A 72,089-nucleotide genomic window follows, 5' to 3' on the forward strand; every position below is an offset into this window, starting at 1 on the left:
GTGTCTTCATTCATCTCACAGAAAGAGAGGTACTTATCATAGAACTTTAAATCACCAGTGTACTAGTAATTGTTTAACCTGCTCTTCAACAGCCAAGGGTAGAATGCAGTGGGGGGAGAGGTTGATGAAGGAAGCACAGAGTTGTAGGTTTGCTCATTCCCACGGTGTAAATCCGTCAACCCTGGCTAATTTCAAGCTATACCTATGATATTACTGAATTCAGGGTTAGAAAATCGTGCATGGTCCTGCTTAAATCAGTGCCTAGAGTTGCAAAATGTTAAAATGATTACTGTAACAAATAATGATTGAAACCATAATTTGCCTTTATATTATTTTGAAGTTTAATCATGTTGACCTCTTAATAGGAAAAAAGGTTTTTAATAAAAAGGAACTCAAGCTGTGGATTTATGTGAAGTAAATTAAATATCGAAAGGCAGTAGGAATACTGTTAATCATTGGTATCTATTGTTTTATAGATAGTATTTCTCATCATCATAATTATATTAATTGATTATCCATTAACAAGATGGTTACAATAACCACTAAATGAAGTTTATATATATATGAAAATATTTATGATGTTCCAGACATTTTATCTTGATCTATTATACATAGTAATAGAGATGTGTCAAGATATTTGAATTAGAGTATTACAATTAAATTATGACAGAATGCTAAAAAGTAACCAAAATATTTTTTACAAAAGAAGACTCTATAGCATTCAAAAAGACCCCAAAATTGATTACTATGTTACAGAGTATTGTGAAATTCTATTTCTGTGGCTCCATAATTAGAGAATAAGACCTAATGGTTTAGAGGAGAAACCAAGTAGCCTACTTTTAAGAAGGAAAAAGAATTTGTTTCTGGGTAGCCCTTCTTGAGTTTTAGCAGGCAACAGAACCTGCTTTGAAAAAATCAAGTAAACCTGAAATGGAAGGAAGCAAGGAAGGGAAATGAAGGCAAAAAGCAAGGGAGGAGGAAGAGAGGGAAGGGAAAGGGAACAGAAACAAAACAGAAGGAAAGAAAAGGAGTTACACAGTTTACCTAGAGAAGAGAATTGCTTGGGCAGAGGCAGAGAGATAGACGAACAAATCCAAGACTTGGTCCACTAAGGAAGCCCTGTTTCTACTACCAGCTGCTCAAAGCTACAGCCTGTCTCCCAGCTTTGGTCATGATGCTGGGCTGTACCTGAGAGCCACAGATTTGAAGAACCTCAGTCACATGCCCCATCCTTGCTGAAAACAAAGCCAGGAAACTGGTATCTGACTTTTTATCTTCTGAGGTGAGAATTTGTTTTATTCGGCAGGGAAATTTCCAAAGAAAATAGGTTTCCAATGCTGAATGGGCAAAAAGGAATACAAATAAGCATTACATCATATTTAAGTTTCTAGCTTATAAAACAAAGATAGTCTACTTAATATAAATGCGTGGCATTAAAGTATGAAAACATCTATTTGAGTGACCATACATATTCTTTAATACTTACTCTGTGCTGTAGCTACAGGAATCCTTGCATTTTGCTCATATTTCCTGAGCTATTTGTAGTTATATAGTAGTAAAAAATGTTTTCTACCCTCTATGACGACTGACTTAGTTGACTTTTTTAATGGAATAGTTCATCTTGATATCATTCATCTTGATGGTGCTCTTCATTTATTAAATGTACAACTGTCTATTCTGCTTGGACACTGAAAGACAAAGTTAATTAATGGCGGTATTAAAACAAGTCAAACATTACTCTTTAAAACTTTCCAGTTTGCCCACAGATAATCAATTCTATTGCTCTATTGAATCTTAGGAAAAGTTTGTCATGTTTTACTCAATCTGGACATTTCAGGGATAATCAACGTTATTGTTCACTTGTCCAGCAATGCTCTGTCTATTCCTTTACCATACCACCTCCATTTCCTGAATTAACTTTCATTTACTTTTCACATCTCAGCCCACGTTTTACAGCCTCTAACTTTCATGGTAAATGTGCTGCTGGACTCTATGACAGTATTTTATAATACTTATTATGATTATAATTTTATGACTATTTTTGTATTTATTTTATAACACCTCCCCCAATGGATAATTCCAAGTGATCAAAGGATTATACATTTGACCTCATTTTCTATGACATGCCATAGGGCCCCAATACATGACGTTGAATGGATGAATGAATGAAAAGTAAACATAAAAACATTCAATTCCAATAAAAATAATAAACATATGTTGAATTAATTAAATGAATTAAGTATGCTTATCACTTATGATAGTTACCCATCAACTTTTATTTTCACATAAACTCAGTGGTTTTGTTGTACAAAATTTTTGGCTGGTAGATAAAACTCCTAATATTTTCTTCACCAGATAAATGAACAAATCGAGTGTTTAAAAACTAGGATGATTTTTCGAGAACAATTTATCAAACTAGTGACCAAAGGATTTGTACTAATTGGTATTAAATTTGTTATAAGTTCAGTGTCTTAAAACCTGAAACAAAATGTGGGTACCTTTCTCTTTGTGGAGAATTAGTATATTATCATAGACATTTAGGTTTATATATGGCTAATAGCTTCTTACTAATTCCACTAAATGTGTGGTTAAAGAATACTAATATTGGTTATGCTAAACTAAACCATTAATTTAGTAAACTTTTTCATAACTCTGTTAGTATGTGGGCAAGAAGTCTCACAACCATACAATGTTTGGCAACAAAGTAAAGCTCCTAGTGCACATGTATATTTATGGATAAATGGGGTTTCTGCAACCTTTGTGGAGGACTTTTTGATATCAATAAATCATCAGAATATTTTGAGTGTGTTGTGGTTTTCAACAATTGCTTCTCTAGCAAACAATCATAAATTATTGTAGATTTATCTTCATCATTATCCAATGTGTTTGTTGGATTGTTACTTGAGAGAACATCACCTTTTGGAATGACTGATATGTAGTAATTTTCTTAGATTACCATAACTGGAGTTTATCACTCAAACTTTATTTATTAATGCAATAAATGCATTAATCTAAGATTTTTATCCAAGATCATGCAGTAGGTCTAGAGCTTATATTTGCAATTCTATTTGTAACATAAACATTCATAAAATATTCTATTTTATGTTGTCCAAAGACAGAGAACTAGTGATATAAAGTATTGTACACATGATTCAAATAAAAATTGTCATAAGCCTGTTTCTAAAGCAAATAATGGTGAGAGCGTTACCCATTGCCTTAAAATGTTTATCTTTATTATCTCAGGCAATTTAAATCCCGTAATAAGAGTGAGATATTTTTTTGTCTTCCTATCTTAGGTAAAAATCTTTTAAGATCCGCGATGCTAAACAAATAATTTCAGCTAGAGTTTAAACAGAGTTTTGTACTAAAATCAGCTGGTTTTCTCTTTCAAGTAATTTTTCATTGATAATAAGATAATGAGTTTTTAAAATTACATTTACATCACAATATATTTACACATACAAATTTATTAGAGAATGTACAAAATCGTAACATAGTACAATCATTCTTATTCTTTTATACTCAGATCTTCAAACTCCTGCATTAGGCCAAGAGGGTTAACCAGGCAAAGTTAAGTTCTGAAGAGAAAAATCACATTAAAATTGGTAAGACTTAGAGACTATTTTTTCCCAAGTATACATAATTGTATTAATTAGTCAATCAAAATATTAGTGTTTGCTTCAAATATAGCAGTCTATCAGTAACAAACCTTTAATGTATGTAATTAGTTAATTGGGCTTTAAAGGGCATTATCAGCATAACTAGATTTTTTTTACATTTAAAGAGATAAAGTTGTAATAGCTTTAGTTAAATAGAATTGATGCACATTGAGAAAAATGAAATTCTTCCTCTAAATATGATGCTAGAAATATATATCTTAATAATTAATTGCCTAAAAATATATTAAAACATTTTATTAGCATTTATAGAAGTAGAAGTGGTTCTGAAATGCTTTGGACTAATTGAAAATCACTAGTTAACAGTAATTAAAAAATTGTAATTTCAAAAATATCTTTGGGTTTTTTAAAAATTTTTATCGTATGTTTTTCCATTACCATTAATCCCCCTTATACCATCCTCCCCCCTGCAATTACCAAACTGTTGTCCACATCCATCAGGCCTTCTTCCTTTTTGTTAGATCCCTCCACTCCCTAATACCCCACCCCACCTGAGCTGTCAGCCTGCTCTATATTTATGAGCCTGTCTCCGTTTTCCTTAGTTTGTTCATTACATCCACATATGGGTGAAATCATATGGTATTTGTCTTTCTCTGATTATCTCATTTCACTTAGCATAATGTTCTCCAGGTCCACCCATGCTGTTGCAAAGGGTAAAATTTTCTTTTCTATGGATGAGTAGTATTCCATTGTGCCATAGTTGTTTTATCCACTCATCTACTGTTGGACACTTGGGCTACTTCCGCACCTTGGCAATTGTAAATAATGCTGCAATGAACATAGAGTTGCATATGTTATTTCAAATTAGTGGTTTGGATTTCTTTAGATATATTCCCAGAAGTGGTATTTTTGGGTAAAAAGGCAGTGCTATTTTTAATTTTTTGAGGTATCTTTGTACTGCTCTCCATGGTGGCTACACCAATCTGCATTCCCACAAACAGTGCAAAAGGATTCCCTTTTATCCACATCCTTGCCAGCAGTTGTTGTTTGCTGATTTATTGATGATAGCTATTCTGACAGGTATGAGTTAATATCTCATTGTGGTTTTAATTTGCATTGCTTTGATGATTAGTGACATTGAGCATCTTTTCATATGTCTGTTGACCATCTGTATGTCCTCTGAAAAAGCGTTTGAGTCCTTTGCCCATTTTTTAAATGGATTGTTTGTTTTGGTGTTGAGTTTTAAAAGTTCTTTATAAATTTTGGATATTAACCGCTTATCATATGTATTGGCAAACATGTTCTCCAATTCTGTGGGTTGTCTTCTTTTATTTTGTCGTAGGTCACCTTTGCTGTGCAAAAACTTTTTAGTTTGACGTAGTCCCATTTTTTTATTTTTTCTTTTGTTTCCCTTGCCTTGGGAGATATATGATAAAATATCACATATATGAGCAATGTCTGAGATTTTACCATCTCTATTTTCTCCTAGGATTTTTATGATTTGGGGTCTAATATTTAAGTATTTAATTCATTTTGAATTTATTCTTATTTGTGTGCTAAGAATGTAGTATAGTTCCATTTTTCTGCATGTATCTGTCTACTTTTCCCAGCATCATTTATTGAATAGACTATCTTTAGACCATTTTATATGCTTCTTCTATCAAATATTAATTAATTGTAGAGGTGTGAGTTTATTTCTGGGCTTTCTATTCTATTCCATTGATCTGTGTGTCTTTTTATGGAAGTACATGCTGCTTTGATTTACTATAGTTTTACAGTATAATTTGATATTAGGTAGCATGATTCCAACTTTATTCTTTTCTTTCTCTAGATCATTGTTGCTATGCAAGACCTTTTGTGCTTTCATATGTTTTTAAAATTGTATTTTATCAATTATGCTATTACTGTTGTCCTGATATTTTCCCCTTTGCTGCCTTCCAGCCAGCACCCCTCATTCCCTCAGGCAGTCCCCTCACCATTGCTCATGCCCATGGGTCATGCATATAAAGCCTTTGCCTACTCTATCCTATACTATTTGTTACATCCCAATGTCTATTCTGTGACTACTTATTTGTACTTCTTAATCCTCTCACCTCTTCACCCATTCTCCCCTCCCCCTTCCCATCTGGCAACCTTCTAGTAATTAACTTCTTTTTTTCTTGCTTTTAAGAGTCTCTCTTCATCTTTAGCCTCTGGCCTTTTAATAATGATGTGTCTTGGAGTGGGCCTTTTTTCATCAATCTTGTTTGGGACTCTCTGTGCTTCCTGAACTTGCATGTGTATTTCCTTAACCAAATGAGGGAAGTTTTCTTTCACTATTTTTTCAGATAGATTTACAATTTCTTTCTTTTTCTCTTCTCCTTCTGGCACCCCTATGAGGTAAATGTTGGACCTCTTAAAGTTGTCCCAGAAGCTGCTTATATTGTCCTCATTTTTTTAATTCTTTTCTTGTTATGCGAGGTTGTTTTTTCATTCCTTATCTTCCAAATCATTGATCTGATTCTCAGTTTCATCCATTCTACTGTTGTTTCCCTATAAATTGTTCTTTATAGGGAATTAATTAATTTCAACTAGTGTATCCTTCATTTCTGACTGGGTTTTTGAGTGCTGCTGAGGTTCTCACTAAGTTTCTTGAGCATCCTTACAAAGAGTGCAGAGTTTTGAACTCTGCATCTGATAGATTGCTTATTTCCATTTCATTTATCTCTTTTTCTGGAGTTTTAATCTGTTCTTTCATTTGGGCCATGTTTCTTTGTCTCTTTGTTTTGGCAGCCTATCTGTGTTTGTTTCTGTGTATTAGGTAGAGCTGCTTTGACTTCATGTCTTGGTAGTGTGGCCTAATGTAGTAAGTGTCCTGTAGGGTCCAGTTGCACGGCTTTCCCTATCATCCAAGCTGGTTTCTTGAGGTGAGCCCTTTGTGTGGGCTGAGTAAACCCTCCTCTTGACAAGCTTTGATGAATCTGGCTTCCCCTAGGGCTCACTGAAGCCAACTGTTGCTTATTTGATAGGATTTAAGAACCAAGACTAGCCATTCTTATGGAAAAGCTGCTTGGGTGGGCACATAAGTTGGGTGGGGTAGAGCCTTGATGGATCTCCAAAGAGGGTCACACAGTGTTTGCCAGGTTGATGGAGTCTTAGATATGGCTCCAGCCTATGGCTTTGTGGAGGGAGAGTTCAGCAAAAGGACAATGGCTTCTGCTCACCCTGATACCAGACACTTCAATCTCTCCCTGTATATCACTGGTGCCTTTCAAGCTGTTACCCTAGTGCTGGAGCTCAGAGGGAGCAAGTCTGAGTAGGTGAGTCTGTGTGTGGGTTCCCCAAGGGGAACTGCTTAGGGTTCTAGCAGCCTCCTCCACCAACTCAATCATCCCTGATTTTCACAGCCAGAAGTTGTGGGGACTTATTTTCTTGGCCCTAGAATCATAGCCTGGGAGGCTTGGTGTGAATCAGTGACTCCTCACTCCCAAAATATCCCTCCTGAATTTCTATCCACGTGAGTGTGGGGCCAGCCCATTCTGCATCTGTGCCCCTCCTACCAGTCTGGATAGATGTCGTTTCTTCAATTCTGTAGTTGTCAGATTTCCATTCAACTCTATATCATAGTTGTCAGGCTGCCATTCAACTCAATTTCTGATGTTTCTGAGTGATGGCTGTTCTATGTTTTAGTTGAAATTTTGATGTGGTTGTGTGAAGAGATGAGCCATATCTGCCTATGTCACCATCTTCATTGGAAGCCTCATGTAAATTTTTGAAATATTTGTTCTAAGTCTGTGAAACATGACATTGGAATCTTAATTGCATTAAATCTATAGACTGCTTTGGGTAGCATGGACATTTTAATGATGTTAATTCTTCCTATCCATGAACACGGTATGTGCTTCACTTATTTGTATCTTCTCCAATTTCTTTCTTCAGTGTCTTATAATTTTCCCAGGACAGGTCTTTTACATCCTTGATTAGCTTTATTTCTAGGTATTTTACTCTTTGTGAAGCTATTGTGCATGGGATTGTTTTCTTAATTTCTCTTTCTGTTATTTCATTATTGACATATAAAATGCAACTGATATTTGGATATTAATTTTATATCCTGCTACAACAGAATAAACCTAGGCTTAATCAACTTACTTTTTCATCTTGAAATCAATATCAGTTTCTCTAGGTTTAGAGTAAGAAACACAAAATGAAAAGCATTAGCGTTCCTGAGGAGATGAGTAAATTCAAAGTTAAATTTCTTTACAAAGAACTTCCAGAGCCTCTAATAGCTCATGTGCCTTGCAACTTTCCAAGAAATGGAGACCAAGATGTGGTGGAATCTGATGGGAGGTAAAGTGAGAGATAAAGGAATATTGAGAATCCAAAATAATTTGAACATGCTATTTGAGAATTGCAAAAGTATATTATACCATTTCTTCTGAATTATCAGTCACATTAAACATGGCCAACATCTTTTCTCCAAGATTTATAAATCAGCAAGCTTAAATTTAAAAACTTCCACCTTAATGGTGCAATTTTTCTATATATTCTATATTTTTCTATATTCCTCAAAGATCCAAAATCTTTAAAATATTACTTATTGATATTTCCTGACTTAGAAAACTTTCTATAGCTTTTTTACCATTTTCCAAAAGTGCAGGTGGCCAAATCATTTCTTTTAGAAGTATGCAGATTACTGCTCCTCAAAGTCTCTTCACTCAATGGGGCTAAATACATATCCATGCAAGGCGAGGATAGTATTGAGTCAGAAAAATCTTGAAGGACCAAGAGACTAAAATAAACATGTTTTCAACTCTTCTGACATCTGGTACTCAAGACAAAATAGCAATATTGAAAAATTGTTAAAAGATGCTGTTTCAAAAGTTTGATTCAAATGATTTCATATTAGTATCTACCAGTGCCATTGACATAGAGAAGATTGTTCACTAGTGTGTTCAATTTGACAAAGCAGTTCTTAAAATAATAATTTATTATTGTATAATTTGACATAGTGATTCATTTAAAAATAGCTTTTGTTTGTAACAAGAGGGCTTCTCCTCCACCAGCTCCTGAATTGGAGAGTATATGGAACACTTTCTGTGGTGACAGGATATAGAATTTAATATTGTTTGGGTCAATGATGTTCTTGTAATAGTGTTCAGAATTGTAGTACAGTTAAAATTATACTGTAGTAAAAAATATCTTCTTTTTCCCCTTAAAGCAAAACTTAGTCCTAGCAAAAACTTAAAAATTCTAAATTAGGACAACTATCATCAGCCTGAATGCTAAAAAATGCTAAGGATTAGAGCAAATTTGTTAAGAAGTTCTCTTGTACATATTCGAGCTAATTGATTTTTAGTTATTTGGTTTGCTAGTCATTCAAACAGCATTAATTGTATAAATATGTATTGTCTGTGATGTATTAGACGCTAATCTAGAGGGTAAAAAGCAGGATAGCATTTATTGAACTTTTATTTTGGTGGGATGAAATGGACAATAAAAAAGAATCAGTAATAAATCATGGTAACATTTATGTGAATAGATTATGTGGCCACCTTACATTGGGTGATCAGTAATAGGTAGCATTTAGGCTGAAATCCGAAGGGCACAATAAACCAGATCTGCAGATGTCAGGAAAGAGGCATGTCATGCAGAGTGAGAAGCTATGCAAAGGTCCTATGGCAGAAACTAGCTTGGAGGAATAGAAAATCCAATGCAACTGGAGAAAATGATGATGGGAAAGAGAAAAAAATGGGAAAAAATTAAATGGGCAATATTTACAATCAGATTAAGGAATTTGTAAAATACTTTAAGAGTATTTTTTAAATTAAGTATTTAATTAAAATATTCTTTAATTAAAGTATTTTAAGTGGTGAGTGATACGCTGTGGAACATTTATTGCAGGAGTACAACTTTTATCAAGGAAACTATTGCAATAAGCAGAGATGGTGGCAGAATTTACCAGTTTTGTGCTATTGGAGTTTAGAGAAGTAGATTATTTTTGGAAATGTCTGGAAGTTGAGTCCATAGGGACTGACTATTAGATTGTACATTTAATGAGAAAATAAAATAATAAAATAAGGGTAATAGTACAAAGTTGATAAAATGGTCTAAAGACACTCTGATTGTTTCAATTATTTCTCTCAGTTGTTTCAACCTGTTTTGATATTTTGAAAAATATGACCAGTTTATCTATCCAGTTTTCTGTTACCCAGTGAAAAACAAGAGGAAAAAGGGTACTTGAGAGGACCCAGACACAGCTTTAAAAAGTCAGAAGGTGGTAATGAAGCCAAAAATAAACAAAAAAAAGGTACATTGGGATAGCATGACTCTCTGGATTGAAAAACCTCCTTGTACTTAATTTATGTTGGTACTTGAAAGTTCAACTTGTCAAATGATACAAGAAAAAGAAGCACCAGAATCAATCTTTAACACCTAGATGAAAATTCATAATGGCAGTATACAAAGAATATATTTCTCTGAACATCAGTTCCATAAGATGGTGATCAATATATTTGTGAAACATTGCATATTTATAAAATGTTACATATATGAGATATGTGAAATATATAAATATTAAATAAGAAGTAATATTAACATTTAAAATGGAAAAGTTCTGTGGGAAAAGCTGACATAATGCCCAAAGTACACAATTTATAATTATTATTACATTACAGAGTAGCAAAATCATATTATGCCTTTACCTCCCAGGAATAATAGATCTTCAGGGAAACCATGTTATGGGTAAACAAATTAAATTTGCTCAAAAATAGAAAAGCTATCTTCTCTAGAAGTCACCTTATATAATTAGGTATTTAAACCACCAAGAGGTGGAAAATGAGGTCACTCTGTGAATTATTACTCAGGATTTTCAGACCTCTGTGGGATACTAAAACCAAGTAATAGTTTGTCATAAATATCAAGATTAAAAACCAGCTTAAGCAATAGAAGTATGTAGTACTTAGCAAATGTGCAATGCCTAGAACTAAAATACAAAATGGAGGAACAAGGGAGGAGGAGATTAACAAATTTTTCATGTATATAAATAAATATATTTGCTCATAAAATTTAGAGCAAAGTCCATGAAGTGTTGTTGCTAAAGTTTGGGGTTATTTCAATCTTTTTAGAAGTCTATTTTGTTTTCTTTGTTTAGTATACATTACTCACACTAAGAATGTGAAGGTGTGTTTCCCTGTAGGGATTTGCATTTGTTGATATAAACTTAACTGTAACTTTGGGAGTGAAATGGTGAATAATTTTGTGATTTGGCTTCTGGGTGAGTTCTAAGCTTAATTAGGCTTAAGGGATTTTGTGATGTAAAGAACAATGGATCTTGACTTCCATTTCAACACTGCTACCACCCAACTGTCAGTCTAGGTGACTTAGCCATTTGATATAAATTTTCTTTTTTTTGTCTTCAAAATAATGACAAATTGTAACTATGTCCATCTGACAGACTAGATGGGATTTTAATGAGATAATGCATATAAAAGCATTTGAAAACTACAAACTTCTGTAATGTTATTGTTACTGTATTAATTATAGTTAAGCTAAATAAGGTGTGAGTTTTTGTCAGAAATATGAAAATGATTGACTTGAAGGCATCAGGTTGTTTGAATTAGGGATTTCTCACTTTTTAGATTAAGGACCTTTTTGGAATCTTAAATTGAGTACATGCAAGGTGCTTTTGTCTCTGTGTGTGTTGTATATATAAAAATATATATTTATGTATGTATATTTATATTCATATGTTTATATTTATATATCTATATATAAAATTAGAGGTTAACCAGAATTTAAATATTTATTTTTATTTATAAATAATAATAAACCTATTACCTGTTAGTATAAATAACACGTTTAAATAAAAAACTAGCTCTATATTTCAAAGCCAAATATTAGCCAAAGTAGTGGTGTTGTTTTGAAAATTCAGTAATGTCTGGCTTACCAAAAGACAGCTGGGTTCCCATGGCTGCTTCTGCATTCTGTCTGGTGTGACATGTTTCTTTAGTTGAAGTATTTGAAGAAAATTTATTCTCACACAGATAAGTGGTCAAGATAGCGAGAATGTCACGAAGTGCCCATAAGTTCCTGAGGACCTCAAAGTGTTTTCTCATTTAAATGTGTCATCACATGTAAAAAACTGTTGCACTAGAAAAAGAAAAAATTGAAAAGATTAAGAATATTTGAGTTACACCATTTAACTCTTTATTTCTAAGTGCTTTTGTATGAGGGTAAGCATGAAGAGGATATATTAGCTGATGACAACCACCGTACCCCAAAGTTTACCCTTTACTATCAGGGAGTAGTTCTTTGATTATGAGGGAAAATACAGTTTTTGATATGAGAAAAGAGCTGTAAGTGTCTGGCTCAATTCAAAGGAGTCACGTCTGAAAAATATAAGGTAATGTTAGGTAATTTTACTTGCTCTGAAAAGAGTCTTCTGAGTATCGAGTAGCCTGTTCTAAATAAAGAAACATCTATCTTTGTTATCCTTCAATCAGGAGAAGGGCCACAATAGGTTGTCTGGTTTCATTCATGGATTTTGTTATTAGGTTAATTGGGATTTGAAAAATTGCATTAACCCATTTGTTACATGAGACATTTTGATTGAGGAACTTTTGCTCATCACTCCGAGGCCAATGTCAATGGCCTCAGTGTGAAGTAAAAATTAGTAATTGGTCTATTGCTTAAAGATAGAGTAGGTGGTAGACACCTAGCTGTCAGGTAAAGTAAAGGCCATTTGGTCTGATTTAGGCACTATAAATATCAGAAGGTGATGTGACATAGTATTTGAACTTTTCATCTAAATTTATCTTCATAAATCCTCACAATACTGTGAAAAGGAAGCTTTTATTATTTTTTTATTTTACAGATAAGGAATTTGAGACTCACAGAGGTCAAATGTCTTCCTTAATATTCCTGAACTGGTAAGTGGCAGGACTTGATGTTGTTTCCACAGTCATCTGCCTTCAGAGCTCTGCTCTTTCTCCTGGGTCATTTTTACCTTCAGGAACAAATGATTTCCCAATATCAAGAATTTGCTGAGGTGGGAAGTGGAGGAAAAGCTGGTCTTTGTGAATAGGTGCCTGAAGTACAAGTATGAGATCTATTATAAACAATAGCTGTTATGGAAATGCTTATTTATAGTAGTCAGGACTTCAGGAATCAGAAATGTGGCTGTGAAAATGTTCAAGATTTCTTTACTACTCTAGTTTGGATATCCCAATTATAAAATATAAAAAACTAAATACACAGAACTGTGTGTCAGTGCCAAAGTTGATTGGCTAACTGAGGTATAATCAGCACTCCAGGAGAAAGACTTACTACTTTGAGGCAAAAGTAGATTTGACACGTAAAATACTACGAAAATTGAAGACTGCCAGTTTGCAGGTGATTTTGGAGTGGTGATCTGGTTGATTCATTAGTTATCTCTGTAGATTAGAGTTAATCCTAACCTGTTGACTTTGTAGAAGCTTTTGTGAAAAACTTACTTCGATCTTTTTAGGAAAATTGAAGAGTAAAGACTAGAGTAAACAATGATTATTTATCTCAGAAAATATGGGTGAAAGTGGTGATAAAGGAATAATAATGTTGCCTTCTCCACATTTAAGGACAAAGTCAATATTTCTCTGAGCTCTTTAAAAGTCTTGCAACAACTTGTACTTAACAACAATTTTATCTTTGAAAAAGCTGGTCGTAAGTTTTGACAATGTGCATTTATTAATGGACCTTTGTGAATATATCAAGTTCTAATTCTATAGTGATTCAGATATACTAGAATTTACTTATTTCCCTTCTAGGCATAGAGTATGCCATTTGAAACCAGAGCTCATAAACTACATGCACACATATATTTACACATGCTGTTAAGAATGTAGAAGCAGATTTTTTTTTAAAGCATTACAAAAGAATCTGAAATGTCACTCTGTGTCATACTGCTAATACCTTACATACTTGGGCCTTCCTGTCCTTTGTTCCAGACAACCAGTGTTAAGAATAAGCAGTTAGAGTCTTTTGATGAGATGATCTAAGTCTTGTGAGAAATACCATGGGTAGTTTTTCTTCCCTCTTTAACAGGGATATAGATATGTGATATTGTGCAAAAATAGGTTTTGGCTTTTTATTGCCGATGTTACCCATTCTTGTCAGAAATTCTGCATACTATCAGTTTGTTGCTTTCCTTCATTCTTACTTTCCTCTTCCCTTTCTCATTGTTTTCTGTAAATAATATCACTCTGGAAAGCTTTGCACCAGAATTAAAACTGAAAGTGGTCATACTTACAAACACATTTCTTTGTAATTTTATCTTTTTTAAATAAATGGCACAAGAACCTTAGGCTGTTGAACAGGAAATTAATATAACAAAGGTAAAATAAATATTTAGGAAACATAAGTACATGGACTAGTCACCGAATGGGCTTTCATGGTATTGAATATTGAATAGCTTTACTGGAATTTTTTTCAATCCCTAATAAAGTGAGCAGTTTAAAGGTGCTTTCAGAAAAATCCAAGAAATTTTTATTTTTGGATTTTTCTACATTGTTGGCAATACTTGTGACCTAAAATATACATATATTTTTACCTTAGAATGGAAAAGGGTATGAGAAGCTTATTCTTCTCATGTGATATATTATGCAGTACATGAAAATTATACAAATGCTGATTTTCTGCCATCAAGAAAGCCTATTACAGAGATTTTTAGTTAAGTATTTCTTCTTTATTTTTGGCACCAAATAAGTACTCTATGCTAATGCTATATAAATCTTAAAATATTTGGCCTCAAATACAGAAAATCTGAAGGATGGAAAACCAGTCATTTAATGACTTAATACAAGTATAACAACTTTCTTTCTTCTCCAAACTAGATTACTACAGTATATGTTTCCAATTCCATGTAGCTATTTTAAAGAAATAATCAAGGATATGATCTATTCTTTTTTAGTTATAAACTTTTCTTTTTTGACTTCTTAAGATTTTTCATTACATTAACAACTTTCAAAAAAGTTAGTGTTACAGATAGCCAGAAGCACCACTGGATGATCTGGAAATATTACATGGGATTCTAAACCTTGGCTGTGCTTGCTATATCTATATAGTCCCAAGGCACCTAAACACACAGTGCCCTTTTATACTGTAAGAAGTTGGAAAGCTTTTCCCATGTAGTTAATGTTGCAACTCTTAGCCTAATCAATATTTAGTCAGCAGCTCATAGAAATGGTGGTAAACCTCATTCTTCACCAGTGTTTTAGATATAAAATATTAAATCATTTTTTGAAATATAGCAAGATTTCCATTGCAGATTTAATGTGACAAGATAGTATTTTATACTGTTTTTATTAGCAGTATAACAAATGGCGAGTAATAAATTCAGACATAGTGCAGACAGACTCAGCCTGTCAGACGTGCTGGGTGGCTGTGTCTGGTTACAAGAACACAAAAGCAATAGGTAGAATACATCGGGAAAATCTTCCTGCTAAGAAATTACAAATATTTTAGGGTATCATTTTTTAGTTCTTATCTCTGTAATGTTGTTACCACTCATATAAAAAACACATTTTTCAGAATGCTTAATTATAATATGCATATAAATTACTCTCAATTTCCATAGAAACTGGGCATTTTTATTTATTTATTTTTAATTTTCTTAAACAATTTTAAAAATTGTTTATTTTGTAAGAATGTACCCCCTAGTCCAAAGTTACTATGTTTTTAAAAATTTGGCCAAAAAATTTACAAAAACCTTTTCAGTTCAACCTAATAAAAGTGATATCTAGAAAATATTCCACATTATTAAGTCTGTCTTAAAAAGTTCAGATTCTAAAGCATTCCTAAGGCACGGTGTTCTGGAAGACAAATGTGCTTTTGCTGGCGTGGCGTGGCCTGATGAATGAAGCTTCCAAGACTGGTTCCCCATGAGCCCTGACAAGCACCCTCTACCTGGATGCTGAGGGACTGTGAGAGGAGAGTCAAACATAGGCCCCTGCCCAGGGCTGCATGGAACTCTGTGAGACACTGTACCAGCTGCTGGAACTTGGGCCTCTCCTCTGGATCTAAGGCCCAGTAACAAGCCATCACACCAAATAGTTCATCAGGAGAGTTGATAGGCTGAGCTGTTCGGTAACCATCTTTCAGGTATGTGGCCATCTCAAAGGGGTCGATGTCCACAAAAGTCATTTGGCCCAGTGTCATGAGCTCTCACAGTGTCACGCCGAAGGCCCACCTGGTCTCCTGCAAAGGTGGGGGCAGAGTGGTTCAGAGATGCCTGAGGAGAGACGGGGGAAGGAGGCCCTGGGGAGAGAACAGAGAGAACGGCGGGCGGAGTCCGGGTGCTGACTCATCCCCCATGCGGCAGCAGCCATCCTGCTCAGGCAGAGAGTGAAACTGGGCATTTTTAATATCCTTATCTGCCACTGTTTAACTGTAGACACCTTGAAGGGAGAAACTCTGTTACACATCCTCTTATTTTTCATGGGACCTGGAAAAACATTAGTCATAAATGCTCACTGAAAGAATGTGAGGCAGGGAAGTGCCGAGAGTGGTGGAGCCAGACTTACCATTAGGGCTCTGCCATTGCCACTTACTGGTTATGCATGTCTAAGTTAACTGAATTCAAACATAGTAAAATAATGCAATTGAAAAAAATCCAAAATATTTTCATTAAATAGTTCTAGAGAAACTGAGTATCTTTTTTTTTTTTAATTTTTTTTCTTTTTTTTCCCTTGCCCCCTTCTTCCTTCCCTCCCTTAGCTCTTCCCCTTTGGTTTTGTCCATGAGTCCTTGCTATATGTTCCTTGATTTCCCCCTTCCCTGAATATCTTTTTAAAAAGGAAAGTTGATCCCTACTTTATACTAGATATGAAATTTAATTTGAAATGAATCTGAACATAAATGCTAATATGATAATGATTCCAGGAGAAAGTACAAGTAAATAAAGATTTCTGAGACAGGGCACAGAAAAAAAATCATGACAAGTTGGACTTTACTAAAATTAAAATCTGCTGATCATCAAAAGATACTATTAAAAAAATAAAAAGCAAAGACACAAACTAGGATAAAATATTGTTAAAATATATATTTAGCACAGACTCATATCCAGAACATATAAATATCCCTTAATCTCAACAATAAAAGAGAAACAACACAAACAATATTTGAAAGTATACTTCACAAAAAATATGTATGTCACGGATGCATCATGCAGGTAAAAGTAATTGGACACAAAGAGCAATCCCACTTATTAAAAGCTGTATACCTGGCAGAGTGTGAGTTAGCATCACCCATTTGAAAGTTATGTGGCTTCCCTGCCACATCTCTTTTTATGAAAGGGAATTCTGACTAAGAAGTTATTATTCTAATGGACAATACTTTAGTCCAGCAGAAGTGTGATTCTATGTGTAATAATTATTTTCTATATGCTTTGTATTCAGAGTTTGCAGCTTTATTGGGCCATATGGCCTGTTCACAACACTTAATTGTGCATGACTTAGTATTTGAAAGGTGTCATTTTCTTGCTGGAGCCAGGGTTTGATCATATGATCTACATTCAGTTAACTGGATTGTTTCCCTCAAATTTTGAAACTTTAAGGAATGAATATAAGATACTAGAACAAAAAAAACTATTTTAGGAGGTAGTGGTGGGCAGAGAAGAGTGTAGCATATCAGCAAAGTGTGTTTTTTTTAAATTAATTAATTTATTTTTTCAACTACATTTGTCTCTGCCTTCCCCCCACCACTTTCCCTTGCCCCCTCCCTCCCTCCCACCCTCCCTCAATTCTACCCCTTTGGTTTTGTCCATGAGTCCTTGCTATATGTTCCTTGACTTTCCCCCTTACCTTCCTTTTCCCCTGCCCCACCTCCTTCCTTCCCTCTTGTCTCTGTTGGTTTCTTTTCCTTTCAGTGTTGCTGGTCTTATTTTCTTTGCATCGTTGTACTGTTGGTTAGGTTCCACTTATAGGTGAAATCATATGGTATTTGTCTTTCACCCCCTGGTTTATTTTGCTTAGCATAATGCTTTCTAGTTCCATCCATGCTGTCGTGAAGTTTAGTAGTTCTTTTTTTCTTTCTGCTGCATGGTATTCCATTGTGTAAATGTACCATAATTTTTTGATCTAATCATCTACTGATGGGCATTTAGGTTGCTTCCAACACTTGGCTATTGTAAATTGTGCTGCTATGAACATTGGGGTGCATAGGTTCTTTTGAATTGGTGTTTTGGGATTTGTAGGGTATAGTCCCAGCAGGGGAATCACTGGATCAAAAGGCAGTTCCATTTTCAGCTTTTTGAGGAAATTCCACACTGCTTTCCACAATGGCTGCACCAGTCTGCATTCCCACCAGCAGTGGACTAGTGTTCCCTTTTCTCCACAGCCTCGCCAGTACCCGTTGTTTGTTGATCTGTTTATGATGGCCATTCTGACCGGTGTGAGGTGGTACCTCATGGTGGTTTTGATCTGCATTTCTCTGATGGCTAGTGATGCTGAGCATCCTTTCAAATGTGTCTGTGTGTTAATGGCAGCAGCTCTAAACAGTGTTCTAAACAGATTCTTCCTATGTAGATTCTTGGCATTTCTTTTCGTTTCTTTACCTCTGCCTACTTTCCAAGCCTGGTTCTCCAGGCTTTCATAATTCAATGTGCTACCTACTAGCCTTCTAACAAATGCCTTTTCTACTATGTTAGTCAGAGCCCGTTTCTGTTTTTTTGCCACAAGGCACCCAGATTGTACATTACTATAAACCTCAATACAGTTGAGCAATATGTTTTTAAGAAATAATCTAGTTGATTGGACATAGATTATTCTCAAATATCTATTCCTTGCAATTTTTAACTGTTTCATTAGTTTGCTTCCAACTGCAGTTGGTTAACCTAACTGCTGCGAAAATGCTTTTCCATGTGTCCTCTACATGAAAATCCAGGGGGTGGGGTGGGGGATGGCTGCACAGGCTCACTCCAGGGTATTACAACATGTTCACTGAATTCAAATCTTTAGCAAGTATTCAGGTTCATGTCAAGGGTGGAAATACACTGCAATATATGTTGATTTATTAGCTTTGATTTCAAGTGATTTGTTTTCCCATAATTCTAATCTCAGTGCAGATATGAATAGGAATATTGTTTTTTTTAACACATCCAAATGTGTTGTTTGAGAGTAGCTCCATGTATCTCAGTTGCTTTATTTTAGACTACTATTCATGAAAAAGGAATATAAATAATAAAAGGTCTTTAAAATATGGCAATGTGGACTGGTGGAGGATTAGGAGAGAACACTAAGGATTGCCTAAATCACTCTCTTAATAAATGGGTTTTGCAGGAAAAGCTGACCAGCTATTTCCCATCTCCAGTTAAGTTAGAATAAATACAATTAGACTGTTTTTGGAATAAATGTTAGAAGTTGGGCATAAGGTGAGTAGAAGAAAGAGGAAATGACTTCCCCAGATAGCTTTAAATGTGCAGTAGAAGAGTAAAATAAATGACGGACAAAAGAACAATGAAGTGGCTTAAATTATCTACTCAGTTTCATTTAATACCTTGGAGCCCTGAATTCAGGACCTGAGAGGAACAACCAACTTCTTAGCAGCCAAAGAAACTATATTAAGGTGCACATTTACCACTAACTTTTTACTGAATTTAAGGGGAGTTGATGAATGGTTGGCAAAAGGAGGCTGACTTTTGATGTTTTGAGAACAAAGCCAGTTAAGAGGGTCAGCAGATCGCTGATCAAAATGGAGCAGTTAACAACACTATAATTAAAGTCATATCAAGATTTCAGTTGCAATCTAATGTTTTTCGTGGGTTCAAACTCAGCTGTAAAGATTCATTTTAGGCTAAAGGCTGGCATGTAGAGCTCAGCAAGGAAGGGGGCAAAGAAGAAAGATTTTTAAAAACTTATGTACCAAACTGTCAAACATAAAATATAGCCATTAAGATCTGTTGAGGAAATAATAAATAGTACATTCTTTCAAAATTAGTATGCATAGCAAACCCAGTGCCATAGCCATTGTGAAAGAGAACATTTCAGTTATGCATATTGGGAAACAAAAAAACTAACTTGAAGTTAATCCTCTAAGTAATGTCTATTAAACAGAGAATATTTAGATGTTACTATAAACATATTTAGTGTTCTTAAATATTTATTTGCCCAAGAAATGTAGATGACTCCAATGAAATGGCAAAATGTACAGCAGCACAGGGGGTGAGTTACAAAGAGTGTTATCACTTTTTTCCCTCAGAATCCTTTGATAGATAACTTTAATCTAAATTCCCTCATGTCTATGAATGTTAGCACTTTTTTAAAAACAGACTTTTTGTTAATAATGATATAATGATTTACTGTGATATGTAAATATTTATTTTACATGTATTCCAGTTTTGTACCCAAAAGATATAGCTAATGGCTCATGAAGGAAACAAATAAGACATTAAGACCTACTATGCACCAGACATGTTTAGAGGTTCATTTTCAACTTTATAATAATTATAATTTGAATAATATTTATTTTCAGTTATGTTTACATTCAAATATCATTGGCTTTATAATTTTATTGCTTTTTTTCCATTACTTTGTGATTTTTATTACTTTTTATTTTGTGCTGCAGGAACTGAAAGCTCTTTGTTTTTATAGTGTGGTAACAGTACTTAGTTAAGGGCCAGTTAACTCAATCCCATCTAATCTATAATTTTGTTATAGTCAAAATTATAAAACCAAGTAAGAAATCTGGATTGCAAGTTATTTCAGATAACTTTCAAAGGGAGGAAAATACAAAGTATATTGAATATATATTGACAAAGATCTTGAAGGATAATTACCAAGCTGATAAACATGATTAGAGACAAGTTGACAAGAATCAAGATTAAAGATGATAATAAAGTGACTATAAATTTACTTGTTACGTTTTCTATATTTATAGGGAGACTGGGTTTGTATAATAGTGTATTTAAATAAACTTAAAAAATTGAAAGAAAAATTTGTTCTAGGAAATCTACCAATTAAATGAATAAAAGATGTGAAGTGAAGTTGTACACATGGAATAATACTGTCTCCTTTTATTTGCCATTACACTTATAGTTCAAATGACTGTCTAATATATTTCAACTCAATATGGATATAGAAACCTATTATACTGAGTAAAAACATCCCATTGTTGTAATAAATAGTTTTTACTTAGTGATCCAAAAAATATTTTGTAACTTGCATAGACCCAGTCAATAAACCTCCTCCCAGTGGGTGGTTTATTGCAATTAGGAGAGAAAAGGTTGCAGTAGATAATGGAGTGGACACAATTTGTGGGTCTAGGCTTTTCTCACCCACTCATTCCCCTCACATGTGCTTCAAACCATGCATAAGTCTGTTTGCTACCTTTGTCAAATAGTTATCCTGTTAACAAACTTGGGAGTGCCAACCTAAGTAGCCGTTCTCAGTGCCTCTAAGCTACCAGCAAGAGAAAGGTGGCAATTATTAAAAGTTAGCCTAGAAAAAGTGAAAAGCAGATTTCAGAGGCAACGGACATAGGCACGGGTCTTTTAAATAGGTCCAAGCCTAGCTGGCCTGAATTGAACAGCTATTATTCTATTAAAAAAAAAACAACAACAGCTTTATGGTAGGGAAATTGCCACTCATGTTCCAGTTTAGACACAAATGTCAAGAGTTTAACCAAATAATATGCTGATAATTCAACACAAGAACTAGAGAATTTTAAACAACCCCTAGTAGAAAGAGGAAAAAATTTAGTATGGAAATCTCTGAGTACAACCTAATCAACTCCACCTCCCTGAGGCATCTTGTTCAGTCAGTTATCCAGTTGATGACTATATATTCAACATCTACCCTGTATTCTGTGTTGTTTATGATACCAAGACTGAGGGTACAAAAATAAATTAGCTATCAAGTGACATTTATATTAATCATCATTTAAAAACACAGTTTTCACTTTAATCAGAACTCTCTATTACAACCTTTGTTTTACAATCTATTTTGTCTGAATAAATTTTGCTACCCCAGCTTTTTGTTGTTGTTGTTGTTATTTCCATTTGCATGAAATATTTTTAATTCCTTTCCTTCAGTCTCTCTGTGTTTTTTCATCTGACGTGGGTCTGTTGTTGGCAGCATATGTACAGGCATTGCTTTTTTAATTAATGGTGCCAGCCTATATTTTTTGATTGGAGCATATAGTCCATTTATAGTTAAAGTATTTATATAGGTAGGTAGTCATTACCATTTTATCAGTTTTCTCGTTGTTTTTTTAGTTCTATGTTCCTTTCTTATTCTCTTGATCTCTTTTCTCATATGCTCATGGCTTTGTATGGTGTTATGGTTGTATTTTTTTCTCTTTACCCATGTATCTTGTAGAGCATTATAGATTTTTGGTTTGTGGTTAACTTGGGCTTCATACATACCAAGCAATGTATATAGCAGTGTACATTAAGTAGGTGGTTTCTTAATTTCAAACACATTCTAAAATCACTACAATTTTAACTCTCCCCCTCTACACCAATTTTTTTGTCATTTTTTACTTTTGTGTGTGTGTGCTTGTGTATATCCCTTAATTTATATTTTAATTAAAAATAATCTTCCTACTTTTTAAAAACATTTATACTAGCTTATAGTTGGTTGATCCACTGCTTTTGCTACATATTTGCCTTTGTCAGTGAAAAATTTTTTAGTATATTTCATTCCTATTTTTGATCTTTTCTTCTTAAAGTCATCATGTCTTGAAATACAGGTTTAGTGGTGATGAGCTGCTTTAGCTTTTTCTTGTCTAGGAAACTATCTCTTCTTCAATTCTAAATCGTAGCTTTACCGGTTAGAGAAATCTTAGTTATAGGTCTTGGCCTTTCATCATTTTGAATATTTTGTGCCAATTCTTTCTTACCTACAAAGTTTCAGTTTAGAAATCAGCTGACAGTCATATGAAATCTCCCTTTTCTGTTATTAAGTGCTTTTCTCTTTTTACTTTTAAGATTCTCTCTTATTTTTTGGCATTTTAACTATGATGTGTCTTGGTGTGAGACTCTTTGAATTCATCTTGTTTGGGACTCTGCACTTCCTGGACTATTATGTCTATTTATTTCTCCACACTAAAAAAGGTTTTCATTATTTTTTCAAATCCCTTGCTCTTTCTTTTCCTTCTGGTATCCCTGTAATGTGAATGTTGGTACACTCATTATTGTCTCAGAGTCCCCTTAAACTGTCCTCATGTAAAAAAAAAATTTCTTTTTGATGTTCTGATGGGGTGTTTTTTGTTACCTTTGTATTCTAGATTGCTTAGTCAATCCTCAGCTTTATCTAATCTGTATCTGAGTCCCTCTAATATATACTTCATTTCAGTTTTGGGTCCATTTCTGAGTGGTTCTTTTTTATGTTTTCTATTTCCATTTTTATGTTTTACTCTTTTTTGAAGTTTATAATGAGCTTCTCTATTCTTCCTTTACATCTTTGATCATTCTTATAACCTATGTTATGAACTCTGTGTCTGGTAGATTGTTTGTCTTCATTTCATTTATCTGGAGTTCTGTCCTGTCCTTTTATTTGAGACATGTTTCTTTGTCTCCTCATTTTGACTGACTCCATGTTTGTTCCTATGTATTAGGCAGAGCTCCCATGTCTCCCTGTCTTGGCAGAATGGCCTTATGTAGTAGGTGTCCTTTGTGACCTAATAGTGCAGTTTCCCTGGTCACCTGAGCTGGGTGCTTCAGGGGCATCCCTTGTGTTGGTTGCTTGTGTTTTCCTGTTTTTTTGAGCATGGGTTACTGCTGGAATTTCTGTAGGTGGGATTGACCTTTAGTCTGACTGTGAGTGCTGACCATGACTACATTGGAAAAAATGTTTTGTTGGGGGCTGACCCCATGGAGCATGAGTCTCATTAGCAGGGCTATAGTGTCAGGCAAATTCACCCTTTGGGTGTGTTTTTTCTGGAGCTGATTGAGTTGTGGTCTGGTGTAGTCTGAAGCTAGCCACCAGTTGTGTTGATTTTGGGATCTGTTGTGAGGGACTCTGATGTAGGGCAAGGTCAGTCACCATTTGTGGCTGGTAGGGTCTACAAAGTGATCTGGTATTGGTTCCACTTGTGCTGTCCTTAGAGGCACTTGGCAGGGGGTGCTATTCTGCCAACCAAGGCTGGCTGCCACTAGTGTTAGGCTTCAGGCCCTTTGGTGGGCACTATGTTGTTAGCTGAGGCTGGGTGCCACTTGTGCCCAGTTTGTGGTTACTTTACTGAGGCTACATTCCAAGCTGAGTGGCCACTGCTTATGCCAGGCTTGGGGCTCCCTGATGGTACTTAAAATGCAATTGAGACTGGTCATTGTTTGTGCTGGCTTTGAATTAGCTTAGCCAGAGGTACAGGGTGCATGGAGATCAGCTGCTGCTTGTTTAATGTTTGTGGATATTTGAGATATTTTAAGCAAGTCCACAGTGCAAGTCTGAGCAGACTGCTTCTTTGGTGGAGCTGCTGACAGAGTTTTGGCTGGGTGTGCAAGTTGACTGGGGCAGGGTCTCCAGGGATCACCAGCACAGTGTGAACAATGTTAGACAGTTTAATGGAAAACAGATTTGGCACCCACTTGCACTGGGCAGACTGGGTAGGGTAAGACTCAAGAAAGGAACAGTGGCATCTTCCAGCACTTCCATCCCTGGAGTGATCCTTCCCAACCCCTACTCTTCTAATCCTCACCTGGAGGCTATTCAATTTAGGTCTTCCCAGATGTCCCGGGCACTTTCCAAGCTGCTAACTCTGCACTGGAGCCCAGAGCATGTCAGTTTGTGAGCAAGTGTGTCTGTGCTTGGGCCTTTTAAAACAAGCAGCACCTCAGTCTTGAGCAGTTCCCAGTCTCACTCAATCTCCCAATCTTGCTTGATTACTGTAGGTTTTAACAAGTGTGACTTCTTCTTGGCATTGGAGGCCCGAGTTGGGGAGCTTGGTATGGGATTGGAATCCTTTGCTCCTCAGTGGGGATGCCTGATTCTTAACTGCCACACCATGAGTATGGGCCAGCCCATTCTGCATCTCTGTCCCACCTACCAGTCTTGATGTGGCTTCTTTAAAAAAAAAAATATATATATATATAATTTATAATATATATTATATATATTATACACACATTTATTTATTTATTTATTTATTTATTTATTTATTTATTTTAGAGAAGGGAAGGGAGGGAGAGAAACATCAATGTGTGGTTGCCTCTCACATGCCCCCTACTGGGGACCTGGCCTACAACCTAGGCCTGTGCTCTGATTGGGAATTGAACCAGTGACCCTTTGGTTCACAGGCTGGTGCTCAATCCACTGAGCCACACCAGCCAGGATTGATGTGGCTTCCTCTTTATATCTTTAATTATAGGATTTCTGTCCATCTAGTCTTCAGGTGGTTCTCAATGATGGTTGTTTTATAATTTAATTTTGAGGTGGGTATGGAAGGAAGCAAGCACAGTGTTTACTGACTCTACCATCTTGACTGGAAGTCCTCTCATGAATTGGAATTTTCGTGTAGTCAATTTTTAAGTTATAATTTGTAGACCTTTGGGAAGGTACATGTATACCAACTATATTCAGCCCTGGCTGATGTGTGGCTCAGTGGACTGAGCACCAGCCTATGAATCAAATGGAAAAGTGCATGTGTACCAACTATATTCAGAAAACATGAAATTTAAAAAAATGTTTACAATATCAATATTGCATCTTCCAAACATAGCTTATATGTCTAATTTCCCTTGAACAATCTTACTAAATGGGTGCTCTGATCAGTACATAATAAAAGTATTTTTAAAGTTAGTTTATATGAATTCCCAAACACCTAACTTATTAAATAATAAAAAGTAGACTAAGGAACTTTAAGAAGAGTATTTTACAAGAGTATTTTGTAAAATTTCAGATATTTTAAGGAAAAAATATATAAACGTTCAATTATCACACTATTCGATCTTACACATATCTTTAATACTTTATCATTCACAAATAATCACTACTAAATACCTGATCCTAATATTGTCAAGGTTTGTGATTAAATAGTATAATATTCTGTTTCAAGTGGGCTGATTTTCTACCTGATTGTGGCTCTGGGAGTAAGGTACTAGAAATGGGTATCTATTAAGTTTTATAGACTATTCATAAAAGCTTATAATAACCAGCTGGATCCTGTAAACTGCACGGTGGGTGTTCAGCTTATATTTACCATCAATTCTATAAACAATACATATACTTTCATTTCAGGTTAACTAGCAATAATCACTATCCAAATATACAATCTTATTGCTCTAAGCCAAAGTTAAAAAAAGGCACAGGAAACCAGGAAAACAAAATACCCTTATTTTTGGGTCTTTCATAATAAATAATTTGTTTAGATGCTCAGACACTTTAAACATATTCTCCATTTATATTTTTGTTCTAATATAATGAGAACTTTCTGCCTTCCATAGAGGCCATCTTCTTGTATTCATTATTATGAATGAGAATGGAAGAATTCTTTCTTTTTAAGTTGTTCAGGCCAAAAGGTGCCAAAAGACAAGCACATTTCTAAAGTAAAATTTCAAAATGGTGAAATCATCCCTCTCATTAAACATTAATTGAACATGTGTCAAAGGTTTTATTAGTTAACTCATTAATTGAGGCAATAAGTAACATGTTACAACCTGTTAGAATGAGAATTTGACTTAGATTTACTACTACTGGGCAATGTTCATTTGCATTTTCATGAACAGCAATTGGTTATTTTATCAGTTTTACACAATTTTATTTTTATGCTATATGTCAAAAACAATTAAAAATGCACACCTCTTTAGATTCAGATAATCCCCAAAGACTCTACTAGTCAATGTGAGCATTTTGCTAAAAGGATAACCAGTATTATCTTTTTCCCTCTTCTATGTCTGACAACCTTGTTTATTTTCTTTTTCACTGCTTATGTTCCCAGTGCACAGAATTTTACTTTGCTCTCTATATGTGATTAATTAATATTTATTGAATGAAGAGCTTAAAGAATTCAAAGAAACTGGGTAATATCTTGCTAAAACAAATAAAAAAGAAACTCAAACAAGCAAAGAAAACTTAGAATTAAAATGTACAAATACTTTTAATAATCAAAAACACCAATGTTACATATCAGGTATCTTAAAAACATAATTATAATATAAATGTATGTTAGAATAAGTAGTTCAAAAGAATTTGGCTCATTTAGCAATTGTTTTATTATCTAAAGTCTTTACTGATGAAATCCTTTCAAGTATTTGCTTTATGTTACATTAACAATGAAATTCCTGGTCATCATCTTTGCCCATGTGCCACCCCTCTCAGAGCCATGAAGTCAAATACAGTCATATCCTTTTCAATAATCATGTTTCTTCAGAAAGCTCAAACAATTTTCATTGAACTTTCATTTCTTAATTAGAGAAATCAAAAGAACAGGCAGAAAGAGCGAGAAGAGAAAATAAGGGGAAATGAAGGCTTAGTATTTAAGGTTTAATCAAAAGAGCTCTCTCTACTTCTCCCTTTAATTCTCTTCTGAAGATAACTCAATATTTTGGAGTTGAAATAGCCTTGTTTTCCATATCGGTTTGGTTGAAGTTCTTTTATTATGCATTTGACAAAGTCAGCTTTGGGTGGATTTTATAAACTTCGAATTGCTAAAATAAGTAATTAAAAAAGAACATACATTTGCCATCAGGCAGCTACCTTAGGAAATATCTAAGTGTAGGTGATTCAAGCAAATATGTGAAGGTTGGGTTTTGAAGCTGAATTTGAAAATCCATCTGTCTGAATAATTTTTAAAATAGAAAAACATAATGTTTTGTGATTTACACCTTTTATTTAATGGATATTTTTAATTTTCAGGGTTTTTAGTTGCTGATCCAAAAGTACTGTATGAATTTACCTATGGCACAGGGTAATATATTTTTAAAGAGAAAATCCCTCCAGGATGTCATATGTTTAAACTAGATGTTCTCAAAGAGCTATGGCATGCTAGTTCTTTAAAATACATTATAATAATTATTTTGAAGTGTCTTATACATTATTTGTAGAGAGGTATATTTAAATACGGTTAATTACTCATTCAATTCATGCTGGCACCAATGTGCAGAGGCAGAGGCTGCACCATCAAAAAGGAGAACCCCTGCCGGCGTGCACAGTGTTCAGAGGCTTCCGTTTGAGTGATTATGAAGCATCCCCCTACCCGATAAGCAGTTTCCCCTGAGTCAGAGGGCCCAGTTTGTGTTCAGAGAGCAAAGCAAAACAAAATAAAACAAAAACAAAAACAAGAACAAAAACTCAAGGAACATCTGTTAAAAAGAAAAACTTTCTTGCATAGAAGGAAATCATCACTCTCCAGTAGCAGAAACTGGAGAGTGATGCCATCTGAAGGTCAGGTCCAAGATGAGACAAAAGTTCTGAAACCTAAGACAAAAAGGGCTGCTAAAGAAAATGTCCATAGACCTACAAGAGGCAAAAATGATGTAATTATGAAGAAAAATTAGAAAGTTTTAAAAAACCTTCTAATGAATTAACATTCAACTATAGCAATTGATACACATAATTTGGAGAATAATAACCAAACTCTGAAGTTGTTAGCAATTAAAGATAAGTTGCAAGTTCAATGTATAACATTAAGCCAAGTGTTTCACATTTACAACAATAATAACAAGAAACAAGTGACTGCAGAATAACCAAAGCAAGATGCTGCTAACATGCTCAAGAAATCTGTGCTTGGGCTCTATCATGGCCAAACTGTTCAACCTAAGATTAATTCATTTAGAAAACCTGTACAAGTCAAAGATGAGAGTTCTTCAGTGACCTTCAACTATTATCTCTAAAGCCTCAAACGTTAGGCCTTTAAACCAGCAATATAACCATGAAAAGTTAGCATCTCATGTGTGATGACTACCACTAAATTTGTGAGGACTGCATCTCAGAAGGAACAACTTCTGCATCCTCCTATTAGAAGTCACCACAATAATATCCGTAACACCCAAGATACCCTGAAACAAGGCATCAGTAGAACCCTTGCCAATGTTACAATTCAGAAAGTCTCATAAGAAAGAATTATTAAATTTAACTACAGTTTTATCTACTGTCAAATCCAGTTCTCAGGAAGTAAAAAAAAAAAAATGGTAAAGAAGCATCACACCTTAAGTTACAATCAGGCCTGCTTCATCTTCTAATACCAAACTGATAGAAAAGTAAAATCCTATTGACCAGCATAGACATAGTATTGCAAAACCAACTATCGATAATAGATAGGCTCAGCTCAAAGAAACTGCAGAGGAGAGAAAAGCTCATTTGAGTGCCTGGAAAGCTAGCAAAAGAAAAATGCTGAAAAGGCCTCCTTGCTCAGTATTCCCAGCCTGAAACTGAAGAACAAAATGAAAGCCGGTTGGGCCCCTTTGGACTACCATGGCAGAAGAAGGTGAACAAAGATTACTTACTGAAAAGGTAAACAAACCTTTTATGAATGTCTAAACCTGATTAACGAGGGATGCCGGGAAGAAGAAATATTGGACACAATGAATGTCCTGATTAAAAATATTCCAGATGCCCAAAAACATGTTAACTATTGGATATGCCTAGCACATGCTGAACCACTCAGAAGTTCTATTGAAAATATGATGTCAGTCTGTGAAAAGGCCCTCCTGGCAGGGGCTCAGCCCACTGAAGAAATGTGACGTGCAATTATAGATATTCCAACAAGGAAGAGTCAAGAAAAAGTTAAATTTGGAGAAGATTTTGTGGAAGCTTGTACAACTAAGGAACAAATCCAAGAAGTCAACAATGAAGTTATTGGTGTTAATTCACAGTCAAGGAAATATGAAATGGAAAGTAAACATCATAAAAATGTGATATTTCAAGACTGTGAAAGAGAGCCAGTTGACCAAACAAAAGATCCAACCAATGATGTTAAAACCCCAAACACAATAACTAGGGAGGGTTGCTTAATTAATTATAATGTGTCTACTATACCATATTTGCAAATTGTAAAAATCAAAATGCAGTTTGATTAAAGAAATGCCCTGTTTAAAAAGCTAAACTTTCTAACATCAGTTAAACATTCTCGGTGTCTTCAATCCAAGACTTCTAAAACTGTCCAGTGTGTTAAAAGACCATTATCTTTGTGTGTCTTCATTAGAAGAATTAACAGAGTAGGGAGATAAAACTAATGTTTTCATAAGGCACACTAATTATGCCAGATGTATTTGAACACTGACATAACAGATGAGAAATAAGCTATGTTAAGAAATGATGTTTAACTATTCCTGGGATGTTGTTGTTGTTGTTGTTGTTGTTGTTGTTGTGGCTTCATATGTCTCTTAAGTCAGGAGTGGCCAAATACCTAAGCATTCATGGCAGTAATCTCTTTTACTAACACATAGCAGGTATTGCCTTCTGTGTGTCAAAACGCTAAATCCTACATTGTTTATCTCACCAAACTAAGATTGTCTCTGATAGGTAAATTTTGTAAACTAGTTTCCTCTGTTCCTTCAATATAGTTAATAAATGTAATTCTAGTTTCAGTGGTACTTATAAAATAACTAATAAACTTACTTTGTAATATAAAAGCTGTTAAATCATGTACCCTGAAACATGATAGTTATAAGAGGTCTGTCTAGAAAAAGTCCAACCGTTGGTAATACAATAAGAATTGTTTGCATGACATTGACATAACCTGGCAGCCTAGAAGAATGGACTGGAATTCACATGCATGAACAATGATGACTTCATTTTACTGGTCAGTGGGGATGGTAGATGCCATTGAGTGAGCATGTGTACTGTGCAGTTATTGCATTCAAAATGACTGAGGGAGTAGAGCAACAAATCTGGGTCAAACTTTGCATTAAGCCTGAACACTCCTCCACAGAAACTCTTCAGGCAATTCAGAAGGCCAAAGCTATGGGCAATGTGTGATTGACAGCTTCATCACAACAACATGCCCACTCATGTATCATGTCTCATGCAGAGGTTTTTGGCAAAACATCAAATCACCAAGGTTACTCAGCCCCTCTACAGCCAAGATTTGGTGCTCTGCAACTTCTGGCTTTTCTCAAAACTAAAATCATCTTTGAAAGGGAAGAGATTTCAGACAATCAATGAGATTCAGGAAAATGCAATGGGGCAAATGATGACAATTGGGAGAAGTGTGTGAGGTCTCAAGATGCCTACTTTGAAGGGGACTGAGATGTCATTGTTCTATGTGCAATATTTCTTGTATCTTGTATCTTCTTCAATAAATGTCTCTATTTTTCACAATATATGGCTGGATATTTTCTGGACAGACCTTATATACTATATACAGTTCTCTTCCCTTACACGTAAATACTGAACCACCAATAAAATTGTTTATGTCTTTGAACTGATATTTAAATGGCATATATTTTCTACCAACTCTACATCTTCAAGTAAGTGATCATTGTAAGAAATTAGAGAATTCTAAAATTGTGTAATATGATGTGGTTGAAAATCACACTCATAGGCTCATTTGTGTTTCTATATTTCACTCATATAAAAGCATTGTCTTCTCATGTTCTAGAGGGTAGGATTTTTATTTTTTTAAATTATGCCTAATATGTAAAGAACAAATTAAAATATTTACATAATAATCTTTCAATGCCATTTATTTCAAAAATAGGAAATGCAGTTTAACCACAGTGAATAAATTCAAACCTTGCTTTTGGAAAACCTTATACTGGGATTTGAAGTTTTCAACTATTTAAGCGTGCTTAATGGCAATTTATTTTTCAAAAATAATCTACTTATCTAAAATTATACGGTAATTTTTACCTTCTTTAGTTTGTTCTTTTCATATAATACTTGTATGAGTGGCACAAAATATGCCTTTTTGAAATAAACTGGAAATATTAATGATATATTTTGCCAACAGTTCATCTTTCCTTATTACTGATAAATAAATTATCAAACAGTATATTTATATCTGGGAGATGAAATAGAAGCTTTTCCTCATGACATCAAAGTGATGTCATGATTCTTTTATTTACAAAATGTTATAAGCAACTTTTACATTTTGATCATCAGGAACACTTAATATTCAAAATAAAACATCAAACATGCTTTTGAAAAGACAAAAGGCTATAAAGAAGTCTTTTAAAAATTGATTTTATAAAATACATTTTCTGGTAAAATCAATAAATGCATAAAAGAATAGAAGGCAATTGATTTTAGAGTATGAAAAGGGAGTTTATGAAGACTGCAGGATCCTACTGTGGTAAAGAGATTCTCCTGTGGGTATTTTTGCAGGGGGTCAGGCATTAAATAAAACTCTTTTGAAATTTTCAGTTAATAAGTGTCTTATGGACTATATTATACTGTACTACATATTTGAATCATAACTATACCTTGAACATTGAATTGTTGGATGTAGAAAATTGGAATTCAGGGAAAGAATAAAGAATATATAATTTATTTAGACTCCTTAGACAGTTGAGACATCACATACCCTTAAAAGTATTTTTGACATGGATATGGTTTAAGAATATACTAAAATTACACTGTTATATTTGTAATGGTTGTAATATTTTATATGAATTATATTCTTAAATACTAATGTAACTATGTAGTGCCCCATTTTCAAATGTTTAAATATAAAAACCATTTTAGTCTCCCATTAAAAAAAGCACAATGTTTTGTATTATCTCTGGTGATTTCTAATAACATGGAGATAATTTTCTGGACCCTTTAGCATGTATGGATAATATATAGATGGGTGGGTGGATGGATAGATATAGATGGATAGATGTATAAATGGATAGATGGACAGAAGGATGGACAGATGGATGAGAAGGGAAGTAGGGGGAGAAATGGAACAAGGTAGGAAGAGAGAAAGAGAAAAAAACTTAAGTTTTTATTAAAGGGAAGGCACACATGTTTATTATCTATATATTAACAAAATATTTAAAAAATGAAAAAATACTCTGCTGAACAACAATTGTGATTTACATAATTAAAGTTCAGGTAAAGACCCTTAAATCCTGACATCTAAAAGTTGTAAGCTAAATTTATATGGGTCCCAATTCCTTTACCTATATCTAACTGTAAGGATATTTCATGACTATTCATTAGATTAAGCCACTATATAAAGTACTATACTCCAGTTTAAGGAGGTAAGAGATCGATACTTCATACATTTTTACTGTTGAATAATCAGATCAGTTATTTTTCTCCAACACCTGTTCTTTCTGAAGAATTTCACATCTTATCATCTTATATATGTTTTCATGTTTCTTCCAAGCAAGCCAACAGTAGTTATGGGAGTGGGGTATAATTTACCTTCTGATATCTGACTCTAATCTTATCCTGGCCAGGTCCTTTGTGTTTTATTTCTTATGTTTCATAATTCCATATATTTCAGTACCACTCTATTTGCCAGTAATCTTGTATGGTTACAACTATTATTCTCTATTAACTGAACTTTAGCAGTAGTATAATTCATCTCCCCACCTCTAATCTCAGCACATCCTTAAACCAGCTAATAGATTTAGATGTAATCATGTTACCTCTCTGCCCCTAAAACTAAAGGTTATGCCTATCGTCCACAGAATAAAATACCATTACAGTCTTTCTAAGACCTGATCCTTTCCTACCTTTCTAGCCTTTTCTCTCACTAACCCTATTCTCTGTATGTCCTATTTTTAGATAATTGAATGCTACTGGGATGGAATGTATTCCCCCTTTCCATCAAAGTTTCAGAGTAAAAGCTTTCCCACTTAGTTTTATAGGCTTAACATCAGGCATCCTAGTAACTGTAGAACTTGTTAAATTAATAAAGGCATTAATAAATCGGTGTTTTAAGAGAAATACTCTCTAAGAATGTAACACCTATTTACACAAACAATAAATATTGGGATACACTAGATAAAATTATAAATAAATTCTGTTCTAAATAGCATGAGCCTAGAGATAATTAATAAAATATACATTGTCCGTTATCAAAAAATTGAAAACTTGGAGCTGCAGGGCAAGATAAAACATGACTGGTGACATATCTGCTAATTATTCAGAGCATGCTTAAAATAATGCATTTGATAACAGCTTTCAGTAACTCTAAAAATATTTTAAAAGTATAATAATCTTTGATGTAATAATGTAATTCTGTGAAATTTCACAAACTTTAGTGGACTTCAATTTGCAAACAATAAAATATACTTGATTTTCCACTTATATTTTTTGAGTAAAACTTAAAAAATTATTAAAAATTAACATTTTTTGTTAGCTATCTAGACCTATTTATTGATATTCTTTTAATGACTATTGAATATTTTGTCTTCTTCAAAAAACAGAAGAAAATCAATGGAAGTGTCAAAACTAGGACTGAATAGGAAAAATATATAAAAATGATATGATCCAAGATGGCTGCAGAGTAGGTGGAAGCTCCGTTCACTTGCTCCCAGACCCAGACTGATCTCACAGCTAAACCGCAGAGCAACTAATTTGAAAATCCAATGGACAGTGAGCCAGAGCATGTGTGAGTGAGTGCATACACGCATGAGAATGTGGAGGGTGCGCATGAGGGGAAAGAGCCTGCCTGCCTGCATGGCACTTGGGAGCAGGCAGCCCAGGCTCTCATAGTGGAGAAACTGCTGCTGCCCAACCCAGGACTTTTGGCTCTGCAGGTTCAGGGCAGCTGTTGATCAGCTCAGGAGCCGTGAACCCCAGGGGTGGAAAGAGGCAGCTAGGGAGGTACTGGCTACAGAAACATAACCACCGAAGGAGGCCCACCCAAGGCTGAGAATCACTGGAGGGAGCAGCAAGAGCATCTACCCAAAGTTAAGATATTGCTGTAGGACTCTTCCCAGTGTCATCTGGGAGATATCCAGAAGGAAACTTTATCTAAAACTGTCACAGGCTCTGACAGTGTCCAGCTCTGACCAAGAGAGACTTAGTGATTTTTTGAGAGGGAGTGATGGAGAGCAGATCCCCTAGGGCTCAGTGCTGCAAAGTTGTGGCTACGCAGATTCTCTTTTAAAAGGAGGTTAGGCCAGTCTTGGCAGGGGCCTCGTGTGCGTGCGCGCGCATGCGCGCGCAGGAGCTCTGCAAACAAAGAACTCAAAGGCAATAGAGTCACTCTAAGGGACTGTGGGACCCAGTCCAGAATGGCTGACAAGTAGGGGACAATACAGACTGGAAAGTTCAGGCCAGTCTACAGTGAAGGAGTGGGAGCCTAAGGATTGGATGGTGAGGAGCTGAATGCCTGAAATCCGCTGCAGCCAGGCAGGTCCCCCCACAGACAGGTAAGTGTAGCCCCACTAGTGGGATTATTTACAAGCTCTGCAGATCAGTGAGGCCAGGCTCAGGAGCCCCATGCTGGGTGCATTCTCCAGGGGAAGGAAGAAAAAGCTCTGAAAGGGCGCTTTACCAGACACTATGAGCTACACTGTTCCTTGGACCCTGATCTGCTAAAACCAGCAGAGCAGAGAGATTAAAAACAGGTGCAATAAGCAGTGTTCATGGCCCTGCGCAGCCTCAGCACCTAGACAGAGCTGCTGTCTGTGCCAAGCAGGAAAGAGCTGTTCCTTATACACAGATTGGCCCCTCCGGGGAAACAGAAAGCTAATTCACCAGAAATCATATATCAAGGGTGTCCAACCTTTAGGTGTCTCTGCCGCACACTGAAAGAAGAAGAGTTGTCTTAGGCCACACATTAAGTACACTACAACACATAATCACACACACACACACACACACACACACACACACACAATCTCAATGTTTTAAGTAAATTTACAATTTTGTATTGGGTCACATTCCACAGCCATCCTGGGTTGCATGCAGCCCATGGGCCACAGGTTTGACACCCTTGCCATACATTATTGGAAAGAATCTGGAACAGACCAAAACGTGGTGAAGGGTGAGGAAACACTCTTACCATCTTCCTGGAAGACTGAACAGTGTCCCTCAAGAGGTGTCACAGGGTACTCACCCTCCTGATAGCACCAGAGGCCCCCTCTGGAGGCAGGTGAAGAAGGTCCTGGAAGTCCTCTCAGATCATTAAATGAATCACTCCTGGGCTAATGGAAAGCCTCAGGGAAGAACAATGGGGGCCATCCAAATTTGAAAGAGAAAGCCATGGACTGCTGATCACTTGTGGTCTCGAACAGGCTGCCTAGGGCCAGACTAGGACACCATCTGGATCACCAGGTGCAGATCCAGAAAGAAAAGAAAATACCAGATTCTACTGAGACAAATTCCACTGCAGCCTTCTTCATGATTTGTGTTATTTCCTCTCCTGTATAGCTTTTTAATATTCATTTCTTTTCCTTCAAGTTTGCACCTGTTATTTCACTAGTTTTTATATTTTAGTTTATTTCAAATCTCATATTTTGCTATTCCTTTCTCTTGTTCCTTTTTACTTTCTTCCTTCCAATTCTTATTTTTTATTTATTTATTTTTTCTTGTGTAACTTGTTTCTATCCCACACACTTACTATTTCTCCCCTCTCCAGCCTCTCAAAATCATTTTTCTTGTCATTAGTAGTTTCACATTATTTTTTCCTGTGCTTAAAATAACTTTATCATCTCTCCACCTTTATTAATCTTTGCTCTTTGGCTGTTGATATGGTGGTTTTTGTTGCATTTCTTCTATTTTAGTTCTCAATCTTCACTATTTTTATATTTAAAATCTCAAATTTTACCATTCTCTCTCCTACTCCACTTTGCCTTCCTCCTGCCCATCCTTTTTGTTTTCATTTTAAATTTTAATTTTTCCTGTCTTAGCCTTGTTTTTATTCCTCACCCTTAGTATTCTTTCTCCCTCTATCCCCTCAAAATCACTTCTCTTTCCTCTAGATATCTCATAAGCTTGTCTTTATTTTTTCTTTCTTATTCCCATTCCCACTATATTAATCTTTGCTTATTTGTTGTTGATATTGCTGTGGTGGAACTTTTTTCCTAGTTTGGTTCCAATTTTTTTCAAGATATTTTTCAAATTTTTGTTTAAGCCTAATACTATACTCTTTCCATTTCTTACTCTATTTTCCCCTCTTCCCTTCCTTTTTAATTTACATTGTAAGTTGTATTTTCTTTCTTTTTTTTGCCTTGTTTCTATTCCCTACTCTTATTATTTTTCCCCTATCAACCTTCTCATAATCATTTTTCTCTCAGTTATCTCATATTCATTTTTTGTTTCTTATAATATTCTCAATACGCCTCTATTTATATTTACTTATTTGCTGTATATAGTGTGGTTTTGTTTCCTGGAATGTTTGTTTTTCTTCTGGCAGCAACTGTGCAACAGCATATAAGATGTGCAGGGCAGTGTGACTTTCAGTCAGCCAGCTGGACGGAAGGACCCAACAAAGAATGACCCAACAACAATCCAAACCCAACTACAACCAGGGAACCCACATAAAGGGAATTCCAACAGTATATAGCTCAGATCAAGGAGATAGCACCACTGAGTCCCACAGAACTCCTACCACAGAAGTCACACTATGAAGACAAGGAGACAAAACAGATAAATCAAATATGCAGAAACAGACATTGAGTCATCTAAAATAGGGAGACAAAGAAGCAACCCTCAATCAAAAGGAAAGGAGAATCCGTAGAAAGACTTCTAAATGAAATTGAAATAAAAACTATCAGACATTGAGTTCAAAATAATGGTTATAAGGATGCTCGAGGAACTCAGTGAAAACTGCAAGGAACCCTGTGGAACCGACAAGGAACTTAGAACTACACAATCATGAAAAAATACATAGGAACTATCAATAATAACCAGGAAGAAATGAAGAATACAATATCTGAAATGAAAAATACAATAGAAGGAATTAAAAGCAGTTAGATGAAGCAGTGGCTTGAATCAACAAGTTGGAAGACAAGATAGATGAAAACTCCCAAACAGAGCAACAAAATGAAAAAAGACTCAAAGAGTGAAGAAGGTTTTGGGGAACTTCAGGAAAACATGAAACATCATAATATCCATATCATAGGGATAACAGAAGGATAAGAAGAGGACCAACGGATAGAAAACCTGTTTGAAAAAGTAATTACAGAAAACTTTCCTAACTTGATGAGGGGAAAAAGTCATACAAGTCCAGGAAGCCCCAAGGGTCCAAAACATGATGAGTCCAAAGAGGCTCACTGTAGGACACATCATAATGAAAATGGCAAAATTTAAAGACAAAGAGAGAATCTAAAAGGCAGCAAGGGCAAAACAGCTAGTAACATACAAGGGAGCTCCAATAAGGCTAGCAGCTGATTTCTCAACCAAAACCATACCAATCAGATAGGGAATGGCAAGAAATATTCCAAGTCCTGAAAAACAAAGGCCTGCAACCAAGACTACTTTACCCAGCAAGGCTTTCATTTGAAATGGAAAGCAAAATGAGTTTACAAGGCAAAAAAAAAAAGGCTAAAAGAATACAACTCCAGCAAACCATCATTGTAAGAGATGCTAAAAGAGACCTCTTTAAGAGGAGGAAGAAAAAGATGGGGGGAGAGAGAAATACAGTTGCAAAGGGGAAATAAATTGGAATGAATAATTACCTATCAATCATGGAATACCAATGATGTATTTCACAGATTTAGAACAAATATTTCAAAAATTTATATGGAACCAAAAATGACCCTGAATAGCCTCAGCAATCTGAATAAAGGAGAACAAAGTAGAATGGATCACAATACCTGATACCAAATTATATTACAAGGCCTCTGTAATCAAAACAGTCTGATACTGGCACAAGAGCAGACACATAGATCAATGGAACAGAATAGAGAACCCAGAAATAAACCCATGCCTCTATGGTCAATTAATATTTGTCTAAGGGCAGGAGCATGAAATGGAATAAAATAGCCTCTTCAGTAAATGGTGTTGGGAGATCTGGACGGCTGCATACAAATAAATGAAACTAGACTACCAATCTACACTATATATCAGAATGAACTCAAGATGGATAAAAAACTTAAATTTAAGTCATGGCACCATAAAAGTCCTAGAGGAAAGCATAGGCAGTAAAATTTCACATATCCCACGCAGCAATATTTTTGTTGATATATCTCCTAGAGCAAAGGAAATAATGCAAAAAATAAACAAATAGGACTATATCAAAGTAAAAAGCTTCTGCAGCACTAAAGAAATCATCATCAAAATGAAAAGGGATCCAACAGTATGTAAAAACATTTTTGCCAATGACACCTCAGACAGGGGTTTGAGCTCCAAAATATATAAAGAACTCATACAACTCAAAAGCAAGAAAACAAACAATCCAATTAAAAAAATAGGCAAAGTACTTGAATGGACACTTCTCCAAGGAGGACATACAGAGGACCCATCGACAAATGAAAGGGTGCTCAACTTCACTAGCCATCATAGATATGCAAATCAAAACCACAATGAGATACTACCTCACAATGGTCAGAATGACTATCATTAAAAAATCCACAAACAACATGTGCTGACGAGGGTGTGGAGTAAAGGGAGCCCTAGTGCACTATTGGTGAGAATGCACACTGGTCCAGCCACCGTGGAAAACAGCATGAAATTTCCTCATAAAACTGAAAACGGAACTGCCTTTAGATCTAGAGATTCCACTGCTGGGCTTTAACCCTAAGAATCCTGAAATACCAATTCAAAAGAACCTATGCACCATTATATTCACAATCGTGTTATTTACAATAGTCAAGTGCTGCAAACAGCCTAAGTGCCCATCAGTAAATGAGTAGATCAAAAAATGTGGTATATTTATGCAATGGAATGCTGGTATATTTCAGAGATCTTGAACAAATACTTCAAAAATGTATATGCAACTACATAAGATCCCCAAATAGCCACAGCAATGATGAGAAAGAAGAACAAATTTATAGTTATCACATTACCTGATATCAAACTATACTACAAAGTAAAATAATCAAAACAGCATGGTATTGGCATAAAAACAGACACATAGACTAATGGAGCAGAATAGAAAGCCCAGAAATAAACCCACACCTATATGGTTAATTAATATATAAAAAAGTAGGCAAAACATACAATGGGGTAAAGACTGGCTATTTGATGAATAGTGTAAGGAAAATTGGACAGGTATATGCAAAAATGAAACAACCACATTCTAGCACCAGCTACAAGGATAAAGTCAAAATGTATTAAGCGCTTATATATAAGACTAAAAACCATATCACATCTAGAATACACAGGCAGTAAAATCTCACACATTTCTCTCAGTAATATTTTTTTCTGCTATATCTCCTTGGAGAAGGGAAATGAAAGAAAAGGTAAACAAATGGAACTACATCATACTAAAAAGTTTTTGCCCAGCAAAGAAAACTATCAACAAAAACAAAAAGACAACCCATGGAATGAAAAAAGATATTCACCAATGATACATATGATAAGGAGTTAATATCCATAATTTATAAAGAACTCATACAACTCAACACCAAAAATAACAATCCAATTAAAAATGGGCAGAGATATGGAAACTAATGAGCAAATAAACTAGCAAACAAAACAGAAACAGACAGACATAGATAACTGAGAGCTATCAGAGGGGAGGGAAATTGGTGATTGAGTAAAAAAGATGAAGGGATTAAGGAACAAAACAACCCATAGACACAGACAAAAATATGGTGATTACCAGAGGAAAAAGGGGTTAGGGTCAGATAGAAGGGGGTAAAGGTGAGATAAATGATGATGGAAGGAGACTTGACTTGGGCTGATTAACACACAATAAAATATATAGATAACATATTGTAGAATTGCATACATGACACCTATATACTTTTATGAACCAATGTCTCCCCAATATTTCAATAAATATTTAAAATATTCTAAACAATGGGAAGAGGACCCATATAGACACTGTCAGAAAGAACATACAAATAGCTAATAGGCATATAATATTCAATGTCACTAATCATCAGAGAAATGCAAATTAAAACCACGATGATCATCTCATATCTGTCAGAATGGCAATCATCAAAAAAATTCAACAAACAACATGTGTTGGTAAGGATGTGGAAAAAAGGGTACCCTGATGCACTGCTGGTGGGAATGCAGACTGGTATAGCAACTGGAAAGCAGAATGGAGTTACCTCAAAAAATGAAAAGTGGAACTGCCTTATAATCCTGGTGTTTCTACTTATGGGTATGTATCAGAAGAAACCCAAAACATGAATTTGAAAGAGTGTATGTATCCCTGTGCTCATTGCAGTACTACTTACAGTAGTCAACATAAGGAATCAACCCGAGTCCATCAATAGACAAGTGGATAAAAAAGCTGTGATACATGTATACAATGGAACATTACCTGTCCATAAAAACAGCAAAGTCTTACCATATGAGACAGTAGGTATGGACCTAGACACTATTTTACTAAGAGAAATAAGTCAGAGACAGACAAATAACATGATTTTATTTATTTGTGGAATCTAAAGAGCAAAATAACATTGAAACAGACTGATAGTTGTGGGAGGGGTGTTGGAGGACTGGGTGAAAAAGATGAAGAGATTAAGAAATAGAAACTGGTAGTTACAAAATAGTGTGTGGTTGTAATGTACAACATAGGGAGTATAGTCAATAATATTGAAGTAACCATGTATGGCGCCAGGTGAGTGCTAGAAATATTGGAGGGGGTGACACTTTGTAAAGTATGTGATTGTCTAATCAGTGGGCTGTACACTTGAAACTAATTATATTGATTGTAAACTGTAATTGAAAGATAAAATTTAAAAAACAGAATAACAACAACATAAAACTATAGTTTTGAAGTCCCTGTAGTTATTGCATAGCTGTCTATTTCGTCCTAGTAATCTAGTATTTGCTTTATATATTTAGGTGCTATGATGGTGGGTGTATAAATATTTATAAATGTTATATTCTCTTGATCAATTAATCCCTTTACTATTATATAATAACCTTCTTTTCTCATGTTACAGTTTCTACTTAAAATCTACTTTGTATGATATAAATATAGCTACCCCTGTTTCTGTTTTGGTTTCTATTTAGGTGGAATATTTCCTTCCATCACTTCACTTTCAACCTATATGTGTTCTTAAATCTGAAGTGAATATCTTGTAGACATTATGTAGTTGGGTCTTTTTTTTTTTCAATCCATTGAGCAACTCTGTCTTTTGATTGGAGAATTTTACCCATTTAAATTTAAAGTGATTATTGAGGTGTAAATGTTTACTATGGCCCTTTTGTTAGTTGTTTTTTGGGCGTTTTTGTCCCTTTGTTCTTTTTTTCTGTCTTCCTTTGTGATTTGATGATTTACTGCTTTGATTATTTTCTCATTATCTTCTCTGTATCTACTATGGATTTTTGTTCTATGGTTATCCATGAAACTTACATAAAACATCTTACAGTTAAAACAGTTTAGTAAAAGCTGATAACTTTATTTCAATTGCCTACAAAAGTGCTACACTTTTACTTGACACAATTTTTCCTATTTAGTTAGTTCATTATATAAAATATTTTGGGATATTCAAGAACTTATACGTATGACCCATGGATATGAACTAAGGGGGGTGATGCTGGTGGGAGGGGGTGCAGGACAGAGGGGAATAAAGGGGAAAAAAATGGGACAGCTGTAATAGCATAATAAAATTTACATAACAAATAAATATAAATAAATAAAGTCTTTAAAAATATTTTGGGATATTCAGATCTATTCATAGTAGATAGATATCTGGAAGAACATTTAACCGAAGAGTATTTTTCATACTCCGTCTCCAGTTACTCTTACCTCTACCAGCTATGTAGTCTTCCTCTGCTTCATTCTCTTTTCTCTCTTTTCCTATCTTTCCATAATTTCTTTATAACTATTTTTATAATATGCCCTCCCATTTTACCTATATCTATAGATTCTTACAAGGAACTTAATAACATATTCCCAACTTTGCTGTATATACACCCTAAGATGTTATATACTGTCTTCAAGTATGTAAAGGCCCATTATTATATTAACGATGTTAGCTTCATACTAAGTCAAAGTAAATATTTCTCCAGTAGTAAAATTGATTTATCTTGCAGATATTATAAAAATTATTTTTAAAACTTTTTCATGTCATATTTAATTTAATACAAAATTTTTAGAATGGAGCCAAAAGTACAGATCATTCAAATTCATTTCTTTGATTAAGAAATTCAGGCTCTAGACTACATAATTTTACTAACCACCATAGTATTTGCATTGTTCTTAACATGCACTGTTACTTATAGTATTATCTTCATTTTACAGATGTAAAAGTTGAAGCATGCTAACTTATGTTACCCAATGTCATATATCTGGCTAGTGGTGAATCAGAAAATTAAATGCATGAAATATGTCAGTTCTGTGCTTTACACAATATGCAATACAGTATATCTTCAAATTTTTATTCATGTGCTCTTTCTCTGGCACCCAATTGTATCTTATATCTCATTTAGTCAGGAGAACAGGAAATAAAAGCAAAGCTTTTTTTTTTTTTGAATGGGGTGTTGAATACCTATTTTCCCTCTTTCTATCTGGGAAATATAATCATTATTTATATAACTCAGGTGAGTTGCTGCCAGCCAGGAATACATAAATGACAATTCCTAAAAAGGATCTTTACCTAGGTATTTATGTAACTGACAATCACATGAAAGACAAACCCACTTTCCTAGAAAGAAAGCAATATTCATTTGTCCTCAGTATAAATAAGAAAATTATAAGAATTAGACTCTAAAGCTAAATAGGTATATAGGCCCTTCTTACCAAAGAGATTGTGGCACAAGTTACTCTTTACTTTTTCCAAATATTACAGATCTTACAAATTCTTCACATTATATGCATTACAAAGGATCACCTTTTTCCAGGGCTTCATAACATATATTTAAATAATATTTAATTCAGTTCAACTGATTAAGGTGAAATTGACAACTAAGTCTTTACCCGGTTATTTAACAGAAATTCTTCCACCTAAAAATATTTTTTATTACTTATTATCTTAAGATCAGTTTGGCTCACTAATCTTGGTCTCTGGTTTTCTCACTTACACTGCTTTTCTTAATGAAGTAGCAATGGAGGTAGCTATGATTCATTGCTTTTGTTAGGAAGAGTATTTCTTATTTGGTCTTAGCTGACAATGGCTTAACCATTGCCCCTGGCACCTTCACATTATCATGAAAGCTGCCTCTCTACCTCTTTACACCAAACAATAACTTAGAAATTCCTGTTCAACAGTCTCACATCTAATAGTACATGGGCTTGAATCAATTGCTAATTTATATTATACCCATTCTGTATGAAATGTTCAAGCAGAAAAATGTACATACATTATAGAAAACAAATTAACAAAAGTTAACATTTTTTATTTTTTGTGATGGAGGAACTTTTAATATTTATACATGTAAATGTCAATTACGTTAGTATTTGGTTCCTTAAATCATGAATTTATTAATACTTGATTTTTTTCAAGGGGATTCTATCATCTTTAAAGTATTTTTTTATTTAGCTGTTTGACATCAAAGAAGGAGAATTATGAAATCTTTGAAGCTCAAATACTTTTATTATGAATCATCCCTTTAGAAATTTCCCCTAATGGATCCTGTATTTAAAAATATCTTTGTTTATAATCCTGCATAAATTAATATTTCCCTTATTTTAAAAATTAAATATTGTATAACCACGAATAGAATCTTTTGAGCATTAAGAAAAATAATGTCATGACAGGGAATGGATATAGTTTCAGTCAAAATCAAGGAAGTTAACATTTTACTTTATAATGTAGCCTTATCTCTAATTTTCACTAGATATTTTAAAAATCTTGACAAGAATATGGAGACCTCACTTCCTAGTTTCACGACTCATAGACACCTGAAATATCAGACTGAAGCTGCTGTTACAAGAGAGTTTTATTTACTTTTTTGTTTGTACAATATACTTCCTCCTTTAAAAAAAATATATTCCCATTGATTTTTTTAATCAATGAAGAAGTTGTGTAAGTACTTGCTCAATTTCAGTTAAAATGAAACACCTAATTTTTAAATCCTTTTTTGGTGTTTTTAATGTCTCTGAATTCAAATTAATAAGATTTAACTATATGGCTCTAAATAGATAACTGAGCATATGAGCAAAATGAAAGTATAAAGAATTTCACATCCTTAGGCCAGTGGCTTATCTGTTGGAGCATGTTGGGTCCCTGGTGTGGCACAAAAACACTTGATTTCACTCTTACTTCAAAAAGAAATACCTCTGTATAAATGGTCCATGTAGCAATTTGATCATTTACAATTGAGGGGCCACTTTAAACCAGAGTAATACACCCAAGAGAGTCATGGTTTCCACCAAAAAAATCACAATAGGCTTATGCAGTAGTTTCAGGCACCAGAGGGAACAACTTCTTCACAGAGAAAAGCCTTAAAATGAAGTAGCATGTTCTACAAAGAACAAAATGTCTTCTTAGAATGAACAAGTTTGTTTTGCTGAAAATAAAGACAGTTTCTCTAAAAATATTACGGCTAACTGACCTATTTCCACTTCATTGTTTCCTAACTTCACCTCAATATGCAATGACATCATTATAATTATCTCAGTAATTGTAAAATATAAAATTTGTATTCATTGGACCAAGCTAAATTGTATTTTTAAAGATAACTAAAGAATATAATAGTCTAGGTGAGGAATACAGAAGTGTTCTACTTTTATCAGCATTCTAACTCTATAAATGGTGTGTGTGAAAATGATAGTTGAGTCGAACCAAAGGAGATAGCAGAGGAACTTGAGTAACTGCAGCCCCAGCATCTTGTAATAAATTGTAATCCATGGAAGTCTATAGCCAAAGGTGAAGAATGAGTGAGAATATTTATGGGAATCTTAGTGGTGATCAGGTGACAGCAGCAAGTTTTTCTCTATGGAAGTGTTCAGGAAGTAGACAATCAGAATACATCAGATAAAATTAAATATAAATCCTATAAGTGGATCATATCAGGATATTCCAGTTCTGATTGTATGCAGGTATTCCTTCATTTGCTGAATAATTTTTGGAGCCAAATTCCTGTATAGAAAATATCAGAGTTGTGTTCTGGGGTAATAGAGAAGACCTAAGGTTTGGAATTGGATTTGGATATTAATCTCAACAGTTGAACTTCTTTTTTTTTTTAATGATTAAATTGATATTTCAAAACAATGGAGAAAATAAGGCTTATTCAACAAATAAGGTTACCAACACTATTACCTGAAATAAAATAAATATAGAGCCCTATTTCACACATTATACAAGAAATATTCAGGTGAATTAAAAATCAATATATAGAATCTAAGGAGTTTTAGGAGATAACACAAGCTAATATTTTTCTTACCCTTAAGTAAAATATTCAAGCTCAGAAGCTATAAAGTAAAATATTGACAATATGGCTATATATTAATATACATATAAAAAAATTAAAGGACAAGTAACAGAATGGGAAAGTATTTGTCACACATCTAAAAAAGGGTTAATAGTTGGGTTTTTTTGTTGTTTGTTTGGTTTTTTTAGGGAAAAAAATTTTTACAAATCTTTAATCAATAATTGGATAAAGAATACCAAAAAGTCATTTAAAGCTTTTTTAAAATAATAGAAATAGACAGGACATATACAAAAACATTTTTAATTTCAACAAATAATAAAGGAACAATTAAAATACATCATTGTCAAAATCAGATTAATAAGTATTAAAAATATTGGTAATATCAAGTATTGGCAAATACTGTAAAAGAAACTGGGTGTTCATAGACTCTTTTTCTTCATCTTAAAGCAGTCCCTTAAGCATATTTCGTAGTGCTGGTTTGTGGAGGTGTATTCTTTTAGCCTTCTTTTATCTGGGAAACTCCTTATTTTGCCTTCCATTTTAATTGAGAGCTTTGCTAGGTAAAGCAGTCTTGGTTGCAGGCCTTTGCTTTTCATTACTTGGAATATTTCTTGCCATTCCCTTCTGGCTTGCAGTGTTTCTATTGAGAAGTCAGCTGCTAGCCGTGTAGGGGCTCCCTTATATGTTACTATCTCTTTCTCCCTTGCTGCCTGTAGGGTTTTCTGTCTGCCTTTGATATTTGCCATTTTAATGATGTTGTGTTTTGGAGTGGGCCTCATTGGGTTCCTATTGAATGGGATCCCCTGTGCTTGCTGGACTGTGTGACTTTTTATCTCCTCCAATTAGGGAAGTTTTCCATCATGACTTTTTCAAACAGGTTCTCTATCCCTTCCTCATTCCCTTCTCCTGGTATCCCTATTATATGAATATTATTACATTTCAGGTTGTCCTGCATTTCCCTAAATGCCTCTTCATTCTTTTTGAGTCTTTTTTCATTTTCTTGCTTTCTGGGAGCTTTTTTCTACTTTATCCTCCAGCTCGCTGATTCGATCCTCGGCTTCATCTAACCTGCTTTGGATTCCTTCTACTGTGTTCTTCAATTCAGAAATCGTGTTCTTCATTTCCTCTTATCTCTTATTGATTGTTTCTATGTCCTTTTTCATGCTGATATAGTTTGCAGTAAGTTCCTTGTAGTTTCCCTGTAATTTTTTGTAATTCTCTCTGAGCTCACTGAGCTCATAGAGCTTCCATAGAACCATTGTTTGGAACTCAATATCTGATTTCATCTAGTTCTCGTTCTGGGGATTCCTCCTTTCCCTTCGGGTAGGGGATATTTCTTTGTCTTCCCATTATTTGTGAGACTCCTTTTTTGTTTCTGCTTCTTAAATTGATCTGTCTTGATTTCCTGACTTTGTGGTGTGAACTTCTATGGTAGGAGACAACTGTTTTTACTTTCTGGATCTGCTTCTGATGATGTCAGATGTTGTCCATATCTGACCTTAGGCAGTCTGTTCGAGACTTCCAAGAATCTACTGTCCGTGCCTGTCTCCTTCAGCTATTAATCAAGTCACTCTGCATTCATTAGGCCTGCTTAGAAAGCTCAGGGTGGGATGGAGTCCCTCCTGGGGGGCAGGGTTAGTCGGTCCTTTCACATGCCTGCTGCTCAGGGGAGTGGTCTCTGCTTGAGCAAGATGGCTGCTGCCACATGGGGGATGAGTCAGCATTGGGATCCTCCCAGCCATTCTCTCAGTTCTCTCCCCGAAGTCTCCTTCCCCAGTCTTTCCTCAGGCGTCTTCAGCCCACTCTGCACCCAAATTTGCCAGAGACCAGGGTAAGTGGCAGTTAGGTTGTGCTAAAGCTGATTTTTCTGTCTCTGAGGTTACAAAGATCCTCTCTCACTATTGTTCAGTTGTTTGTTACAGGTGATTTCTCCACAATTTAGTTGTAATACCAGGTTGGTCCTGGGAAGAGGTCAGTGTGACTTCCACTCACTTCACTATGTTGATTCTCAGGTCAAGTCAACAGTTGTACTTCTGATGGGTGTGTGAATTTGAATAAGTTATTCACTAACCCAAGCCTCAGGTTCCTTGTCTGTAAAAATGCATAGGTAAAAACTTTTCTGGCTCCTGGAAGTATCAAATAACAGCTACACATGAAATACATACGTATGGGCCCTAACAGAAGGGGACTTCGTTAATGCTATTTTTCTTTCTTCCTTTATTTTTTCTTCTCTTCTCATATAAGTTCTAGTTTATCATTGATAATCAAATGAAATTAGAGGAATATATGTATAGGATAGTCCTTCAATAAATTAACTTTTTTCATAGATGGGATCAGAGTGACACACAATTTTCTGGGTTTACTATATAGCAAGACTTGTACTTCTTCATAAACTATAGGATTTCAAATTTCCCTCTGTCATTACAGGCAGTTCTCAACATCCTTATTAAAATTATCCCTCACCACTGGTATGCCTGTAGGGAATGTTGTATTGCAAAATAATGTGAGGCTATATTCAGAGTGTCATGATTGATTACAATATTTCATGTATGTTAGAACTGATAATTTTCCTTTTCTGGAATTGAGGTGTGTCTAACAATCAATGGCATGTCACAGTCTAAATGGCATATGTATTTCCCTTTTTAATCAAACATAAAATAATGGTGTGTCTAATGATTCATGGTATCTTAGAGTCAATGAGTCATGGTAGAAATGTCCGCCATAGGCACAGAAGAGACATGTAGACCAGCCATTGACTTTTATCCAATATTTGAAAGAAACCTTTCCTAGCTCTTTAAAATATTTGTAAAAGCCACAGGTTTACTGTAGAGAAATATGATTTTTTTCTTACTTGCAGATACTTTGTGTATTTACATATTATATTATGATCTGTAAATGATTAAAATATACATTCATAACATATTCCACAAAAACATGTCAAGGTGTGAAGCATGATCCTGTTAAGTTAAATTAAATCAATTATTTTAAAGAATCATTAAAATCATGGCCAGAACTATGATGTATATGTATATTACATGCAATTATATGTATTTATTTATATATTATATACCTCTGACTCTGTACACATTAAGACATTGATTCTAAATTTTAATGTTTTTAAAAGAATAACTTGTTTTATAATTAAACATACCTCATAATTATAATTGGTGGCGATTTTTTCTCAATGGTACCATAAATAATTGTACTATCTATAATAAATGGAATTTTAGATTTAATGTAATGCAATTGAAAATAGATATAAAGGTAGATAAATATTTGATAGATAAAAAGATTTTCCCTACAAGAGTGCTTGTTGCCCTATTTTTCTCATGAAATAAATTACCCTTCTGGAACATGCATTGTAGAAAAATATATTTAAACCAATAATTTCATTTATGAGCAGCTAAATTACACTAAATTTCTATCTAATGTACAAAGGCCTCAGTTAATATTTGAAGGTATTGGTTTATTTTCATTTTTCTTGAATTTTTAAAATTTATTAATTTTATTTTATGTCTTTCCATCACCATTTATCTACCCTATACACTCTTCCACCTGCGCCCACCATCCTCCCCTCAGCAATCACTACGTTGTTGGCTATGTTCATGAGATCTCTCTCTCTTTTTCTTTTTGCTTAATCCCTCCATCCCTTACCTTCTCTCTAACACTACCTGTCATCTGTTCTCCATCTATGACTCTGTCTCTGTTTTGCTTGTTAGTTCAGTTTGTTCATTAGATTCTACATATTAATGAAATCATGGGCTATTTGTCTTTCTCTGAGTGGCTTATTTCACTTAGCATAATGTTCTCCAAGTCCATGCATACTGTCATAAAGGGTAAAATTTCCTTCTTTTTCAAATTAGCATAGTTTACCAGACTCCTGGAATAACATCAAGCACAACAACATTATCATCAGGAGGGCACCAGAGAAGAGAGAGAGAGCAAGGATTGAGAACCTATTTGAGAAAATAATGATAGAAAACTTCCCTAATGCAGGGAAGGAATGACACAAGTTCAGGAAGTACTAAGAGTCATAAACAAGAAGAGGCCAAAGTGGTCCGCACCAAGACACATTATAATTAATTTGCCAAAGTTTAAAGACAAAGAATCTTAAGAATAGCAGGAGGAAAGCTGTTACATACAATGGTGCTCCCATAAGACTGTCGGTTGATTTCTCAACAGAAATTTTACATGCAAGAAGAATTGGCACTAAGTATTCAAAATGATGGCAAGCAAGGATCTACAACTGGTATTATTCTATCCAGCAAAACTATCAATTTGAATCAAAGATGAGAGAAAGGGTTTCCGAGACAAGGCAAAAATAAAGGAGTTCATCACCACTAAACCAGTATTATAAGAAGTTTTAGAGTCTTTTTAAGAAGAAAAAAAAATCATTCCCTGGATGACGTGGCTCAGTGGCTTGAGCACCGACTTGTGAACCAAAGAGTCACCATTTCAATTCCCAGTCAGGGCACATGCCTGGATTGTGGGCCACGTCCCCAGTAAGGGCTGTGTGAGAGGCAACCACACATTACTGTTTCTCTCCCTTTCTTTCTCCCTCCCTTCTCCAATGTCTAAAAATAAATAAAATTTTTTTAAAAAGAAAAAAAAATCTTTCTTTTTTACAGCCAAATAGTATTCCATTGTAAATGTACCATAGCTGTTTTATCCACGCATCTACTGATGGAGACTTGGGCTGCTTCCAAATCTTGCCTACTGTAAATAATGCTGCAATGAACATAGGGGTGCTTATGTTCTTTCTAATTAGTTTTTCAGGCTTCTTTGGATAAATTCCCAGAAGTAGAATTGGTAGGTCATATGGCAGTTCCATTTTTAATGATTTGAGGTAACTCCATACTGTTTTCCACAGTGGCTGCACCAATGTGCATTCCCACCAATAGCGCATGAGAGTTCTCTTTTCTCTACATCGTCACCAACATTTGTTGTTTGCTGATTTATTGATGATAGCCATTCTGACAGATGAGAGGTGATATCTCATTGTGGTTTTAATTTGCATTTCTTTGATGATTTATGATGTTGAATATTTTTTTCATATGTCTATTAGCCTCGGAGAAGTATCTGTGTCCTTTGCCCATTTTTAATTGGATTATTTAGCTTTTTAGTGTTCAGTTTTTAAGACCTTCATAAGTTTTGGATATTAACCTCTTATCAGATGTGTTGGGGAATATGTTCTCCCATTCAGTGAGTTGTCTTCTTATTTTGTTGATGGTTTCCTTTGCTGTGTAAAAACCTTTTAGTCTGGTGTAGTCCCATTTGTTTACTTTTTCTTTTGTTTCCCTTGCCTGAGATGATATATCAGAGAGAAATACTGCAATGAGAAATGTCCAAGGTTTTACTGCCTATGTTTTCTTCTAGGATTTTTATAGTTTTGAGTCTAACATTTAAATATTTAATCTATTTTGAATTTATTCTTGTGTATGGTGTAAAAGGTGGTAATTTCATTTTTTGCACATACATATGCAAGTTTTCCAACACCATTTATTGAATAGACTATCTTTAGCCCATGGTATGTTCCTGTCTCCTTTGTCAAATATTAGTTGACTGTAAAGGTGTGGGTTTATTTCTGGGCTTTCTATTCTGTTCCATTGATCTATTTGTCTGTTTTTATGCCAGTACCATGCAGTTTTGATTATTGTGGCTTTATAGTATAATTTGATATTAGGCAGCATGATTCCTCCAACTTTGTTCTTCGTTCTCAAGATTGCTGTTGCTATTTGGGATCTTTCATAATTACATATAAAATTTTGGAGTATTCGTTCTAGTTCAGTGAAATATACCATTGTATCTTGATAGGAATTATATCGAATCTATTGATTGCTTTGTGTAACACGAATATTTTAATGATGTTAATTCTTCTTATCCATGAGTACAGTATATGCTTCCACTTATTTGTAGCTTCTTCAATTTCTTTCTTGAATTTCTTGTAATTTTCCAAGGATAATGCTTTAACATTCTTGATTAAATATATTGTTAGGTATTTAATTCTTTTTAAAGCAATTGTGAATGAGATTGTCTTTTTTTTTTTTTTTTTTTTTAGTTTTCCTTTGTGATAGTTCATTATTAGCATATACAAATGCAACTGATTTCTGGATATTTATTTTGTATGCTGCTAGTTTACTCAATTCCTTTCTCAGTTTTAGTAGTTTTTTAGATGTTGAAGGCAGCCTTTTAATTCCAAAAACATTTCAAGAGCCTTGATACTATGTAGTGAGTGAAAGTACAGAGTAAAAAAATGCAGATAGTGATTATATTAATAGTATGAATTACAGGTTTTTTAGCCAATAGTATTACTTCCTTTGCACAGAACCTCAGTTTAAGCTGAGAGATTAATTACCTTTTTCTGGTTTTAAGAAACATTATATTGGATAAAATTATATAAATTCTTTAACAATGCTTATGAATACATAGTTTATTTGATTAAAATGAATTCATGAACATAGTTGCATTATATTAAAGTACACCAAATCTTAAAATGAAAGTAAAAAACATTGATCAAAAAGTTGTTCATTTTATCAGTTATAATTTCTAATTTGAGAATACATTGTATTGCTATATAATTAGGCTTATGAGTACATATGTAACCATGCAAATATTTATCTTTTTTTCTTAATATTTAAAAATTTGGAAAGCTATATAGAAAGTTCCAGCCACGGTGGTTTCAGAATACTAAGAAATACAAATAAACCTATCTATGAACAGCAGGTATTAGTCAATTTCTGTTCAATAATGTTATTAATACTACTACACAGTTACCTATGTTTCACAAATGTTTTTAAAAATCTGTACACTTCTGGTTTTTCTTTTGTGAACATACTTAGATTGTATCAGTAAAAATATAGGAAAACAATTTAAATATAAAATATACCATAGTCAACAGAACTTAATAAAAGCAGCTAGGAAATATGAAAAACAATTTAGAGACAAACAATTATATCCTCTCATGCATACTCTTTCCTTAGTTTATGTAAGAAAGAGTAAGTGCTTCATTGCTGATGATTAACTGAGTCTTTAACTTTAGGTAGGCAAGAGGATATTGGAACCAGAACATATAGAGAAATGGCTCTCTCCACATGTAATATTCCTTATACAAACTGAAGGACTTTTATTATTGGACTCTCTCTCTCTCTCTCTCTCTCTCTCTCTCTCTCTCTTCTGCTCAAATTATGACTCAATTGAATCTTGGAACCTCCTTTTGCTCACGTTGAAGGTCATCTCCAAGCACTGGCCAGGTGGCTCAATGATTAGAGTATTCTTCCAATATGTCAAGATTGTGGTTTCAATCTAGTCAGTGCACAAACAAGAGTCAACCAATGAAGGCATAAATAAGTGGAACAACAAATTGATCTCTTTCTCTCTCAAATCAATAAATTAAAAAAAAATTAAGTTATCCCCAAAAGAAATTGGTTCAGACTATATTGTTTGTATTTGAACTGGCAGCAGTGACCTCATCTGTACAGGGCCTTCTTCCCACCCTTTGATGTGCTGTCAGAAGATAAATTCAATCCCAGGCTTTTTGGCATCAGGTTTTAATTTGGAATCATGGAGACGAATTGTACACTCAGTACTAGGACAGATAGTGTCTATTGCTGATCTTGTGAAGTGGTTGGAGGAACTGCTTAAGTCAAATGATCAGGAAGAAAATTATAATTTGTGAGCTTCATTATGTGCCTAGTAATTTGCCTCATTCATAATAAGTGTTTGGGACATTTCTGTTTGGATGACAGGCATTTATTGCTTCTGACAATAGACTCTGTTGCCACATGTACTCTAGTGAGCATTGGTTAACAGCATATGGGAACTGTTTCTCCTGCTGCTTGAAGAAACATTTAGCAGTCCTATGTTTTAGAAACTATGAGAAAACAAAATGCATGTGAACAAAGAGGCTGTGAACTTCTTATAATACTCAGTTCATAAATATCTTCCACTCTGTGTCTGGTATACACATGTCTACATATATACATATATATGTAAGTGTGTGTGTGTGCATATAATTTTAAAAGACTGCCATGATATTTAAAAAGTGATAAGAAGCCTTGGAAATTGAAATTCCAAGTGGATTTATCCTGAACAGCAGTGCAAAGCTCTCTTTTTAGGAAAAATTAAGAGCATATGTTATAGAATTCAGCTCTAATTTGCAATGAATTGCTTCAGTAAAACCACTTATATCAGTATTGTTAATCTTAATGGTTACAAGTGACCCACGTTTTAATAATCCACACTATCAGTTGAGTACAAATTTCTTTTTCTAATTAAGAATGTTTGACCACAAGAGGGAGTACCTTGCCAACTGTTTACTTAATCTCAACAGATATTACAGGCCTGAATTTACAAAGAAAAATACTTTCAAATATATTTAGTTTCTTGAATGCTTTTAGGTTAAGAAAATGACAACAATCTATTTAAAATTTAGGTCTTTATGAATTTCCAGAAATGAAATATAATTTGCACTATGAAATTCTCAGACTAACATACTAATCACTTTGAGGAATGAAATGGCACGGTATGTTTTTGAAAGTACTTTCAAATATGCACCTGCAGAATTGAAGTGCACCAGTTTGTGAACAAAACCCACAGTGACACACCAAGGAGTCTCCATGGTCGTAGATTATATTACTGTACACCAATTTACTTAACTCATGTGAGTAAAGAAAGCTTTGTCTACATAAATTAACACACATATTTCTGCTGCGTTTGGTAACATCTGTGATTACAGTGTAGGACATGGAATGTGACTTTCAAACTACAAAATTAAATGAGCATCTTTAAAGTGAAAAAAAATGTTCCAACTCATGGACTCCTAAGACATAAATTAACACTATTTTCCTCATGATTAGGCACATAATATACACAATAATTCATCCATATCTTAGGAAGCTAAACATATATTCTACCTCATAACAATTTAAAGTTCTATGTAACTCAGAGGAGCATCCCACTAATATGTGCACTGACATAACTTGAAAAATGTCAGCATAAATAGGGAAGTGCTCTTAGTTAGTCAGTATTGTTTCATGCTTTTCATTTAAGGTCAAAAGTGGGATTGTTTTAAAACTTGTAAAAGATCCCTGCAAAAATGTGATTACTGTCCTGATTGTTCCTAAAGTGTTACACCGCGGTATCCAGAAGTTATACCCAACAGCATCCTTCCTCATCTAATGACTGGAGAAAGGATTGCCTCCAGTTTGAAGCACTTGGGCATTTGGAGATAGTCACTCCAGCAATAGGTAATGAGTTAATTAATAAGTATAACAATAGTAAATGCATAATTTTGGCAAAACTTATTTGGGGAGAATGACTGCATCTCACATGCGTTCCTGGTGTGCCTTTGTGGCACTGGCTATAAATATGGGATATAGAAGAAAATACCAGTGATTCTTTTTGCTGTTGCCTCCCACCCCCTATGGTTCTTAGGATTGTATTATTTTAAACCAGTTTTGACACATCTGACCACATGAAGTCATGCATTTTTAAGAGCTGTTCTTTTTACAGTAACTTGAACTGACAAGTCAGGAAGGCAGACTTCTTTGGTGACCCAAGTAGTCCTGCAGCTCACTAAAAGAGCTCTCCCCACGTGGTTCCAGCACAGATGCAGTGAGTAATAAAAGAATAGTGCAGGTTTACATATTTGAGAGCAAGAACTCAAGGAGAATAAAATACAGGGTAAGTCACAAGACACTGTGAAAACACACATATTAAATTATAGAGAAAAATGTGTTTGAAATGAACATTTTTTGTCAGTGTAGAGATGCAGTCATGATAAATCCTTCCTTTATGTTTGAGACCAAAGTCAAGATGACATTAAGGTGGAGAAATGGAAAATTTATCTCACTTTTTTCCTGCAAGTTGTTGTAGGATATACTGTTTTACTTTGTAGAGGAGAGTGGAATTTTCCCTCCCCTCTTCCTTTTCTCTTTCTCTCCCTCCCTCTCTCATATACACACACACCATAGATGTACTACTCTTCTTTGGGGTTAGTAATATGGAGATTCTCAAGGGATGTATTAAAAATATGCCCAGCACTGAAATTCAGTGAAAACATCTGCATGTTTTGGTCTCTACAATGTAAAAGATCCAGATGTTTGAAAATATGCTTACTGACTGATGTGTGTATGTGTGTGTGTATGTGTGTAATCTTTTGCTTCATTGAGTAGGGTACAAAGACAAAACCTTGGTATTCACATATTATCATTATAAAGTGTAATAATCTTCCAGATTCACATCATAAACACAGAACACATTTACATTTTGGGCATTTTATTTTAGTAGCTCCCTCATACTACCAACATATACATATCTGAAAGTGAATTACAGAATCAAGCTAATCATGTGGAAGAGAGCTTAAAGACCAACAAGACCAACTCTTAAATTTAACAGGGTTGGCAATGAAAAGCCACAGTAACTTGCTTCAAAGAGCCACTTTTCAGCCTTTTCAAAGACAAGACTAATTCACAAATTCTTAGCATTCTTATCCAATAGACTAAAGACAAAAAAGGAAAATGATTTCAGCCTTAATAGTTGGCACTAAGAATTTCATGTGTATATGAAGTTTTAAGAAGGGGTCATTTGTTATTCTGTTATTTTGAGTAATGCCTAGATATTTTTATCTGATTGATAAATTTTAAATATTGTGAATGCTATCAATATCTGTGCTGTCATGACTATGATGCTAGTGTGTTTTGATTTTACAAAATCAATTTACATGCAAATATAATAAACGTATTTTCCTAATCAGTTTTAATTTTCCTAATCAGTTTCAAATAAAAACAGCATACAAGTTTCTAGCACTGTGTTTTATGGCAGATCAGGTGAATATGATACAAAAGCTTAGATAAATTCCAATAACCTTTTTAAAAAAAAGCATGGTTTAAAATATGCCAAAATATCCACGTGCCACCACTGGACTAAGGGCTTCAGTTAATACCGCAAAAAGTTATCTTTGATAGCTATTGGATGCTCAGCAGGATGAGAAAGGCTGGGATTAGAGATAATGATACTTGTTGAAACAGCAGGGAGGCAGAGGCAAAAGCGATCAACCTCCCTTGGCTTTGTAAAAACATATTGGGAAGAAACTTTTATATTCAGAAGGACATGATGCCAGAAGGTGATACAACTGACAATCTAAATATTTCTTCTTTTTTCCTTTTAAGTCGATCTGAAACAGCTATTTCAAATTTAAATAGAGCATTGAAATACACTCTGAAGTCTCTTCAGATTGGTGTCTTCTTTTATCTATGTTCTTGTCTCCATTTTCTTCAACCCTTGTCATCTTAGTGAATATTGGGGTACTGATATTGTTTCTGAAGTGATTATTCAACACCCACAGCCTCTCCAAGTGGCCCAAGCTAATTGTGGTAGCCACACTGATCATTCGAATGGGCTATTATGATTCCTTTATTTCTTATTCTAAAACTTACAAAGACTTTCCTTTCATATTCAACAAAACACAAATTCCATACATACTGGCATTTTAGTTCCCTTCCTAGAAGATATAAACCTATATTTTTAAACTAATACTGCTTCCACATGAAATTGTCCCTTGAACTGCTGTGTCCTTTTCGATTCTTGCACTACAGAGATAATTTTCCTCAGGCAGGAAAATCTACACTTTGGCTAAGGAAATATGTCCACCATTTAAGGCCTAGATCCATGAGCATATGTCCTATAAGTCTTTCTTCACATCTGTTGTGAATAGATCCCCTACTGCTCATCTCTTGATAGCACTTAAGTTGTACCACTGAAACAGCATGCATGTCAGAATTATAGGTATCTGTATGTTGGTGCTATCTCCCCTTCACATTTTACTCCCTCTTATAGTATAAACCATGCCATATCCAACTTTTCTTACAAAACTATTTTCTACATAATAGCCTCTACATAGTTATTTGTGAATTGAAGAATTAATGAATTAGTCAATGTTTGAATAAGGTAGTAAGTTGCATGAACATGTATATTAACAAAAACAAACTTACTTATTAAGATTTGCGGTCATTTAAATTCAGTAATTTTATTGCAACTTGTTCTGGATTACCCCTCCAATGGCCAAGGATGGTCTTTGTTTGTCCCTCCAGTGGCCAAGGATGAACATCACTAGAAGATCATGGCCATGAGCAAATTGAGTCCAAGTGTTTAATCCCTCTGATCTTTCTGTGAGAGAGTTCCTTGGGATGATTGCTTCTTTTCACCAGTCATCTAAGCTCCCATCAAGAGAGCTCTCCTAAGATGCCTCTCCAGGTTCCTCTAACTATCCCCTCCTCTTGCCCTTCAGACTTAGTGTGCTACTAAATCTCCTCTGTTACTAATCTCAAGAGGCTGTACTATTTCTTGTGGTCTCTCTGCATTCCACTCATGCCATAAATAGTTCCCTTGTTAAACTCCCTTCAAATTTTCCTATATAATGGTGTCATCTATTTTCTTAAAGAATCCTAGCTGATATGTTTACAGATGCACATATATTTTTAGCATTTACACACTGTATATCTACAAAACCACAACGCTTGACAGCCATGGGGACTTCCATAAACTAACAAATGACTATCTTTTTCCAAGAGCATTGTGTAAACAATGTCAGTTAATTCAATTAATCCATCTATTAAATGTGTGAGCATTAGTTTAGGTTCTGTTTTTAGCCATTGTTATATAACAAAGAACATAGACATATATAAATATGTCCTTTCAGAATGCTATAAAGTTGTTGAAAGTGATTATAACCTATATAAATTCAACATCTCTTGCCAATGAATGCCTGTATAAAGGCAATACATTAATTATTCAATTTCTATATATGTGAGTCATAATTGTATCTTTGATTTTTAAAAAATCCTATTGTATCACTTAAACTAGTATGATAAACTTATTAACAAAACATTTTTTGAAATAACTTATTTTGGAAGTGTTTTAAGAACTAAAATGCACAAATTTTATATTTTAGATAAATTATATATATAATTTTATATAGGTCTCCAAGTGGAAGACTACACGAAATTTAAAAAAAAAAACACCACGAAGTGCTACCATAAAGATAGTTTTCTACCTTAAACATAAAAACACCCAATGAATTCTTGCAAATTCAATTCAAATGTCTCAAATATTAAATGAAAACATTTTTGTTAGTATACTTAAATGTTTTTCTCCAGCTATAAATATGACTGAACCAATTTGAATCCAATTTTGTAATTAAAAATTGCTCCCCTCTGTGAACTTGTAGTAATGTTTCATCCAAAAGCAGATTATTACAACCAAATTATATACCCCTATGAAGAGGGGGGCATTAAAAATGGAAACACCCATACAACCTTAAGTACAATATAGCAGTGCAAACAGCGTTGCTTTAATGACAGTAATCCTGCTTGCCTTAGCTGTATTCATGCAAATTACAATTTTGTACAGATGTGGCACACATTTGCATGGTTAATGGCATCATTTTTTCTCCCTTTCTACTCCTCCATAGTATGATCAGCTGTTATGCTTAACATTACAAATTCTATGTGCTGTTTCTAACATTAGTGGAAACATAAGGCTGGTGGTTTCCTTGTTGGTGATTTAACTAAAACCTGCACGCGCGCACACACACACACACACACACACACAAAACAAACAAATAAAAAAATAAAACCAGGAGGTGTAGGAGGAGCAACGAGGGATATGAGGGAGAAAGAGGTGGTTAGTGTTTGTCTGAGGCTTTCTGATTATAAGAGATTTCCCTTAAGGATGATTCAGAATAGAGTCAGCTTTTAATACACAAATAACCTCACTTCACTGGTTCAACTACAAATTGAGAATATTTTACATGTAAGTTTATCTTACGTAAGTTTCCTAATTAGATTTATGTACACATTTCTCCCATTCCATTTGTAAATATGAATCTCAATTCATTGAAAGAACATTTCCATTCTTTGTACAATTTGATGAAAATTAATATGCAAAATATTGATGGTTCAAGTTAAAAGAGTAATATATGCAAAACAAATTATTGCTATTAAACATTTCCTAATGCTAAAATTATTAGTATTAAACAAAAAGCATCATATTAAATTAAAAAGCAGGCATATTTCTCTGGCCAAGAAAAGTTGTGTATAACCTCATTTTCTGATTTTGTGCTCTCTCTCTCTATGTATACACACACACATATACATATGTATATACATACATATACATACATGCATACATACACACACCTAACAGGGTCCAGTACAAATAACACCCCTTTTTATTATAAAATCATAAGCTTATAATTCTGCAACATAACAATATTATACTCAAAAATACCATATGACATATTAGGTGAAATATTCAAATTAAAACTCTAAATTATTACACCCATATTATTACCCTACCATCACAACCAAGCAGACATTACTTCTGCTAGACCCTGTATATGCACATACATATATGTATATACATACATATTTATATACATACACAGAGAAAAACAGAGAGAGCAAAGAGAGAGAGAGAAGGAAGAGTTGAAATATATTCCATGATGAACACAATTAAGTTGACTTCAGTGTAACATGACAATGTAATACAATTTATTGATTTCCTGATTTTAAGGAATTATAGGACATTCTTTGTTTTCTTTTTTAAAACATGGAAAGAACACTCAACTGTTTTATTTTTCTCATCACTTTAGTAAATTTCAGAATCATAAGAGTTATTAAACCTAACCCTTAACCAAAAGGAGCCCTAATTCTCAGTTCAACATGTTCTTATTTTTCTCCATTCTTTTTTCTTCATTTACTTTATCCTTCCTGTGAATTCCACTCCAACATGCATTATTATTTCCCACTGTCCAAATATACCCTAACCATCAAAGTGCATTCTCTTACATGTCAGATGCCTCTATTATAATTGCTATTCCTGCCTTTTCCAAAGTCCTGCTTAAACAATTTTCTGTATTGTTTTTCGATGAGATAGATAGAGGGAGAGTTTATAGATAGATAGGTAGATTTTTCATATAGAGAGAATTTCATATAGAATTTTTAGCTTCATAATTATATATATTATGACATGTGTTATTCTTGTATTATTTATAATTATTGTATTATTTTCTATATGGAAACTGTAAACCTACTTTTACCTCTTCCATGTGTGTGTATGTATGTGTATATATATATATATATATATATATACACATATATATAATATATATTTGTAAATTATCTCATCTAAATAGATTCTTTGTCTGTTTCCTTTACTCAAATCTTTGATTAAAAAACAAGGCGTGCTGAAAGAGTAAGACAGTACTCAAGAGTTTAATATATTAAGATGATTTCTAATTCTATAAAGAATATAAACAACCTCTACCAACGATCAAATATCATAAACACCTATTAAGTACATTCCTGTATACTAGGCTTTTGGCTATACAAAGAAATTTTACTCTATCCTTACAGAGATTTATAAATATTGGAGAGACATGATGAAATCACTGAGAATAAACTTCACAACAATATAGACTGGAATGTGAAACTACAGAAACAGAGTAAATTTTAAATAAGCTATAAAATAATGCAAGTGACTCATGTTGATGGTTAAACGTATGGAAATATTTGTGGAAATAAGAAGAAATGATTTTTTGGGATGCAGAAATGGTGTAACTAAATTAGTGACTTCTGGTTTCTGGTTCCACATTTAGTGAGTTTGTGAGTCTTTACTCCATCCTAACAAGTGAAAATCTAAATAAACTGAAAATCAGCAACACTTCTTGCGACTGAAGAAGACACAGGGAAAACCACTGTGCTCAAGGTTGGAGGGACAAAGAGGCAAATGCATAGAGTCTTGATGTACTGGAGCGGAACTCACGAAGAGAAACCTGTTCAGATAGCAGAATCTGAAATGTAATTGACAAATTGCTGGAGATTCAGTGTGTACAAATTTGAAAGTTAAAAACCTAAGGGGAGTACACATACGGGGGCACCCTGATATTGAGAGATATACTTCCAGGAGCTCGATCATGTTCCCAAAGTAAAAATCAGAGAAAAAATTTCATGTTGCTTCTGGCAGGAAGAGAGGAAAGGAACATTTTGAATAATGTCAGAACACTCTGTTCTTCTTAACAAGGCCTTCCCTCAGGAGAAATCAGTTAACCACAGCCTAACCCACTGGACAAGTTTTAGAACTAACTGACCTGGGGGAAGAGAAATACCCAACTCCAGTGAGCTTCAGTCATCATGTCCCTTTCAAAGGGGAGGTGGGGAGAATACTGAGAAACTCTTGAGAAGTTCACAGTCCAGAAGCACAGGCTTACTGAGAGACTGAGGCCTCGTCAAAAGACTGTAGCGCACTGTCCCGGCCCCTGCAACTCACCACCACATTACTACAGAGCTTTCTTTTACCTGGTACATGAGGTGTGCTTACCAAAAAAAGTATACGTGGCATACCAAAAGGCAAAAAATATACTGAAGATACAAAGCAAGCATCAGAACAGATATGGCAGGGATGTTGGGATTAGCAGAGCAAGAGTTTAAAACAATCATGTTTAATATGCTTAAAACTTTGATGGATAAAGCAGACAGTATGTAAGTACAGATAAGCCATGTAGAAAAAGAGATGGATATCTTAAGACAGAACCAAATAGAAAGCTAGAGGTAAAAAACACTAAGAGAAATGAAGAATGCTTTTGATGGGCTTACTAACAGGCAGGGAGCAGCTGAAGAAGGAACATTTGAGGCTGAAGATATATCGGTAGGATCCTGGACAACAAACCAAAGCAAAAACAAGGACAGATAAAATGCCAAAACCCAAAAACCAGACAATCAAGGACTGTGGGACTGCTACAAAAGGTGTAATGTGAAATACTATGAGAAGAGAAAAAGGAACAGAATAAATATTTGAAAGAATAATGACTGAGAATTTCCTGAAATTGAGGTCTGATAGCAAACCACAGATCCATGAAGCTCAGTGAATACCAAACAGGATAAATAGAAAACAAAATAAAACAAAGCAAGAAACAAAAATGACAACCCAACCTTATACCTACATATACGACTTTCAAACAACAATGAAAAATCAAAGATAAACCAAAAATTCTGAAAGAAGCAAGAAGAAAAACCACCTCTGCTGTAAAGATACAAATTAATACTTCAGAAATATTATCCTCAGAAACCACCCCCCCCCAAAAAAAACCCAACATGGAATGAAATATTTACTGTTGAAAGAAAAAAAAAACCCTAAAATTATCCTGCAAAATTATTCTTCAAAAGTGAAGATAAAAAAAGTTTTCTAAGTTAAATATTGAAGGACATTGTCATGAGTAGACCTGTCTTATAGGAAATGTTGACACATTTCTTAAAGAGAAGGAAAATAATATAGGTCAAAAGTTGGCATCTAAATAAAGAAAATATGACTATTGAAAAAGCAATACGTGAATTAAAATTTGTTTTTTTTAATTTACCAAAGTAGTTCAAAATAGTAATAATAGCAATGTGCTCTATTATATACGATATATATATATTTTTTTTATTGTTGTTCAAGTACTGTTGTCTGCATTTTCCCACCACCATTATCTTTTTATGTATGCTTTTTTATGTATGCAAATCCCAATTTATGCTTACACTTAATTGAAATGAATGGCAGCATTGATATAAGGGACAAGAGGAAGGGATTAAGATTATTTTGTTATTATAAAATACTTGGAATACTCTTGAAGTGATATGATGTTTGAAAATGGATGTGGGTTAGCTGTAAGTGTTTATTTCATACTCTGGGCAACCATTAAACAAAGTAAAAACAAAAACAAAAATGTATAACTAATATGCTAAGGAGAGAAGATGGTTACATATAAATTTCTCAACTTAAAAAATATGGGAGACAAAAATAGAAACAAAAAAACAAAGGCCAAAAACAACACAGACAATCTATGATAGATATATATCCGAGTATATCAATAATTACTTTGAATGTCAAATGGTCTAAATGTACTAAAGAGAGATTGTCAAAGGATCAAAAACAAGACCCAACTACATGTAATCTATAAGAAACACACTTTAAATGTGAAAACACACTTACATTTAAAGTAAATAGATGGGAAAATTATCATGTTACAATTAATTGAAACACAGCCAGAGTAGCTTTATTAGTTCCAGACAGCATAGACTTTAAAGCAATGGATGTCATCAGGGATAAAAAATAACATTACATACTGATAAAAAGTGAATTTTCCCAGAAGATGTAACAGACTTTAATATGCATGTGCCTAACAATAAAAGGAAAACACGTGAGGCAAAAACTAATACAACTGCAAGGAAAAGTAGATGAATCTACTATTAGAGTTGGAGGTTTCAGACTCCTCTACCATAAATAAATAGATCCAGAAGGTATAATATCAGTAAGAACATGGTTTATCTCAAAAACATCCTTGATCAACTTGATGTACTTGTTATCTATATACTACTTCATCCAACATGAGCAGAATACACAGTCTTCTGAAGTTCATATGTATATAAGATTTACCAAGATTGGACACATTTTTGGCCATATAACACAACTTTAGAAATTTTAAAAAATAATCTTACAATGACTGTTCTCAGACCACAATAAAATTAGACTATATGCAGGTAAAGAAAGGTAAATAAAATGTCAAAATGCACACTTCTAAATAACACACAAAAAAGCAAAGAAAAAAAATCAAGAGATTTTTTAAGTATTCTAAACTAAATGAAAATGAAAACACAATTGATCAGAACTTATGGAATGCAGTGCTTAGAAAAGGTGCTTAGAGGGAAATTTATAGCATTGATGTACATGAGAGTATATATACTCAGGTGGTTAATAAATATTAGTGTATAGCTGTAATTTGGGAGGCTAATGGCTGAAACAAACAATCTCCAAATTACAGTAGGTAAATTATCTATCTATCTATCTATCTATAATTTCTCATCTTAGTCTGATGTTTTCGAGCTCTCCTCCAAAGAGGTAAATTAGAAATCCAAGCCAATATAATACCGTGGCTACAAAGTCACATTGGTCTTAATTTATTTGGCAGAAGTGAGGAGAAATTTTAGAGTAAGCCCACTGTGTGATTATACTAATACATTAGAAAAAAAGAAATATCTAAAATCAATAATACAGGCTTTTACCGTAGGAAGCTATATAAAAAGAAGTGCAACTATCCAAAGTAAACAGAAGAAAAGAAATAATAAGAATTAGAACAAAATGTAATGAAATTGAAAATGTATTTTGCTATGTATGAGGCACACCCATGTTTTTGGCTCAAACTCAGGGAAAAAGACTTTCATTTTAATTTTATAATTCAATTTTTATTTATATTTAGAAGCAAAATCAATTATTGTATTCCAGGGTATTATTTTGCATATAGATATTGTTATTGCTTCCTATATTTACATTTTCTATGCATAAGCATAAATAAAATGATTAAAAACATCTATGTAGATGCAGAATTAGTACTTTCCATGTATAATGCACATCCTTATTTTCCCTCAAAAATTTGGGCTAAAAAGTTTGCATTATACATGGAAAAATATGGTAAGTAATCAATACAGAAAATCAATGAAGACAAAAGCTGATATTTCAAGAAGATAGATAAAATAGATAAGCCAGTAACCAAACTAACTAAGGAAAAAAAGAGAGAAGACACAGGTGACTAAAATCAGATATGAAAAAGAAAAAAAATCAACCAAGGTCTTAGGGACATAAAAAGGATAGTAAAGGATAAAATAATCTGAACAAATCTATGCCCACAAGTTTGATAGCCTAAATGAAATTAACAAATTCCTTGAAAGACATAAGCTGCCAGAACTCGCTCACAAAAAAAGTCACAAAAAAAAAAAAAATCTATGTGCAGAGGTCTGTATCTATTAGAGAAATTGAATCTGTAATTAATAATCTGTCAACTAAGGAAACACCAGCCTCAATAGGATTATTGGTGAATTCTACCAAATTTTACTATTTAAGGATGAAATTATATTAATTCTCTACAATCTCTTTCAGGGGATATAATCAGAGAAAACACTATCTAATTTATTCTATGTGGTTAGCATTATTCTAACACCAAAATCAGGCAGACATTACAGGAAAAGTATAGACCAGTATCTCTCATGAACTTAGATAGAAATATTCTCAAAAAAAAAATCAGCAAATAAAATCCCACCTTGTCTAAAAATAATTATACACCACAATCAAGTGGAATTATTCCAGATATAGAAAGCTATCTTACCATTCAAAAATCAATGAATGTAATCCATTGTACCAATAGGCAAAAAAAAAAAAAAAAAAAAAAGGAAAATCACATGATGATATCAATAAATGCACAAAAAAAAATTTGACAAAATCCAAAAACCATTCATTATAAAAATTCTCCCTAAACTAGGATTAGAGGGGAAATCCTCAAATAAATGTAGTTTATCAACACAAAACCTACAGCTAATATTACAATTAATGGTGAAGACCTCAACTTTTTTCACTAAGATAAGGAACAAGACAAAGATGTTCCTTTCAACTCTCCTATTGAACATCATATTGGAAGTTCTAGATAATGCAATAACACAAGCAGAAAAAAATAAAAAGTATACAGATTAGGAAGAATAAGTAAAACTCTGTTCACAGATGCATGCTCATATATGTAGAAAATACAAAAGAATGGAAAAAATAGTGCTGGAACTAATAAGTAATTATAACAAAGTTATTGGGTACACTTTTGGATTTCTTGTTTATATATCAGCAATGAACAGGTAGAATTTGATATGAAAAACACAATGCAATTTACATAGCACAAAATTGAAATATTTAGGTATATATAAAACTAAAAAAATATGTACAAGATCTGCATGATGAGAGCCAGAAAACTGATAAATAAAATCAAAGATTTTCAGGTTTATGGGTAGGAAGACTCAGTATAATCAAAACATCATTTCTTCCCAACTTGATCTATAGATTCAATTTAATCCAAGTCAAAACCCCAACAAGTTATTTTGTGGATATCACAACTGATTCTAAAGTTTATATAGAATTGCAGGAGACCCAGAATAGTAAACACCATATTGAAGGAAAATACGATTGAAGACTGTTGCTAGCTGACTTCAAGAATTACTGCAAAGCTACAGTAATCAAGACAGTGTGGTATCGCGAAAGAACACATAAATAAAAAATGGAACAGACTAGAAATCCCAGAAATAAACCCCAAAATGTAGCCAACTGATTTCTGACAGAGGAACAAATCAATTGAGTGGAGCAACAATAGTCTTCAACAAATGATGCCAAAACTACTGGACATGTGCATGCAAGAATTAATCTAGACACAGACATTACATCCTTTACAAAAGTAAACTTAAATGGATCGTAGGCTTATTTACAAAACTCAAAATGACAAAACTCTTAGAAGTGAGTATTAGAGCAATAATCAAATTTTAAAAATAGTAAAATGCCTTATGTAGTAGAGTAGTGCATAACCAAATTGAATGTTTCCACATTTAAAAATTAATTACTATTTGGATTAAACAGTACAAATAAATATTTAAAAGCAATAATATTTTCTATTTATATGGAGCCCTAAAGGTTGCAAAATGGTTTCATGCAAAAAAGAAATAATACTTTCTATTTAATGGAACCCTGAAGGCTGCAAAAAAGTTCGATCACATTTCTCAAAGAAAAAAAATTGTGAGATGAGTTAAAAACTAAATATTATACTCCCAATTTTTAAATGACAGGAGAGTCTCAGGAACTCAAGAATTAGTTTTTCATATGGTTAGAATACAGTAAAACATTCTTCCTTCCACTCTCTCTTGCCACCACCACACAGCAGACAACATATTTTCCTCCTGAACTCCTTTCACAGGGAGTTTAATACCTTTCACACAGCCTGTTTACTATTTACCTTCTGTGTTTATGGCAGAAGGGAAAGTTGAAGGAGGTCAGAGCGATCTTCTTGCTGCTAACATTTTCTCAGACTCCTTCACCTTAAGATTTCAACATGTTAAAGAGTTCCCTATTTGGGAGTATCATATTTTAAACCCCATTATTACATTCAAGAGCTAAGATAAACTTCATAAAACCTGGCTATCAAGCCTACTGCTTTTTCATAAAGTTGAACATCCTATTTTCCCTGTCAGAGAATACGTCTTAACCCTTTCCTTCTCATATGATGTATTTGGATGTGGGACAGAGTGGTGGGGACGGGGGTTAGATGCAGACAACACAAACAGCTTTTCCAAACCTATGAAGAAAATATTCATTGCCAGATACTTACTGGCTAAAAATATCATCAGAAGAGCTGGCTTATGGCCAAACTTCAGAATGACTCTTAATTTTCAGACTCTCACTGAAGAATTCCCCCTCAGGGTTCAAAATCTGCGAGGTTTGTTTTCTTCTGCCAATTTATCCTCCGCTGCCACAATCAGGAAACTGCGAGTATTACTAAGGGAGTATCCAAATCAAGTGGTCATTAATGCAGGGCCATATTGCTGCTGCCATCAACGAAATGGAGCCTTATCCTCTGCACCTCTTGCCCCTTTGCACAATTTCAATCTCAAATCATATGTGAGAACATATGATAGATGAATGCTAAATCACATTGGAAATCTTCGCTATAAGAGAATCTGAAAATGTAATTTTTAACATCTCAGCATACAGGAAAGCACACTAGAAGGAAGTTGAAGTGGATAGTGAATGTGCCAACCTATAGTATCAATTACACATGCAAAGCATTAATGACAGTGCATAGCACAATTTCAAGAAATACTTAAAATGTTTTTGTTTGCTATTGCCATTATTATTATTTGTATTACAGTTTTAAAAATGTAAACTTATCTCTTCCTCACACTCAGATAGGTTTGGATAACAAAAAAGAAGGTTATATACATTAAAATGCATATGAGAAAACCACATTGATATATGTCTAAGTTACCCTTGTATATTAATATAATTTTTTAAAACAAACAAAGTTCCCTATTTTCCTGACCTTAATAAGTCTAAACTATTAATATATTCAAGGTTATTTAGTGGACATTTATCATTTGTTTAAGCCCATCAAAGATGGAATTGTAGATAGTCCAAATGAATTTCTTGGAACTAAGTTTTCTTAAAGCTAGTATATCATCTCTTTTCTGCTTCCATTATTTTTTCATTTATTCTATTCTCTTCTACTTCTTGCTCAAAATTTTCCACTCAGTTTTCTTAATTTTATTTCCTTTTTATCTTGCTTTTTATCATCTTGTTGCTTTTCCTTTAAAAAAAAGATTTTATTTTTAGAGAAGGGAAGGACGCGAGAAGAGGGAGAGAAACATCAATGTGTGGTTGCCTCTCGGGCGCCCCCTACAGGAGACCTGGTCCTCAACTGAGGCATGTGCCCAGACTGGGAATGGAACTGGTAACCCTTTGGTTCGCAGGCTGGCGCTCAATCCACTGAACCACGCCAGCCAGGGCACTTTTTGTTTTTTTATCGTTTACTATTTGTATAGCCTGGACATACGGGAAACATTCTTATACTGTTACAGCATTTTCACATTAGCAGTGAAATTGACTGGAAATATTTTTAATTTAATCCGTGTAAAAGATGTTTTTTGTACAATATATTATTTTGTACAGTATGTATTCCTTTATAAATGGCTAAAATTAAATATATTTTAGACCTTTACTGGTAACGTGGGTTATTGTTTTGAATATTTATCATTAAATATTGTCATGACACAAATCCATGCCAGTTTTGGTGGTCATTTTTACTTTATTCATCTATTTCTTTCTGTTTTCTATTTCCAATGCATGATGAGTTAGCAAAGCATATCCCTATCTTGCTTAAACCTAGTTAATAAAGTCCTATCGCTTGTCCTAACAAATTTAATATATAGCTCTCAAGGGAACCCTTTAAGCTATTTGGTTTTCTTAGGTGTCTAGTCTATAAGTTTATTAATTTGGGGGAGGTCACTAAGCTCTCCTTGTATTAAAATACAGAAGAAAAAAGGATTCCTTAAAATAAGGGAGAGAAATGAGCAATAATAAAGACTGTTTAAGTAGTTTTAGGAAGAAGTTTACCTTACTACAGATGAGAATCTGCAAATTATTGCATTATAGAGTAAAGATTTATTTTAGGTTTTATATAATGTCTGTTAGAATTATAAATCCCAGAAAAATTTACTTTTTAACAGTGACAGATGTCTAAGGTATTCACAAATATCTGAGAGTAGCTAGAAAAATATGTTTTTGAATAAAATATACAGTTTTGTTGTTATTAAGAGGTTTCTATAGTTCAATGATTAAGTACATAAACTTTGAAATCAAGATTCCCTAGATACAAATCTAAGCTCTGCCATTTACTAGCTATGAAAACCTGGTGAAATTACTCAACCTATATGGACCTAAGTTTTCTTATCCATATGTGGAGGCAAGGGTAGCACTGTCCTGTATTATCGTTGTGAACATCGACATAAAGTAGTTTATGCAAAGTATTTAGAAGAATGTCAGATATTCAGCGCTGAAGGGGTTTTATTATTAAAGTACAGAGAAAAATTTGAAAAGAAGAATCAAGAGGCTTTCTTTTCTAGTTTCATTTTCCTACAAATGATAAAAGTCTCTGATTACATATGCTATGAACTTGTTTAAAAATCCTGTTGTAGCATCTGAAATGTGTGTGCATGTATATTTTGGTACATGTATGGACACAATGTACACAGAACCAGAGTCAGAGATTCACTATCATGTAATAGCTTTTCTAAAGTGGTGAAAGTTGGTAACTTTTTTCCCAACAGGTGTTTTATTTAATCTAAGTGAATGGCTTTTCTGTGTGTTTAGTTTTTTTTTTAATAGATTTTATTTATTTTTAGACAGAGGGGAAGAGAGGGAGAAAGGGGGAGAAACATCTAGTGGTTGCCTCTCCCACAACTCCAACTGGGGACCAGGCATGTACCTTGACTGGGATTCATGCCTTTTAGTTCACAGGATGATGCCCAAATACCCAATCCACTGAGCCAAACCAGTCAGGGCTCTGGTTTTAATTAAGTAAGTGTTTGCATATGAATATGTGTGTTTGTTTACTCAGAGGCAGTAAGAGTGAGATTTTAATATAGAAAGGGAGAAATAACCACTAAGAAAGTTCAAACCTGTTCAGTTGAAAATCCTAACCTGGTAGCTTTATGCAAAGCAAAGTTAATGGACTGGTTCAAATTCCATAAAGTGGTACTTTTTTTTTTATCATCTGAAATGGCTCATGGATCTCATATGAACATACCTAATAATTCTGGGGCATTACATCTTCAGAGATATAATCATCCTGTGTATCAATAAATATAAAAATACATGGTAAGTGAAATTTTGTTTTCTGTCTGTTTGGGGATTATATGGTTAATGGCCATGGGGCAGATACTCAGGCAGTAGAAGAGGAAGATTCTTTAGCTCTGATGACATAGGCAAGATTTCAAAGTGTGCAGAATGAGCAAACCAGGGAGTAGAGACAAATGTGTTATTGTAAGTTTTGGTCTTATAAGTTGAAGAAGCAAGTCTGTCCAGGATATTACTTGAGAGAAGATAGAACACAAAGAAATAAGAGAAATAATTGGAATGTAGACAGACCAATTGCATCACCTTATGTAGTGTAGTTCTGTGAAGAGGTTGATAAACTTACAAGAATGAGGACTCAGTTGTGCCAGAAAATTAGCTGAATGGCTTTAGGAAAGCTACTTGATTTGCCACAGAGCCTCAGTTTTCCTATTTATAGTATAAAAATATTTGAAATAAGAAAGTCCAAACTTGTAAGAATTTTTATGAGTTTATTTGAGCTAAACTGATGACACTTGTCAGGGAGCAAAATCTCAATAGATTGAGAAAATGCTCCAGAGAATGGCAGTTTTTCACCTTATTTTATACATTATAATCAAAGGAGGTAAGGGGATTACATGCAACCAACTGGTGATAGATTGGGGGGGGGGGGCGGGAGAAAGCAAAACAGGAAAATCTCTTGTTTTACATTGGTGGGTATAGGATAGCTAACAACTGACATTTACAGCACATAGCCACGGTCTGAGGGAGAACAGTATAACAATGACTTCTTGCTGTGGTCTTATGTTCTGTTCTGGCTAGATGTTGTGCCCTGAGGGGCCTGGAAAAAGGGGATTACTCAAACTTTCCAAAGGCATGGTATCATAAATGCAAAAAAATAATAGGCTCAGTTAAGGTAAAGATTGACCTTTGTCAGGGAAGATACTGGCCTAGGACATGACCTCCCTCCATGACTCACTTTTAATTAGTGAGGAGAGCAGAACCTGAAGCCATGTTTAGAGCATGAGCAGCAGAGCAG

At 34.2% G+C, this 72,089-nt stretch overlaps 1 pseudogene; it reads left to right on the plus strand.

Moving 5' to 3' along the window:
• Positions 1 to 27,742: 27,742 nt before the first annotated feature.
• LOC129074511 (cytoskeleton-associated protein 2-like) lies at positions 27,743 to 29,773 on the plus strand (annotated as a pseudogene).
• The last annotated feature ends 42,316 nt before the right edge of the window (positions 29,774 to 72,089 follow it).

The sequence above is a fragment of the Pteronotus mesoamericanus genome, unplaced genomic scaffold, assembly GCF_021234165.1.
Source record: "Pteronotus mesoamericanus isolate MK-2021 breed Mesoamerican mustached bat unplaced genomic scaffold, CSHL_Meso_final contig_50, whole genome shotgun sequence".
NCBI lineage: Eukaryota > Metazoa > Chordata > Mammalia > Chiroptera > Mormoopidae > Pteronotus > Pteronotus mesoamericanus.